Source organism: Argentina silus (genome assembly GCF_951799395.1).
Source record: "Argentina silus genome assembly, chromosome: 9".
Lineage (NCBI taxonomy): Eukaryota > Metazoa > Chordata > Actinopteri > Argentiniformes > Argentinidae > Argentina > Argentina silus.
In genome coordinates, this window is record NC_139663.1 from 8245112 (window position 1) to 8317200 (window position 72089).

The window sequence follows — 72089 nt, forward strand, 5'->3', positions numbered from 1 at the left end:
ATGAGTTCAGTGTTCTTTAGTGGCCTTCCCAGCCACCGGATCTGAATCCAATAGAACACCTTTGGGATGTGGTAGAACGGGAGATTCACAGCTTGAAAGTGCACCTGACAAATCTGCAGGAATTGCGTGATGCAATCATGTCATCATGGACCAGAATCTCAAAGGAATGTTTCCAACATCTTGTGGAATCAATGCCACGAATAATTGAGGCTGTTTTGAGAGCAAAGGGAGGCCCTACCCAGTATTAGTATAGTGTTCCGAATAAAGTGTTCGGTGCGTGTATAAGTCAGTGCTGTAAACTTTATACCATGAAATCCGTCATCCGACAAGCATTATATCTGTATGAATCAAAGTTGATGCAATTCAAAGGTATAACCTTTAAAGGGGCAATCTGGGTTCCTTACATATATGTTTTGACTTTTACATGAATTATATATAGCCATTTCATCTTGAAGAATATAACTCATGAATGCCTCATGAGCTGAGTCCAACTGTCTTTCCCCCATTAGAACCCCAAATATAAGTTTGTGTAACTCCATTGTTTGTAAACAATGTATTTGTAAACCAACACTGTATAGCTTAAAAACATGGTTAAAATCATTTTTGATCTAATCCATAGCTCCGTCTATGAATTTGAGAGTGGTTATATTTCTCCAGCCCCATCCTTCAGCTGTTTACCAAAAAAAAGTGAGAGGGAGAACACTTTGTTCTTGTTTCAATCCCAGATTGCCCCTTTAAAGGGTGACTGTGTTTGGACCACCCTCATGCCTAATGCATCAACTCAACATTGCCTACTATTATATGTTTGTGAAATCCAGAACTATATACAGTGCTGCTTGAAAGTATGTGAACCCCTTGTGCAATTATGGATTTTTTTTGTTTTTACCATGAAATCTTTATTTAATCAGAACCTTTTTATCTGATATAACAGGTTCATATTTACCAATTCCATATGTTGGTTTAGAGGAAATCATGCGTGTAGTAGAAGAACTAAATTATAAAGAAATTAGTGCAGGTGCAAAAATAAGTGAACCCCAAGTTGCATTGGTTAAATCAAGTAGGTAAGTAGAATCTGGTGGGTAAATAATTGGGTACCAAATGAACCCAAAGAAGAATCAAAGAAGAGATCTTTAGGAAAGAGTTTGGGCGGGACTCTGATAAATAGAGATAAGAAACCTGGTCAGTTTTGTGTTACCCATACAGGTGAATGCAAAACACACCATGCCGAGAGGAAAGGAGATCTCAGAGGACATCAGGAAGAGGGTAGTGAGAGCACATCAGCCTGGGGAAGGCTATAAAATCATCTCAACAAGATTTGAACTCCATCAGTGCACTGTGGGGCAAATAGTTTACAAATGGAGAGCATTTAACATGACAGCAACTCGGCCTAGAAGTGGACGCCTTTCCAAAATATCCCCAAGAGCCACAAGAAAAATAATAAATAAAGTAAAAGCCAACCCAGACATAACATCTAGACATTTGTAGACCTCCCTTGCTGCATCTCAGGTAACTGTGCATGCTCCAACAATAAGAACACTGAATTGAAATGGCATTCATGGGAGGGTTGCTAGGAAGCCTCTGCTGTCAAAAAAGAATCAAACTGCCGGTCTTAACTTTGCCAGAGACCACCTGGACAAGCCTGAAGGTTTATGGAAGTCCATTCTCTGGACAGATGAGTCAAAAATTGTCCTTTTTGATCACAATCAAAACCACTATGTTTGGTGAAAACCCAACACAGCCTACCACCAAAAGAACCTTATCCCAACAGTCAAGCATGGTGGTGGGAATATCAAGATCTGGGGCTACTTTTCCTCCTCTGGACCTGGACAACTCCACATCATTAAGGGAACCATGAACTCTGAGGTATACCAGGAGATTCTTGAACAGAACGTCAAGCCATCAGTTAAAGGAGTTAAAGCTGGGCTGAAAATGGGTCTTCCAACAAGACAACGGCCCAAAGCACTCAAGCAAATCAACCAAAGAATGGCTCAGGAGAAAGAAGATTTGTGTTTTTGATTGGCCAAGTCAAAGTTCTGACCTAATTCCAATCGAGATGCTGTGGCAGGACCTGAAGTGGACCGTTCATGCCAGACACCCCTTAAACCTCACTCAATTGGCTGAGTTCTGTAAGGAGGAGTGGGCAAAAATCCCTCAAAACAGATGTCAGAGACTGATTAGTGGCTATCGCTGCTAATGGAGGTGCCACAAGTTTTTGACTGAAGAGGTTAACATATTTTTGCACACATGAAATTTGAGTTTTTGTTAAATAAACCACTTTCATTCAATAAACAATGAAAATATATCATATTTTTTGTTTGTGTCCTTTATTTGGAATGTTTTTATTACGAATTGGGGTTAAGATAAAGATTTTATAAGTTCATTTTAATATTTTATACAAAAATAATGACCATCCCTGTAGGGTTCACAAACTTTCATGCAGCACTGTACAGAGTACACACTGTGTGCGCGCGTGCTTGGTGGAATTTATTGGATATAAACTATTGGCATACGGTTCTAAAGTACAAACGTCTCTGTAGTTCATTAATTCCTCATTCTGTCATAATTGTTTTCTGCGGGTCTGAGCTCAAAATAGGCCACTGTATTGAAAAAGGGTGTCCTTTCCGTGTCGTGCAAGGTCGCACCAGCTTGCCTCCGCCACCAGAGGTCAGTACTGACTACCGATTTGAAAGTAAGTGTCACTCATATGCGCAGGAGGAAGTTCGGGGAGGGTTGTGTGGGTGCGAGCTAGACTGCTCGGTGCGGTCGTGAAGCATCGTCCTATTCCTTCAGCAGTTTACCGGATTATAGCTTCTTCTGCAGAGTGCACATACAATTACGCGCCTGGGATCCCGTTTGAGCAAGTTCTAGGTGAACAACACAGTAGAAGAATCAATTAATTTGGAAAATTTCAGAGAACGGTGATGCCCTCAAAGACAAAGAAGGCACAAGTGGAACTAGAGGAACTACAGAGCGCGATATATCCGCTAAACCAGTTAGCAAGCCAAGCCTGCTTAGTACTAGTTTGCTAACATTTTCATGAGGATATAACCATAAACAGTGGCTGATAACAACGAGGAAGAGACAGATTAATTATAGCCTGGAGACCGTATACAGATATACAAATACACGAAGAAGGAGAAGCAACATAATCATCAACAACAGCATGCACATGCTAGCTGCAGCTAGTTTAGAACATCGGGCTACGTCATTCGTACACAGCTAGTGTAGCGAGGGTGGATGTGTTGTCATTATTGTGGAGGTGCCGGGTTAACTAACTAGCTACCTACTACTACCTAACTAGCACGATCATTTTGGCATGGACAGAGGCAAATGAGTCGGATTGGAACACTGGTTCTGGCTGTATCTGGATGACAATAATGCAAACGGGTTAGACAGGCAACACAACTTCCGGATTTGCCCGACCACTATGAACTTCTATGAAGCGAACGCACTCCATTATTTCATTTTAGACTGACTGTCAGCGGCCACTGTTTTTCGCGAGCTTTTACCAACTGCTTACAATGGCAGCGGTTGTTAATTACTCTCCACCATGGTGGGTCAACCTGCTACACAGACTTCCTCATTTCAACCTTCAATTCGAACAGACAAGCAGTGATTTTCGTCCCGAAGACTCAGCGTATCAACAGGTAAACATCAAAGGAAAATAAGGCATTCTCTCAAATCTAACGTTAGTGATCAGGCATCCATTATGTGTGGAAATCGGCTATTTGCTGCGAGTTAGGTCCATATGGGGGTTACTGCCTCTGTCCTGGGGTTAGGACTAATAGCACCTGATCTTTCAAGATATGGGACTTGGTGTGATCTGTCTATTTTAGTCTTAGGGTCAATTTATTGACAACTCCTCTTTGAGAATTGGCCACAAACTATTGGCATGTGTTCCTGATACACACATACACAACCTCTGTTGTCTTATTATTATTATTTTTATTCTATTTTCTATTGTCACTTTTGTTGTTGTTTGTGATGTGAGCCGCTGTAATGTCTTAATGTCCCCTCTGAGATCAATGTCTTAATGTACCTGTCTGTCTGTCTGTCTGTCTGTCTGTCTGTCTGTCTATCTGTCTTTTGACAAGACAGAACAAATTAACAGAACAGAATAAATTCCAGAGGTGGGTGGAGACAGTGTGAAGTTGAGGCAATGGTCTTAAAACTGACTCATGGGAATCACTCATGCCAAGCATTATCATTGTCACCCAGGCCTGTTAGGAGTGTGTGTGTGTGTGTGTGTGTGTGTGTGTGTGTGTGTATGTGTGTGTGTGTGTGTGTGTATGACCCTGTCAGCTGCTGTGGTATACAGGGCTGTCACAACGGGCAACAAAAAATGAGGGCTATATTTTGTGGCACTTGGTTGCTGTTGACTATTCAGGGAAAAGGGAAAGGGAGATTGCCAGAGCTGTTTATTCACAGCTTAAGGACCAACAAAACATGTCAGCTATCAGACATTACACTGGGTCCATTGGCTCGCTAATCTAACCCTAGGCCTTGCCTATGTAGCGGATGGCTGTGGTCAGCACTGTGCAGTGACGTCGCAGATCTGAGACCGAGAAGTAATGTCGCCCTCACCTAACCAATGCCTAGGTTCAGATATTTTTTTAATGGTTGTGATGCTGCTTCATGACTAGGTTGTGATCGTGTGACATGGTATCAAATGCAGTCAGGGGGAGACTGAGGCTGAAGCTTTCACACCTACACGTTTCAAGGTCTTTTAAGTAAACTATGGCAAATGACTATACTATTTCCAACCCATGCAGTCATTTCTATAATTTCTTGTGAATACATTGCAATCGCTGTGTCTAACCAAAGCAAGCTGTGCTGTTCACTTTCAACACTTTCATTTTCAAAATTTTTGCCATCAGATAGTAAAATTCATCTAAAATAATGACTATACTATGCTGAAGATACTGGAATTCTGTCTGTCTCCTGAATTCCTCAGACAACAAAGCCTGGCGTCATGGTCATGAGAAGGCCTAGTTATGACCTTTGCCCAGAGGTCGTGACCCCAAGGCAGTCTGGCTGCCTAAAGGATGTAAACCTGTACTTTATTACAGGTCTATTATCAGCTGTTCAAGCGGCTTCTAGTAACACTTCACATGGGTGCCCCCTACACCTGTGTAGTAACACTGTTATTACTGTAGTAACATGGGCCTTCAAATTAGAGCATATGTAATAACATGGTATGAGGTTGATTATTATACATTACAAGTGGGGGAAGGTACTGTCCTTATTCCACAAACTGCTCTTCTCCATTATTATTAGCAATTACTAATGTAACAGCATGTGAATGCACTGTCAATGTTGCTACTAATCACACATTTACTACACCGATAAAGGGGCAACTTAACGTGAAGTGTGACCAGCTTCGAGGATCTTTCAAGGGTTACATGAGGACCGTGGCTGTGTTAGATGCTGTCTAGATAAAGGACTTTTCTATAGTCTTCTTTCAGTCTTCACTGAAGGATAATTGACAGCCTTTTGTCTGGTAGCAAGTATGTCAAACATTGATTAGAATCACAGTCAGACCAAGATTACCTCTGATAGTGGCTGTCCCTGGTGACTCTGGGCTTCCCCGAGCCCTGATATGCCTAGTCTCCCTTACTATAGAGACCATATATCCATCTCTGCAATTGTAATGGGGCCTAGCCATATGGGGGCTAGGCTTCCCCCAATATCCCTCCTCGTTCTCCACAATCTTCATTTGCCTTTTATGTGTACTTTGCATATTCTATCCTCCGTCTTCAAAGGAGACACCCATCCCTATCTTGTGTACACAGTCCTCTCATGTGAACCCAGCATGGTGGTTTGTGGTACCTGTTGTGCACTGCCACTTTCAAGCAGCAGGGGTAAGAGTGATTAGCACAGCCCTACTGGAAGGCCAAACATTAATGAACTGCCCAGACGATTGCCCATTTCCGCTGCTATGGCTTTAAAGAGGTTAAGCCTAAACAAGTGCGTAGAAGATGAGTGCAGGGCAAGCTGCGCAGCTGAGGATGGGGGAGGGGAGAACCTCCTGCTCTCTGCAGCATGGCACTTGTTCACAGGGTCAGAATTAATGGGAATTGTCAGCGCATTTAGTTAAGGGTTTAGCTCAACTCTGAAGCAAAATCCTTGATGCACTTCTCAGTGAACTTTGCCCCATTTCTCTCTTAAAGAGCTAACTTTAAGTCTTCATTAGTCTTGAAGTGGATCTCAAAATAAAACATAATAGCAGATCAACAAGGAAAGGAATAAGCTGTATTGTGTCAATTATGGCCAATGCTTTGCCTCTCCCAGACTCCCTAACATGTGTCCCCACCTTAACTTGGAACCACGGCTTGGTAATCATATGATTCAAAAGAAGGCCTTTCTCTAATGTGTTCCAAATGTAAAGTTATCTGCACTCAATGTTCATGCTTCCCATGTGCGTCATGCTCCCAATGCACTTCATTCCAAGTGCATTTGTTCCAGATTACATTTTCTACCCCATCACTATTCATAGAGGTACTCATATTTAATGATAATGGTAATCTATTTTCCCCCCTGGTGCTGTAATGTGAGGCCTAGTTCATGTAAATTGTGGGAAACCAGTTGAGATGGCTGTTTGACAAGCACTGTCTCTTCTACTGAAGGCCAGCATGGAGGGGGGGGGGGGGTTTGTCACGAGGCAGCTTTTGAAGGAGTCATGGACAAGAGCCAAGGTTTGAGGAGGAAGAAAGGGGGCAGTCAGTATTGTTGAGCTGCCCTCGCCATTGTGATAGACGGGACTGGATTTGGGTTTGTTTGGGTGTTGGCTGACTGGGGTTAGGAGCGCAGACGGCAGGGGCAGCAGGGTTCCAGAGTCTCTCCTGCCAGGGTCGAAGAGAATCAGGAGAGCACAGGCTGCAGCAGACCAGAAGTTAGTTGTGGTTGTGGTGGAAATGTATGAATACCACCCCCTCAGAAACATTCACTTCTTCTCTTCCCTTCTTGATCTGCTATGTGTTTGATCTTTCATAGGACCATGTTTTGGTCTACACAATACCTAAATGACCTTGAGGTGCCCTTTCAAGGGTAAATCTGGGATTGGTACATACATTTGTATTATATATCCATTGATTGTTGAACAATATAACTTAGGAAATCAGAACCCAAAATATAAGCTTGTTTGACTCTATTGATTATAAACAATTTTAAACAAACAATGTATAGCTTCAAACATGGTTAAAACTATCATTCAATCTCAGTCCTTGCCTCCACAGCTCTGTTTATGAATTTGAGAGTGGTTACATTTCTCTAGCCCCATCTCTCAGCTTTTTTTCCCTTCTTTTTTTTTTACCAAAGAAAGGGGGAACTTTGTTGTGGTTTGAATCCTAGATTGCCTCTTTAAATGTAAGGCATATGGTTAAGTCAAGAAAAAGAAAAACAACGACGTTTCATTTATCGTTTTTTATCACTGAAACTGATGACCATTTCCCTTCTCCTTGGAAAAGGGAAATGAAGATGAATGAGAACATGATTGTTCAGGGAGAGGAACTGTTGAAATTGAAAACAGTCGTTGTTAGTCAGCATTGATCACCCACTCCCACGGTCTTGGATCAGAAGCCGGTGAGATGAGTAAAGGCTGGAATCTGTCTTTGCTCTATTCAGATTCTCTCGAGCCCATTTGAACTTAAGTTAACTTAAAGACAGTTCAGTGTGTGTCACTGACTCCCTGTCTTGGGTCTACTTTTTACTGATTAAAGGTATTTGAGTGCAATTTTGCGCAGTTCATCATCCATAAAGTTGTTCCATATCACTGGTTGTAACAAGATGGCTGGCAGAGACATAGAGCTCAGTTGGTGAGATACTAGTGTAATTGAGGTCAGGTATTCCTCCAGGGGGAGTTTCGTCTCTGTAAGGCGCTTCAATGGAAAGGCACTCCATTCACCAAGGAGGCGACCTATTAGGTTGATCTGACTAAGATGCTGCTCTGTTTAGGGCACCAGAGTGCTGGTATTTTCCTGTTTAATATATCTGACTGGGAAAGAAATGTGTCTGGATCCGAATCTGTATAATTACAGTGAACTCCCAGCCCCTATTTCCCACAGGAACACAAATGTGAGAGGGCCTCTATGTGGCCTATACGTGAAGGACCCTCTGTGCTATTGGCTGAAGTATGTGGTGGGACCACTCAGCAATAGACTGTGCTCCTATCACAGTGCTTTACTGCACCTCAAACTTTGAAATGCACTTGATAACAGATGTTATTTTGTTCCTTTCTGATTATGTTTAAATTATGGTTAAGTCTCTTAGGTCCCTCACTCAAAGCAGTCAGGTATTCATCACTCACTCACTCACACACACACACACACACACACACACACACACATTCTCTTTTTCCAAATTCCCTTAGGCATCCAATCTTCAGCAGATGGGTTCTTTTTCACATCAAAGCCCTAAATTGTAATATCTGAACCCAGACCATATGACAGCCAGGCCAGGGCTATAGTTGTCATATTGAACTTTCCTCAGTACTGAACCCCACTCATACTACCCCACCAACTATGTCGGGAAATGACAGCCAGAGATCGTTAAAAGCTTAAGTCAAGAATTCCTCCTTGATTTCTACAATAAATCCTTCATCTCCCTCTATGTACAGTATGATTTTAAACAGAAGTCTCTGCTTTGTTCTCTTTTCACTGTGCACGAGCAGAACAGACTGGAGCCCAGCTTCTAAAATTAGATCCTTATTTAGCATTTTCCTGAAGGAACTGGGCTGTTTTGCATTATGGTATCATTTCCCCTATTATCACGTCTCATAGGAGTGCAAAGCAGCTGTTTAGGAACACATCTAATCCTGGATACATCCTCATTAAGTCATTATAACAACAGGAAAAGGTGGAGGACTAATGGTTTTGAGGACAATTTCCGATTCTCAACTTCTCAACATATCCCATGAACAAGTGAAACCAAATTATGATCAGTGCTGTCAGAACATACTGTAGGATACAGTGGTGGGCCGAGGATCAGTAAATCACTGTCAATTACGCTACATCTGACAACACTGGCAAGTCAAAACAACCGACACCATACCTGGGCCTTGATTGCCAAGACTGTATCACTACAGACATTAATTTACCCCACAGTTGGAGACATGTTACATGCCTCCTCGACACAATCTCTAGCACTCCCCATAAATAGTCTGGTCTGCCCTGTGGAGCCAACACAACACAACACAACTCCTCAGCCCTCCTATGGTCACACATGCAGGTGAGACAGACGTGGCACACATTGAAGGGAAAGATGTTGCAGAATTGCAGTCGTTTTCAAAATGCTCACAGGAAAAACGGGTTCACTGGGTCCACTGAGGCTAATATGTATGGTATAAAGCCAAGCCTAAAATGGTCTAAATTTCATTCCATGACTATGAATCGTTACCTCACTATGAAGGCAAATAACTCGTACTCCTCCACCCTTGTTTGTAGTTAGTCGCTCAGAACTTCATAGGCAGCTTTGGAGAGATTTGTCAAAGGAAGAGAGGAAGATTAGGGATCAGTAGACCTGGAGATGAAGTCACTCTTTAGCTGTCAAATTCCACACAGAGCACAACAGTCGTCCATGCAGGTGACCTGACATCAGAGGACAACTAAGAGCATAATTTTCCCAGCATTTTACAGATCGTCAAGATGCATTTAAGCAGACAACCATGCAGTGTGATATCATTGGGTTAGCAGCATAATCTTGTCTCACTTCTGCTTTTGGGTCAAAAGACAGAAGTTAAAGCAGACAGATGGGGAGCAAATTAGAGCTGGCCTTAAGTGAACCTTCAAAACGATGCCAGTGAAACAAACAGATTACTTGTGTGGTGCTATATGATTTCTGCTCTTTTAAATGTATGTGTGTTAAAAAGTATGTCAGTGTCAGTTCCTCATGGGTGGCTTCAAAAGGCAGTATTTATAAGTTGTAGTAGGGCCCGCACACTCAAATTAGCCACCACATACCTTGTTTTACAAACCAAGACAGACAATGCTTTGATCCTAGAAGGATCTTTGTCAGGGGAAATGACCTGACAAATCTTCTTGTAGGATCGCACATTGTCTGTCTTAGTTTGTAAATAAAAGTATGTGGTGGTGGAGCATTTAAGTATGTGGGCCATTCTTCAATTTATACAGACTTTTTTAGGTCCTGCACCTCATTAAGCGATATGCATTTTGATCACACAATACTATTCAATTAAAAGGCAAACTTCGCAATAGGGAGTTCTGTAATGAGGGTTAGAGGTGTATCTCTCCTCCATCCTATTTCACAATTGTAATAACTCTTAATTAACTCTAATCTGGTGAAAATGTTATTTATGTTATTTATTTATTGTTTATGTTATGAGGAGCCAATGGCCATGCCATGGCTGATCAGAGAGACCATCTCTTTAGCATTTGACTCCATCTCTCGGTGGTCAAAGGGTATCTGCTTTAATGACCTCTGTACTGATTTAATACCATTACAATGGACACACAGCTCATATTGTTGGAAGAAATGTATATTGAAATGATATACTCTAGATTTTCTTTTAACCAAACTGAATGTCAAATTCTAGGGTCGCAAACTGATTGGAGGCTGCTTTCAGTTCACTGTCCACATCCTTTCACCTGTCATTATATGTGTATGATGTCATACCTTCCCATGACAGCCATGTCATGTCTTTCACAGAATGTCTTATTTCTTTGTGTGAAGTCTCATTTCCCCTCTCCTCTCCTCTCCTCTCCTCTGCCCCTCCCCAGTCCATCCTGCTTTTAGGAGGTGTGGCTCTGGCCTGTCTGGCACTGGACCTCCTGTTCCTGCTCTTCTACTCCTTCTGGCTGTGCTGTCGACGTAAGAAGAGCGAGGATCAGCCCAACGCTGACTGCTGCTGCACGGCCTGGTGTGTCATCATCGCCACGCTTGTCTGCAGGTGAGTCCAATGTGAAAAGACACATGGCCCCTCTGTCCGCTGACCCTGTGGATAAGTGGACTATATCTAACTGGAGCATTTGACCCAGTATTGCAGACAACAAAGCAAGGATTACCCTTGATTACCTTGCCTCTTAACTTCCTTGATTGGCCTTGGCATCCCGTAACATGCTTGTGATGGAGAGAATTGGACTTCTGATCTCCACCACCCAATGCCATGGTATCTAGACTAGCACATCCTGTAGAGATATATAAGTACCACCCACAGTGCCACAGGTGACTCACACCCACTCTGCCTGAGGGAATTTATGGGCTGTTTACTCTACAGGAGGCTGACAGAGCAGAGTTACAACCATCTCCCATGTAATAATGAACTTTAGCACACAGTCTAATGCAGTTGACCTGTAATAAACATGAACTGTTATCAAGTAGCCTTTTGTAAAGAACTCAATTTCGCTTAACTAATGTCTAGAATGATGTTGTTTTTTTAATAAATAATCTCTTCTTTAATGGAGCTGTCAATTCTGTGGTGCTTTGGCATTGCATGTTACCTCCTTGTCTGGTGTGTTTCATTCCGAAGCAATTTAACAGCTGCGAAATGTCCTCAAGCAGAGAATCGGAGGTTGCGATGAGTAAAACAAGAATTTCCTCTGTGAAGAGTGGAACTACGAATCCCCTGTCTTGCTCCTTATCCCACATGTGTAATACCACAAACCCCTCAACTCAATATACAGTAACATTATATTCTATCTATTGTTACTTTGTAACATCATGTTAATATAATTTGGTTACCACACAGGTATTGGGGCAAATTGAAAGTGTTAGCAAATTGATATGCTGATGGACAGTGGGATATGTTCTGGGTGGGTATGGATCAGTTTATAAAAGTTGTTCAAGTGGATGTTGTGAAGTGACTGAGAGCTGCTTATGGAGTAAGATGAGGGCATATTGTTTCTATTATGAGAGTGAATTGATGCCACAGGGGACAGAGGGAGAAAGGCGTTGTGCAATAATGTAATCTTGGGTATGATTACGAATAGTGAAGGCGTTACACTGAGGTCATTTTTGTAGTGTGGGTCTCAGCTGTTGAGCAGAGGTCGAGACTTAATCACACAGTTGTTGTTTTAAATGGCCAGCCATCCATATTTGGGCTTAAGTGCCACAGCATAATAATTATGTACGGTAGCAGCCGTACTCTGCTTTTTTTTACTTCCTCTCACCATGCACCATGGCAATGATAGGCTAGCCTATATCGCCTCTGACACTGTATTCTCATCTGCATTTTGTCTCACTGGAGATATGAGCAATCAACTAGAATGTAATGTTTCTGAAGCTTAATAACTTCCTCACCACGCTGCAAATAAGACAGCAAGCTGTTCAAGTCAAGACATGCTGACTTACAGACTGAGACGTGATGATACGGCACAGCAGGAGAATACTGGCTTTTCCATTTCCACACTCATGCCACGTTTCATGCCACGTAGTTTCAATGGAAACATGCTTTCTCATCTTTATCCAACTTTGTCTTTCAAGGGGCCATGACCCGAGATGAAAATGATGCCTCTCCCTGAACTGTAATTGCATCTCTGCCTGAATCTAAATGATGAAGCTCTCGCTCTGAGCTCCCCAGTGAGTAATAATTGTGTCTGCACCTGATGCCATCAAGATAAGGTTCTGGAAGTTCTCTGCTTCTCAGGTCCTCCTGTGAGAATCAATCGACACAAGTCTCTGCACATTCAGCCAAAAGATTTCTTCAAACCTGCAAGAGTCAGCCGTCTGTGCTGGTAGGGAGAAGAGATTTAGATAAAAAATAAATTCACCCTGCCCTATCACAGACTATGAGAAAGTCTCCCTATTGGGGAAGCAGCATAGCCCATAAACAGAACTATCATGAATTACAATGACTTCTTTGAGCGGGACTACTCTCTGTGCTTCATTCAATTGTATTATTCATGTGCTCTGTGCAATGTGCCGAATAGCCTCTTGAAGAACATGGTGAATTCAGCCTGCCATTAGTGAGTGTTCCAGAAGCAGTTACAATTGAAGTAAGTGACTTGGAACCAAGTCTATGTGTTCTTGTTAGACCTCAGTCTATCTAACATGCGTTTGTGTGTTATTAATCAGCCCATAAGATTTAGAGGAATGAGGAAACGTCCTTGAGCTGTAATTTAGAAAATGTGAGCTTTGTTGTGGGCTCATCCCCAGCCCACCCAAATGAGTAAACATTTTAATCTGCGCAAGCTGTTTCCTCTATTTGTTTGTACTTCTGAGATTATGCTATCATTATCTACACAGGCCCTTCCAGGAGTCTGAAGTTGCTGAAATGGCTGTCTTTCTGCTTATCTAGAGACAGACAGATGGACAGAGCACTTGACAGTGTCCTTTACAGGCAGCTACTGTCTGTAGTGTAGCTGGTGCATACATTATCAGAACGGAAATGGCAGCCGCAGAGACTGGAGGCTGGTGGAGGGAGAAATCGGAGGACGGACTCATTGTAATGAATGGAATGGCACATTTTTGATATCATTCCTAATCCATTGCATGCATTCCAATGAGCCTCTGATTTCACCCTCCACCAGCCTCCCCTGACAAAGACACAGCAAAATGGCCTCTGTTTTTACTTCCCTCATGGCAAGTGACCAAAAAAAGGACAGAGAGCGGACATCTTATTCGTCATTGTTCATTCCTGTTCAGCTGTTCAGCACATGGTATATTGTATGGATTAAATCTAATAGATTTTAGTGTTACTGCAGTATGCTGGGTTTTAAGGACATCCATTCTGTCATGGCATAGTATTAGCTCAGTAGCATGAGGTGTACTGAAGGAAGCCCGGCTATATGCTGGTTATTTTCAACATTTTAAGGTTGAAACATAGCCTGGAAACAAAGTGTTACCTGTGCATTGCAAGTATAGTACTATGTAAGTAATCACCTTAAATAAAGAGAATTTACTGTTAAGCCAGATACTCGTGTAAGCATCACATGCAGTCTCCAAGGGAGCATGAGAAAGAGATGAGCAACACGAGAGAAGAGTACAAAGACCACCCACTCATATAGGAAGCTGAAAATGTCTGACAAATGGAAGACCACTGAGAGACGCACTAAAAGCTACCATATCCCCATTATTTATTTATTTGAGAGAGAGCTTCTGAAACCCATGTTGGTCTTGATTGTGAAATCTTCATGTTATTGTCACATTCATTTCTCTCACAGAATTGTGCTGCTTCCTGTTTTTATAGATGGGTCAGAGCAGGCTGATCTGACTCAGAATGGCACACAAAAGCATGGAGGCTTAATGAGCACGTGGCCTGCATGACAATCTCTGTGAGTGTGCACGTGCACGTGCACGAGTGAGATTAAAGCAGTGAGTAAAAAAAAAAGCTGCAGGGGGCATTTTTATTCAGCAAGATGCCACCCAAATGACAGGCAAGAGGTTGAAACTAGTTTCACTTTGCTTAACAAATGACTGGTTCAGTTCTGAATCTTGAGAGATACGGGTACATAGATGGACACATTTTGTTGAAGTTTCTAAATTGTTATCCTGTAGATGGATGTGAAGCCCATGTTGCTTGTTTCTTAAGAATGTTTTGCTGGATCCTCACAGTTTCAACAAACAGTAGCCTATGCTCCCAATAAGACTGGAAATTCCTTGTCAATGCCATTTTGCTGCATTGCTATTGGGCTGTAGAACTTGGGGTTGCAGAGATTTCTTTAGAAAGGCTACAGGCACGTTTTAGCTGTGTTATTGTACAATTAAAGACCACAGACATCCCAACACTACAGAAATACCATGAAAATGCCTGAGAAGCAGAACTGATTTTATGGAAATCAGTTTTGAGGATGTGATAACATCCCTCTCTGGCTTGTCTTCAGCCGGCCATAAACTATGAATCTGCGACAAGGAGATGAGATTCAGGCTCACTTAAGATTAGTTTTGGCACATTTTTTGATAACAGGAATGTGCCGGTCCTGTGTCATGGACTGTACAAGGTATGATGAAATGAAACAAAATGATTCTCTCTTTACTCAAATAAACTTCATTGTGACTCGTTTGGGCAGAGAGAACACAAAGCTAACAATGTAGTGGGTTGTTGTTGCACATTTAATCTGTTTCCTGTTCCAAGGGGGCCTCCACCACAGTTTCCACCACACAGTTACCAGCCCCAAGTGGGGGCTGGTCTTTGTTTGCTCTGAGCACAGACATAGCTCTAGTTCACCTTTGTCACCCTTCAGAGTGTGAGGGGAAGAGATTAGCAGCACTACAGGAAATAGCCAATCCCATCTACTCATTGGATACAGGATGAAGAGGAGTAGACTTACATCACAGCGTGAGGTGTTTCCCTTGTCAACAAGGCACTTGACTAAATCCTCACCGACTTTGGACGCTCTTGTGTAAAGAGGCCCGAGGAAAGGGACTGTTATGTCATGTCACAGCCAAGAAAAGGTGATTTGTAACTGACGCTGAAGCCGACCTGCTCAACAAGGCCTATCTTGTTTTGTCTTTACCTCTGGCCATATATTGTCCTGTGTAACACTTGACTAGACCTGAAGCTGATACATTTTCTTAAAGCCACCACTACACCTTCAGCATAAAAAAAGAGTGTTTTCACAGTATGGCATGTCTAGACAATCTGGCATGTTTAGATCAGCTTTGGGTGTCCTCACAATATAAACATACGAGCAGGGAATGATGTTTTGGACGTCATTACTAGTGGGCTTGTTTTGAGACACCTAAAACTGATGAACAGACTTTGCTTTGAATGTGTCTTACCTAAAGACAAGGTCTAGAGACATTAGTGTGTACCAGTGACAGTCTGAACCCTCACGGTGGTGTGAATGGCACACATACAGGGCCTCTAAAACCAGGCTGCTGTGCAGTATCGATCCATCCTCTTGCACCCTGGTGTCCCTGTGGGCAAGGAGGAGCTGTCCCATCAAATAGCAGAGGTGTCTGGTTACGCTAATGGACCTGACAAGCTTTATAGTACTTTTGTCTGCAACCAACAGTAGTCATTTACTAAATGTCTTTAGATCCTATGCGAGGAATAACTGAATGTTGTTCTCATGATTTGTTTTGAAGTACATTGTCTTATTGGTATGATTCAGCTTCTCTTTCCCCCTAAGGTAATTTTCTTTTTGTGTGGCTTTAAGTTTGCTCTCAAATGGCCATGGCAATTTCATATGAAATAAATGTTGCATAAAAAATGAATTACTTTACTGTTGCTGTGGCTGCATGTGGATTTCAGTGAGAAACTATTTGTTTGAAATAGTCTGTCCTCAAATTCTCCCGTTCAACAGGAAATCATTCTGTTGGCTAGTGTCTGTTGAAGCTCAGACCATTCAGACCTTGGATGTTGTCAAAGCTTTAGAAACGTTACTGCTATGTTGTGTCCTAAGCTTTCATGGCTCTGGAAAAAAATAAACAGTTGTTAGGTGCGGATCAGCTGTCGAGAAGCCCTTTGTTTTGTTCCGCTCCCTACAAATCATTTTGGCAGATTTATGGCATTGCAAGAATGATGGGAACTCTGAGGCCACTAAAGGCCATGTGACCCTGACCCAAGGAAGATGACGGTGTAACATCTGTCCGAGAACCTCAGAATGCTCTCCAGGATAATGGCAGTGAAGTTCTCAAAACCTACACTACTGTGTTAAAAGCAAGACCTGTTTGACCGGAGTAGCGACATTCTACATTTATCTTGTGCAAGCATTCTAACCTCCTTATAATGCTGCCATTTGCCTTGTTTATTTCTGTGTCTTCTCTGAACTCTGGTAAGAAATGGGTGGGTCCTGTGTGGGTCCTGTTCTCCATTTTATGTGAGACGTGTGAATATACTGTCCAACAAGCTGGTCTGCACATGGAATGCCCCTCCAGTTTTCATCCTTCCAGCTGAGAGTGGCCACATGGTCAATGGCCTTTTGTTTGGGCTGGCTGGCTCTGCAGTCTCTCAGTCAGCAGGGAGGCACTGATTATGATGGCTATTGAGCAGTTCACAATAGAGAGAGAGAGAGAGAAAGAGACAGACAGAGAGACAGAATGTGCTGTAGTGACCCCTGGTGGTGAGGTGTTTGTTTCTTTTAGGGAGGGTGAAAGTACTAAGCCTAGGCCTAATGCCTCCTGGCAACACATCTCTAAATTCCCCTCTGGTATCAAATTGGTAAACTCACCCACTCCTATGCCCTGCATGTGTATTTGCTGTAGCATTGTTTGGTATATGTGCATATTGGTGTACTGGCAAAGAGAGCGAGGTGTCTCGCTGATGGATTTATTGAACAGGTTATTGCTTTTCTGACCTGGCCCGTGGATTGTTTCCAATGGATCTCTGTTCACTCTCACTAGCTGGTGTGTTCTACTGAGTTTCTTGGGTTTCACTGTTGACCTTACAAAGCAAGGACTTAAAGAGACACTTCACAGATTTTTACCTCAAAATTGTTGTTCAATCACCTTACGAAAGTGTGGGCATGTGTGAACAGCTTCCGAATGCGTTCTGTAAGCCAAAAGCTAGGTATCGCTAGTTTGAGGATTTTACCCTGAGTGACGTATTTGGGGGTAATCACATGGTTTATGAAAACTACAAGGAGCTTTAGGGAGGAAGTGAGATTATCGTTTCCGAATTAGCTACTGGCTGGTTTGTTTACATCCATAACCACCGTGCTAGTGCATACATCTATCACTGGTTTCTACTAATGTGCGTCTTAGCTAAGATGCACCTCCCAGCCCTGTGGACGTTGTAGGAGTTCATAATTTAGACATTATTACTTCCTGGTCCGATAAAAGGCTTTTTATTTTTTCCCCTTATTTGCTTGACTATTTTTTTGCTATTTAGACAACAAAGACCACTAATAAATTGCTCTTGAGTCGTGGTGGCAATCAGTGACATTTTCCTTTTAAAGGCGTTCATACTGTAGGTGGTCATGTGCAATTTATATTGAAGTGGTTACCATCATAATATTGTTTTAAAGAAATATTTATTTATTTTGACATTCCCAGTTCTTGCATTTGATTACCCATGTTTGCAGGTTACCTCATTGGTTCCCACGTGTGAGCAGCGTTTGTTGGCTGTGAGTTTTTGTTATTGCCAGGATGGCTCCCCCTATGATCCCAGGCCTCCATGAATGGGCGAGAGCTGATCTCCTGTCTCAGTGCAGCCTTTGTCAGCCATGGCGTGGGGCTCTGGGCATAGCTGACCCATTCCTCTGGGTTGCTACGGCTCTGTAAAGAGGCTTTCTGCTGGAACTCAATGCTGCCTCTTCAGTCTGATCTGCCCTGGCGGGGTTGATGCAGGGTTCACACGCCTATCCTGCTCTCTTTCTCTCTCTCTCTCTCTCTCTCTCCCTCCCGCTCTTTCTCTCTCTATCTGCCGACCCCTCCTCCTCACTGCTCCCTCTCTCTCCTCCCCTCCTTTTGTCTCCCCTCAGCGCCGGTATTGCTGTTGGTTTCTATGGGAACGGCGAGACCTGTGATGGAGTGAACCGGCTGACGTATTCTCTGCGCCACGCCAACCGCACAGTGGCAGGAGTGCAGAAACTGGTAAGACTCCCCCAGCTTTTCCTCTACTGTCAACACCATAACAGGACACAGGACCCACCATTTACAATCAGTATGTCTGGGGAACATTAGGTGGGAGCCATGAATCCAGGCTCATCCCATAAAGAATGAGTAGTCTTTAACATGGCCGTGCTTGTCCCTGTGCCTAGGTATCAGACGGCACCTCGTCCCTGAACCAGACTGTAGACGACAGTCTGCAGCAGCTTGAGGGCCAGTATGCCAAGCACACAGACTACCTGTCTATCATCCAGAAGCTGCAGGGCCAGCTGGACGAGCTGGTGAAACAGATGGTGGAGATCCCCTTCTGGGGCAACCCCAACGTCTCCCTGGAGGACCTGGCCGTCAAGATAGAGCTCTACGACTGGTACAGGTGAGGGACAAGGAGCCACAATACAGCTAATATCTTATACATTAATATGTCAAGAAATAGGCCTGTCATATTTCAGTTATTTTTCCTGCTCTATTTGTATACTTGGACTCAGGAATATCGCTGTCACATAAACAGCTTCACTGCTTCCACTCTGAGGCAAGTCCTGCTGTGCCAAGTAGCAATGACGTAGATTATCATCAAGTCCCATCTCACATCCTTCTGTCTGTGCCAGTGATGTGCAGCAGAATTTTACATAAAGGCTTTTCAAGATAGCACTATGGTAATGAAATGCAATCTGTAAAAACAATCAAACTGAAGGCTGCCTATACTGGATGAGAACCAAAATACACACAGCACCCATGCAATTTATGGAAACACCGCAGGAATTGTGACGTTGAGTTTAATCCTCAGTAAACTTGAGTTGGGTAGTTCATGTCTCCCCTGGTGAGACTGCCAGCCTGTGCTGTTGTGTTGGCTCTTTCTGAATTTGAAAGTAGACAACAGGGACAACTGGAGTCAACAATGCAAAACATCTTGACAGTTAAATCATACTGATTCAGCAGCTGCTCCCTCTGAGAAAACAACCTCAGCATCTCACTCAGCATCAGACATTTTTCATACAACCCCTCACATCTTAGTTCCTCATTTTTGCTTTGTGGTTTATGTTTGAAAGAAGCTATCCCTGCTTTGACAACTTGGTATCCAAAGAAGACATACTGTAACTGTTATGTTTGTCACTGTGTGTTGATTGTGTTGTGCTGTGTTTGTGGCTGTGTTTTTCTTCAGACGGTTGTAGTATAGTGCTGTGTAATAGTTAGGTGTTGGGGTTTTATATCCAGTTGTTGTCCCCCTCAGGTGGCTGGGCTACTTGGGTCTGCTGCTGTTCCATGTCCTCATCTGCCTGCTGGTGCTGTTTGGCCTTATTCGCAACTCAAAAGGAACACTCATTGGGTGAGTCGGGTCATGTGACCATTCAAGGGAGATGTTTCATAATATTTCTGCCAGTGCCTGGGAACATAATTGTAGCCATTGTTATGCGATTGGGTGATTAAATGAAATGTAAGCCTCCAACTTGTCAGAAGTTTAATCTTGAGTGTCATTTTGTTCAGCCGTTGCAAATTACTTTTGACTGTATGCTGAACAACCTTGTCATTGCAATTACGCAAGGAGAATTCATGCTCCAGTCACAAAACTAATCTCGGAGAATCTGTTCCTTCAACTTTGACAACTCAGCAACTTGCAGGAAAGTGTACGCCCATTATTAGATTTTTAGAGGCAGAAAGGACAGATTACCAGAAGTGCCTGCCTGTATTCCTCAGCCCTTCCCTCCCATTCTGTGTCATGGTGGAGATGGTCGGTTTGGGTGGCTCATTGTCATGTGAGTCAGTTCCAGAGCATTAGGTTTCACAGTTCCCTCAGGTCCTACCTCCGAGCTCAGTTATGTCCTGTCATCTCTCTCCTTCTAAGTGAAGCAGATACAGGTCTGCCTTAAGCCCTGCCAGGAGGCCAATGAAACAGAGATTTTCCTCTCTGACATCATTAACCCAAATTCTCATTCTGAAAGGATGGGAAGGTACATTAACATTACCCCAACTCCCTGTAGATGTGTTTGTGCGGATAAAGTCAAGGTTTTGTATTATTTATAACTCAGCATGAAACTCTCTGGCATTTCATTTGGGTTAGGCTCATCATTAAGTGCAGTGTTTTGATCAGGGTTAAAACCCTTAGAATGTTTTCTCCATCTAACCACTATCCTGTTCCTCTGCTCGCTTCCTCCGTCCCCAGAGTGTGTTTGCTGGGTGTGTTGGCTCTTGTTATCAGCTGGGCGTCCCTGGGCCTGGAGTTGGCTGTTTCTGCGGTGAGTGTCTTCATGGGAACATAACTCGATCCTGAGGCTGACCCCAGATCTAACTCACTGTGGGAGTAGAACAGTAGAACAGCCCTCCTGCTGTCAGCTGCCACTGGGAGCACAATGGCTTAGTCAAACCTTTACCTGAAACAGTGCTAATTATTCTAAAGCTGAAGAAAAGGCAATGTTTATATCATAAGGTACTGTACTTGTCAGCCATTAACTAGCATTTATTAATGCTTGGCTGGTTCATCTGAATGTTCGTCTGAGAGACAGCTGTGAGACAGACCGAACATTTATTTGCCATATGCTGTGCAGCCCATTCTATGGTTGCCTTTATCAAATATTTAGTATCAACTGTGACCTCTCTGTATACACTTCCCACACAATTTTGCGAGATAATTCCCTTTCCTGTGTATGAACTCGAAACAGACTTCCCTTTATTGTGAAATATTCTGATTTCTGCCTCTGTTTGGATAAGGTTTTCATAGGGGGTTGTGCAATGCTATGTCCTCTGTTTCACTCCCTCTCCAGACCTCCAGTGACTTCTGCGTTGCTCCTGACATGTATGTCACTGAAGTGACAGAGCAGTATGGATTGCTAAAAAAAGGTGAGGATTACATAGTTAATTGTTGTCACATCTGAAACATGTGGGGGGTTTATTTGGTTTATTCCAACATCAGTCATACAAAGAGAGAACTGATACTGCTTAGTAAGAGATTCAGGTCCACTTCTCTGCTTTATGAACTACATGCACCATGGTTGTTGTTACTTCAAGTCAGTCTAATCAATTGTTCCTTTGCCATAACTAATAACCACCGTGAGGCTGGTTTACACCAATAGACTGATGCCACACTGCAAGCTGTGTGGAAGAACTCACAAGACAGGTTTTAGTGGGAAATTCCCACAGTGACAGGGGCTTTCATTTCCTGTTTGCTATGGTGAAGAGCATTGCCGACTTGAATTGTATTATCAGTCTCTTCAACGAGACAGAACAATTGTCGTAAATTGAAAAAAATAATTCATTAATTCACCAGGGACAAGTGTGGCTGTTACAGTGTGTGTGTGTTTGTTTGTGATAAAATGTGAGCTATTCCTTTGTGGAGGGTTATTCACATTAGGTGGATGTTTTGATAGCTTGAGGAATGTAAGCTAAGCTATCAATTCTACTCATTATGCACAGTACAGATATGCTGCAGAAATAATGATAGAGAAATTACACAAAAGCAAAAAGCGCTAACACATGCCAGACAAGCCATATCCTGCTAATGCTCAATCAATCCCACATCCCACCAAGGGGAGATATAGAAACCAGCTGTTACTCCTATTCTGTGGCGAAAGTGAAATGACATTGCTTTATGGAGCCAGGCTGGGCGTCCTCCTCCACCTATAATAGGACTCAATAAATTACCCCCTGCATCTGTGGCCGGGCGGACACGGGGCGATGGGCTGCATTTTAAGTACCACGGGAGCTTGTCCAATGTGGAGTAAATTGGCCAATCTGGTCCCATGATGACAAGTGTGTGAGCAGAGTTAGATAGCCGGGGGTGTGTGAGGCAGAGTGTGTGAGGGAGGAGATAAGACCAGTGGCGGAGGGGATGAGAGAGGCACGCCTGGTGGAGAGAGGAGCCGGCAGTGTTCATTCTTTCCTACCGCTCTCCTTGATATCAGTGGAAAACCACCGTGTTTTTAGCACGGTCACCAGTGGCTGGCTATTTCACCATTTGGTGTCAACCTCTCTCTAAATCCTACTCTCCAGTTTGGCTCTCCATTGTCAAGTCACTGCTCAAGTGAATAGTGCTCCTATCCCTTACTGTGAATAATATGTATATTATTATAATAATATATGCCATTTACTCAGGTTTAATATATGCCAGTAGACGCTTTTATCCAAAGCAACCGACAGTACAGTGAGTGCATAACATTTTTGTGTACAGTATATGGTTCCAGCGTGAGTTGAACCTCCAACCTAAGCATTGTTGGCGCCATGCTCTACCAACTGAGCCACACAGGACCCTTACTTATTACCTCCCATCTCTCAAGAGGAGTAGAGGGATGAATTAAATGAGGAATTAAATGATGTACAAGGAACTGTAGCCATTGTGGTAATGACTCATTTGACCTATGAGAGCATCATCTCTTCTCAGGCTGTACTGTACATTCTCTTCCCCTACTGCCTTGAGGCTCGCTTCATGCAATCAGATATGTTCTATTTTCTCCATGGTTGTTCACATTCCTGAGTGTATAGTCAGTAATGGATGTACAGCATTTCATGAGAATATTATTAGGTGGCAGGTAATTTCTGTGGTGGGGTTGGATTTTCAATTTAGAAAACCATCAGATTGTGGTTGTATGAGTTTAAGAGGTCTCTCCTCAATAAGATACCTAGCACATGGTCCCTAAGATTGGCCTTGCCTCCCACCCCTAGGGTTCTTTCCTATCTACAAATGGCAGCCAATGAAAGGTCACTTTTTATTACCTTTCCTTCATTCTGTTCTTATTTCATACATGGCACTCAAGACAGGACCAGAAAATGTACTGGACCAGCCTCATGAGAGGTTTATTTTGCGATTCATGGACCATAGGTTTTATTACTGTCCATGAGTTACTGTTTATTTTCCTTTGTAAGCAAATGCTATATATATCTCTCTCCGAGCCATTGTTGTCTGTGAATCATTCGGAATCATGTTTCCATTTTTAATTTTCTTGGTTCTTCCTCACTGCCCATAATGCCCATGCATCTTTACTGCCCTGTCACAGTCCAAACAGAAAAGGGTTCAGTGTTCTTTTATGTTGCCACAGTGATATATAGATATATATATAATGGCATACAAAATAGAAACACTGGTCAAATGCTCTCAAATGCAGTATTTCTATTTTATTTCATTCTGCCATTTCCAGTAGTAAAACATTATAACCCTATTATTGCAGTGCCTACAAAATGTTATGAGTCTGTCATCTCTGACTCACAGCTTTAAGCACTGTTACAAGCCATAAATGAGAGGTCTTCAATTCAGCCTCTTGTATATGGCCATCCAAGGATATAATTGAATGAGCGGTTGATTTCTCTTGTCAGCGCCATAATTACACTGTTTATGAGACGCATAGGGAGCTCAGCGCTGACATGTGAACTGGCCCATCCATAACCAGGTCATACTGGAGTAAATCTGCTCTTTCTCTCTCTCTCTCTCTCTGTCTCTCTCTTTCTCTCTCTCTCTCTCTCTCTCTCTCTCTCTCTGTGTGAGTGTTTGACAGAGAGGGGAGATTTAAGAGAAGATAAAGAAGCACACTTCATTCTCCCCATAGAGCATTGTAATATCCTGAATGCACGTCACTGTGTGGGAATCAGTGCACGTCACAGAACGGTGTGTGAACGTTTGCCACTGACTCAAGACTGCCATGCTATTGTGTGCTCTCTTTGAGTCATGCACTCAAAATATCATTTATTTAAATGTGTAACTGTGTGGGATTTCACATCACACTCCCTCTTACACTGTACCAGAATGCATTTATTAAACCCTGTAGGGATACTGTAGTCATGCTGGCACAGTGTGCCTGTGCTGCCCACTTTGTTTACTGAGCCCTGACCCATGCCCATCAACCTGCTCTCCCCTTCTTCTGCGGCACCACGTTAACAAGCTCATCCACCATCATTGATTACTCTGCTGTCCCTCTCAATGACAATTATTCACACTCTGTGGAAAAGCCAACCCAAAATAAATTCCCTGTGTCAGGTGGCTGACCCGCCCATGTTCTGTTTTCTATTGTTGTTGTGTGTGTGTGTGTGTGTGTGTGTGTGTATTGTTTGTAGCCAAGGGCAATGGACAATAAAGAAAGAAAGCAATGTCATTTAGAAGTGGACTTCAGTACACTCAGATTTCCTGTGGTAATGCTCACGTAATCTGATCCAGCCCTGTTCTCTTTTTCTCCTCCAGACATTCTGCAGTACTACCTGACATGCAGTGTGGGCCAGACCAACCCTTTCCAGCAGGTACTGGAAGTTGTTTCATTCCTATATCAGCATTCAAACGTTGAGCAGCAAATACCTTTCCCTCGGGTGATATATAACTTAATGTGAGCAATAAAGCATATGTGAGCTTGTCTAACAAGGCTAAATAGTGATGAATCCTATGTTGCGAATGTAATCTTAGTTACCCCATAAAGTATGCATATTCTCTTACTCATTCATGAACTCATAATTGGTCACAAGGGGCCTCTGCCAAACTCAACATGTAAATGAGATGATACCATTGGACTGAATCAATGGTGATGAGCATATTGCGTTGCCGCCTGTAGATACATCTGTGAACCACCGTCTCACAGGGGCGTTTTTAACAACGCCTTTGAGCTGCTGCTCAAACATATTCTAAATCAGAGAAATTGGAATTGGTCACAAACAGCTATTCCAAAGGGAATTAATCCGTTTTTTCTTATACCGACTTTGCACTGTAGCTATTTATTGGTCGATGAAATAGTCTAACAAAGCAATCCAACACCTCTTACAATAGTTCCTTGTTTAAAGAATACTAGTCAAGGCTGACCAATACAGTATTTGGGTCAAAAAGCAGAATTGGACATGCAAAGGAGCTGGCAGAGGCACAGTGTACCCTTTCAGTGCATTTCATCATTCAGGTAAAATGTCAGCTTTTTTCCAGCTTTCCAGCTAGGTTTAAATTTAGAACTGTGAAACTGCCACCACGTCCATTTTGAGTCTAAAATATTAATGGGATTTGTAGACCATGAGACTCAATCCTCTATTTACTTTTAATGGACTACAGAATTCCCCCCCACCCCCACTCTGCTCATGAATATATCAAATAGCAGTGTAAATGATGCACTGTAGTATAGAACATCTGTTAATAAAATAGACAGTGTGTCAATGAGCTACCACTAGGTTGAGTACTGTCAGGGAAGACGGACTAGTGTTAGGTCAACACTAGGTTTAGATTTTATCCACATGGTGAAAAGTGTCGCCTCTCATCCTCATACAGTAAGAATTGAGTTTATTTATGTTGTTTTATGTCTGTTACAGTAGATTGTGTTTTCCTCTGTTGCAGAAGCTGTCTGGGAGCCACAAAGCCTTGGTGGAGATGCAGGACGATGTGTCTGAACTGCTGCGCTCGGCCACCAGAGAGTACCCACAAACCAAGGTGTGTGTCCTGAGAGCCACCGCTCTGCTTCCTGCCATAATGACACCTCACAGGGCGATGATGCCGAACCTGCTGGTTACTCCCTTCAATTCCACCCTTCCCAGAGGCTCCACCGACACGGGCTGTTTTAGTGCCTCATTTCTAAGGGTTGAATAGTCCACTGAATGGAACCCAAAGTACCAACAGACAGAGGAACAACAAACGCACCTGGACACAAAAGTCTGCTCATGTCCCACCTGGTCCCTGTATTATGGTCATTTTACTGCGGAGTGCTTTCACTGGGCTTTCTCTATACAGCCCAGAGTTATTGTCCAACACTGATCCTTCCACTCTGGGTGCTTAGAGGGACAAATGAGGCCTGACATTTTGGGATGGGTGGAAAATGGTGAGGGCATACTTCAGTGGCACTGGGGCTCATTCAGGGAAAAGTGCTGAGTTCATGGAAACATTCCCGTAGGTCTACCAGAGATGTGCTTACCTCTGCCAGCTCACTACACTCAACCCAGCAACTCAGCCGCCATGTTGGATTTATTCTTTTTAAATGCACCTCTGCAGACGTTGTTCTCTGTTAAACCCTTACAGGCGATGGGAAAATCCCCGTGTGGTTTGGTGTCCTTTTGGGTTGCTCACAGTTGCTTATCACTTTCTGTTTCGTTTTGGGAGGTTTTTGTCCAACTTCTGCCGCCTCTAGCTTGTTGATCATATTCATGAAAGCGTAAACATTTTTGCTACTTGAAGTAGGACGCCAAAAAACTGTTTACCTCTTAGTATTCCCAGTATTTTTCTCCAACACACACACACACAAACTCACGAGACACTGACATGACCTAATTTGTGATGTTAAATGAAGCTCTGACCCTGTTTTTAAAATATGTGTGTGTGTTTCTCTCTCTCTCTCTCTCTCTCTCTCTCTCTCTCTCTCTCTCTCTCTCTCTCTCTCTCTCTCTTTTAGAGTAATCTGGAGCAGATCCAGGGAGTGTTGAACACCACAGAGATCGGCCTGCACCAGCTCACTGCCCTGGTTGACTGCCGCAGCCTGCACATGGTGAGATGGGATATGGGGGTTGGTTGGCCTTAGGAACCGTAACTAACATCCTTACTCAGTGGGGGGGGGGGCTTACTGTTGGGCGTGTGTGTGTGTGTCTGTGTGTGCAGGGTGGGTGGGAGCAGTTTACAGTACATTGAGTGCACATGTCTACTCTGGTGATGTTTGCTGATATGTCCATGAGTCGTGCCCATGCGGGCCACTGTATTCCATTTGCCTAAGCCGTTGTGTGACACACAGGGGGCTTCCACTCTGCCTGTGTGGAGAGGACCATGTTCACACTCCTGCACACGTGCAGCTACTCTTGGCTCAGCGCGCCTCCACTGCCCTGCGTTCAGCCCTGTGCTCAGCTCTAGCGTTGAGCCCTGCTCCTAACACAGCCCTCTACCCTGGGCTCTGTACCTCTCTCTTATCTGCTGTGGCAGGCCTGTCAGCCTGTCAGCCACACAGCAGCTCCTCACATCCTCAACACATTAACCCTTCTGTAGCTGGAACCACTGTCAGTGGTGCTCTGAGTCTCATCATCCAGAGAGAGAGAGAGAGAGAGAGAGTGTGTTAACCACCGCGGAAGCTCATGAGATCAAAATTCTGGGTACACACATGAAATATATTCTATCTGACATGTCAGTTCGTGAGGCATGCGTTTGTTTTTGTCTGATGTGTAACCACAAGGGATTTTAGCAACAATGTTGAATGTCACGACAAGATATGCCCTTCCTGTCAACATGTGTTTTAGTCATGATAGACTGACACTTTTGTAATGTTGCATAGCTCCTTGGGTTAATGCATGGTTTGGATATGATATACATGGAACCACTGTCAGTGGTGTGGCTCTGAAATCACAGGAAGAGCGGTCTTGGCCTGCTTTCGCTCCTCAAGACGAGCAAGAGTTAGGGGAAATGTATCATTAAATAGTCATGACTCCTCCAGCTAGTGGAGCATATGTGTTGTTGCAATGCTGAGCCGGCTGTAGCAGACGAGCCCTATGAAGCAGCTGTTTGATTCCCCACATTCGTGCCCATCCGTGCCACCGTCTTTGGGTCAGTTTTTTGGGGTCAGTTGGGGTCTATCCAAGCCAGTGGAGGCTGGTGGTAGAAATCAGGCTCATTATGATGCATGGAATGGAATAAGGAATGGTACCAAACACACATCCTCCGATTTCTTCCTCCTCTGATCCAGGCCTAACAGAAATCGTCCTCTCATGCACCACTGTATCATTGAAGGGACTGGCCAGGGTTGTAATTTAAGCAATAAGGCCGTGCTTTATAATGAATTCAGACTTGAGTGCCCTATTGCTTTTATTCAACGGTTACAAAACAAAACGGTGAAATGTGACAAGAAAACAATGCCTTAAGTACTTATTTTGGTGGGTTTTTTGCCCGGCGCTCAGAAATATAGTTTTCACAACGACCACTGTTGTCAAGGTAAGGTGATAAACAATTCTTCGTAATTGGAGTGGTTTTTTTGCGCAGGTATATTATCGCAACGTATGGTAAATAGGTGGAACGCGTCACAGCTATTACTTTATCCGCTAATAAATCACGGCTTCAAACGCCTCTCAGCCAATCACAATGCTTGTTCTGACCAAACCGTCGTATCATGTGTATTATACCACACCACACATACTGTGCTGAGCAATAAATCATCGTAAGGTATATTGACGTTTTTTGTTGTTGTCTGTCCTTCCTGTGCTCCAGGACTACGTCCAGGCTGTGACAGGGCTGTGTTATGACGGCCTGGAGGGCCTCATCTACCTGGTGCTCTTCTCCTTCGTCACAGCGCTCATGTTCAGCTCCATCATCTGCAGCGTGCCTCACACATGGCACGCCAAGAGGTGAGGTCCCTCCTTCCTCCACCAGGACAGACCGGTGAACGTGTCTGAGTCAGGACCCATTGGAGTTTCAGTTCAATTGAACTTCAACGCTAGGCTATTTCTTTAGCTTTATAAATGGTGTATGCCTGTGAGCAAGTGAATGAAAAAAGATAAAGGTTGTATGGTTTTTATATTCAGTGTTGAGACACCACTTAGTGATAAACAACCAAGCTTTACTCATTATTTCTTTTCATAAGAATGCTGAAAGAAATGTTGGATGATAATTGCGTATAGATACTGAGAGGCTTTTGGGATATTATTATTGTTGTTATTATTATTGTGTTTCTTTAGGTTTTAAATTCCCTGAAGGACCCGTTAGCTGAGTTAAGTTTCCCACTTGGCTCCAGCTGCTTCCCCAAGTAGATCATTTCCTGTTATACGTCTCCTAATTGTGAAAAGCTTCGCAACCATTGCGAGAGCTGGTGTAATTTTGGAGGTTGGCGTATGAAATCCATCAGATTTCCTTCCACTGGCGTTCTCTTATAAGCAGCAGATAGGATTAGCATGGTGTTTTGACAGAGTTGTTCCCAGGCAGAGCCAGCAGCTTAGCTGCACTGTGTGTAATTAGCAGAGTCCTGAGAGTTATGAGGGCATGTTCTTCAGTTTGATCTCAGCTTGATGAATTTTAATGAAGTATATTCTCTTAAGCAGCTGACCTGCAGTTGTTTTGATCATATGTTAGTGTTGAAATGAATCGATGCATGTCATTCTTTATAACACCCCTTCAAGCCTAAAAGCTTAAATCTGGAGAAAAGAAATCCATGCCAGACTCGAAAATGTATTGTGCTATACCCCTGGTGTCTTTGTAATGTTATATGGTTAATGCATGCTGCACAAGATGAAATATGATGATGTCATTCTTTTATTTTCTCAAGGAGAACCCTCTGGGTGCCTTTGACCACTAGGGGGAGACAAGCTCCACCACGTCATATTCATCCACTGCACAATGCGTACTATTTCTGTCTGCCTTTGTTTTGCATTTAGTTTCTTTCTTGCTAATTGTGCCAGGGGGGGATACGATTGTTTGTATTGGCCTTATTATTCAGAAAGTACTGCCCTCCCTCCCACAGCTCATGCTTGGACAAAAATAGCAAAGTGAGCAAATATTCATAGCTAAAATCAATCTTTCTCATTTTCTTGGTGAAACTGAATCAATTGCTCTCTTATTTGGAGCCTTGTTTCATTCCTTAAGCTCAGCAGGAAGCTACTACTCACCCACACGAAAAGGGAGAAAATTCATCTGTTTTTTCAAGCCTTGGGCAGTGAGGAAAATTGAATAAAAAAACGTGACCATGAATGAATACAAAACGTGATCATGTGCCTTTCTTCTTGTGCTGCTCACCCATCAGTAACATGGGACAGGGCTCCCCCTGGTGGCTGTGTCTCACTCTGCAGTGTTTTCTGTTACCTACAGGACTGAGGAGGAGAGTGAGGAGGAGTCCATGGCCCATGGAGGCAGACAGAACCATGACAACCTGTACCGTGTCCACATGCCCAGTCTCTACAGCTGTGGCAGTAGCTACGGCAGCGAGACCAGCATCCCCGCAGCCGCACACACCGTCAGCAATGCCCCCGTCACGGAGTACATGTGAGTAACGACAGTCCAGTCCACACACACAACACAACACTATATTATCCGAAAAAGACAACCTTTAAGTCAGACGTGTAAGACGATCCATTTCCCTGCACTCTCTTAGATTGTGTTGAAAGGTTCTTGTGTGGGGAGGAATGTGAGATACCATGTGATGATAAAGGGCCCCTGAGAGGAGCTCTGCTCTCCAATACAGGGTCAGGTTCTGCCAGACAGATGCAGCTGTTTCTCTCCAGCTGTGGACCTTTGAAACCCAAGGACATCAGCCTTATGAAATAACCTCTCAGGATTAAGGGCTGGGGGGAGGGGATCACTGCAACTTTTTGGTGGATTGTACTGTACAGCCATAGATGGTAGAGGGGCTGTGTCTGTGCCTGTATGGGTTTAAATAGTCTCATTGATTAAGGCTTATGTGTTTGCATTGATGTGTGTGCTTATGTGGCATACACAGTGCCACTTGGGGGGGTTAGTGAGGGGCTTTATGTGTGCATATCCTGCAGTGGTTTATTTCCCTGCCTTGGTTTAACCGCTGCAGTTTCTGGGGTTTTTTCTGCTGCACAGGGCCCAAAATGCCAACTTCCAGAACCCTCGCTGTGAGAACACTCCACTCATAGGCAGGGAGTCCCCTCCTCCATCGGTAAGTGTACACTCCACTTAACACACTCTGATCCTCACAGCCCCTCCACTGGGTCATTTGGCAGCCCTTTTGTGAGGGGGAGATTATGACAGAATGGCACCATCCACACTTAACCAGAGGACACCCCACAAAGTTGTTTCAATCTCAAGACTTTTGTAGTGAAGAAATCTGTTCACCCTCTCTGAGTTGAGTTGCCCTTTTTTACCTCACATTTTACACTTCCAGTCCGATTTTTTCCAGTCCGATTCTTATCTCACTTAAGGAGTCTTTTATTTTTCGTTGAGCTTGTTGTTTGAAAGTTAAGTCAGCCATCCTTGAGATGTGGTGTGGCATGGATGTTTATATGCAGTGGGTTATTTTTGACTATCATCACATTCAAGTCAGTGTAGCTCACAGTAAGACCTAGAATCAACATGACACGGTCCTAACAGTCTTGATAGGTTGTGTGTTCGTTTGTCAACCTCAGTCCCTCCGTGAGTCGTCCCTGTCCGCCCCTGGCCTGTGCCCCCCCCTGGAGACTGTGCCGCCCCCCCCCCCCCCCCCGGTGTCTGTGTGTCTGCTTGGACCTAGACGCTGCTGTGTGTATCTTCTCTATACTCTCTCTTGTCGTTGTTTTCTTTCTGCAAACCCACACAGTTGTATTTGACGGCCATGGACAATAACAACCGTCACAACTGGCAGTTAAAGCCTTCGGAGAGTTCAAGATCCTTTTGGTAACCTCGTCCACTATGCTAACAGGTACAGAACATGCCCCCACCTCCACTTACTGGCCTGTGTCCCTCCCTCCTCCCTCAAACCAAGCCTACTCCACCCCCTCACCCACCGAGCCCCCCAGGCCTAACCAGAGCTACCTCCCTCCCACCTACCTCGCCTGTGTCTTGCTGGTGTGACACCTCTCACCTAACGTGCGTCCCCTGTCGCCCCGAGCTGCATGCCGTCCACCCCCCAGCACTGCAGCTGTTTGAAGTGGAACTTGTGAAGTTGTAGTCCTGCCCTCAGGCTCATGGCAGACAGTCATGACCACTGAGAATGACTTTCCGCCCTTAAAACAGGGAAGGAAAAGCTTGTGTATATATAAACTGTGCTGTTGTAGGACTGACCTTCATTCAGTTGTGCATAGATTTTAGATTTGGGCAGTTTGTTGTCAGGCAATTAGTTACAAATCAACCTGTAGTGGCGTAGTTTGTGAGTTTAGCCTTTCTCAGGCATAATGACCGACTATCGTGAGGGTGTTCTATGTGTGGCTCTCCAGGCTTTTAGTAGCTCATGGCGTAGATTGTAGAATGGACCCCTCTGTGTTTCATCTCCATCCCACTGTCCGGAAGGTACTCTCTCATTAATGTCGATTTGGAACATGTTCATAATTCATTCACTGGTGATCCAGCAAAGTTTTGTCGGGTATTAACTGTGTGGTAAATAGGAAATGAGCTCTGATCCTTCTAGACCTGTAAACAAGTCACACATCCTTTCACAGAATATAGACTGTAAGTGCACGTGATATTCTGTCTGCTCCACTCAGAACACATTGTAATGTACACAGATGTGACAAACCAACCAGTATGTTGTTCCAGTATGGTTATGCATTTAACTTTTCACCACAGTCAGCCAAAAATTCACTGACTTAATGCATCAAAGTTACATTTCTGATGTCAGTCTTATCATCCAAAGCCAAATTCGAGGTGAGTAATGTTAAGCTATTCTCAGTAATACTGCTGTCCAAATGACTGATGGTGATTATTCTTATAACGCAAGAATGTGGAGCTGTTTTCAAAAAAAGACTATCACTTTAAATAGTCAACGCAGCACTTATTTCAAAAGTCGTTTTTAGTACAGTGTTTAGTGCTTGCATGACTTGCACTACGATGACCACAGGTGCATCCTAAGACGGCATACATTGCCTACACCCTGCATGGACATTGCACAGATAGTGATTTTGAAATAAAAGCTGCTGCTAGTTTTTGGTCTTTTTTTTCTTTTTTTTTCTATTTCTTTTTTTTGTGAACTACTCTTGTTATAGTTTTTTTTGTGGATTTGAAGTTCATTAGAAATGTCATTACAAAGTCTTTCAAGCATAGTAATTAGTGGCTTTTCGTGATATTTTCTCCAGGAAACATAACGCAATAGTAATATTGCTATTAATATTGATTTGATATATCTTTGACGTTACGTGTTCTTTGGGTGTGATTTAATAAAAAAAACATGGATTTTTTGGGTAAGACAAAAAATAAATTATTTTTGCACAACTCATTTAATTAAAAAAACAATGTTCATTGTATGAAATAAACACTCCAATATTGATGAGTTTGAAACACAATTTCTTGCAGGGCTTTTTGGTGGGTTGTGTTGCTTTGGCTTGCATCAGAAACTCTATTGGTATTGATATTGAACAGGACCCTTACTGATGTCATCTCATTCTGTTGTCTTACGGGTTTTTTTTTCTTTAACAGTACACCTCTAGCATGAGGGCCAAGTACCTGGCCAACAGCCGGCCGGACCCCAACAGCCGGCCGGACCCCAACAGCCGGCCGGACCCCAACAGCCGACCGGACCCCAACAGCCGACCGGACCCCAACAGCCGGCCAGACCCCAACAGCCGGCCAGACCCCAACAACCCCACAGCACACTAGAGGTCGCGGGGTTGGGACCCACCTACAGACTAGTGTGGAACCTCTCAGCCTCTGCAATCTCCTCTTCAATGCCCCTCCTCTGTGACGTCACCCCCACCATTCCCTTCCCCTCTACTCAACACTCCAGATCTGCTGTCCTCTTCAGCCCTGCTCTGGCCCACTCTTCCGGCAACTTCAAACAAGCAGACAAATATGTCTTTGATGTATGTTTGATAGCAGAGCTGAAACAGGAGATACTGTTGGCACATCATGCAAATAGTGCTGCCATTATAATGTTTCCAGAAGGCTTCTTTCGGCCACACAGAGAGTGGAGCATCTAGCCGGTGGAGGATGAGGCTATTTCTAGCATGGTGTGATCAGTGTTGTTAGCTTCTTGGGGTGGTAGTGGACTTGAATGGTCATTCTTGCTACCTAGCTCCTGCTGTACCACCACCACCTCTCCTCCAGCACCGAGCCTTAGAGCTGGAGGACATCCACCATGGACAGTAGAGAGAAGAGGTCACTCTGTCTTCTCTTGAAGGATTTCTGCTCTTTTTTTCTTCTTTTTTTTCTGCTCTTTTTTTCTCTGCTCAGTCCACAACATCTCGTTTTGAACAATGTGATGTCTTATGTGTGAGGACTTATGTTTTAAAATCCTTATGTTTTTTTTATTGCTGTCAACCACTTTTTGGGGTATTCTTCTTTTAATGGTGTTAATTACAATCAAATGTCCATGTTTACCACGACAAAGCCACTATTCCTGGTGCAGACCATTTTGTGAAGGAGACAACACCTGCTTGGGGTTTATTTGCTGTCTCTTTAACTGTCTGATATGCAATGTAGCCTGGACTGGATAGCAAACTAAAGACCTTTTTTTAACTAAGCATGTGATTTACAGATGTAACATGAGTCTCATATGATGTATACAGGTAGATTTTGAAACTGAACTACCATTGCTGTGACTTTGAGGGATATTATTGGAACAATAAGACTTGCACTGATTAGGATTGGTCGTGGTTTTTGTTAAGTACTGTAATCTTTCAATTCTGTCAAAGAGGATAAAAAATGCCTTACACAGAGCTATGGAAAGGCCTAGAAACGTGCTGTTCCCTCTCACCATCTACAGAACTAGGCTTCTGTCATATAACCTTCCATGTTTCTCAAGCATTCCATTTGTGTGGCCACTGCTAAAAGTGCAACATCTCAATTCCTCACGTGGTCCTATTTTTTGGAGAACTTATAACATAACCAGTAGAATCCCAGACCTATAAAACGGCATTAACATCAGTGTTGTTACCCTGTCACTTTTTATAGTTTTGTCTGAATCAACTTTGACATTACAATTACACACAAGTTGAGACCATTTTTTACTTGTACTGTATGGAAATACATCAGTTTGTTTTATTGCATTTGTCTTAAATATCTGACTGTGAGTGGGGTTAGTTATCTATTGCATAATGTCCTACAGGTCTGTGACTGGAAATGACTGGGACCTCAGAAGTCATGTACTAGCCTAGTCCTGCATGCCTGTGGCTGTTGTTCCCTCAAGGGAGTTTTTGCCTTTGGAGCAATTCACCACTATTCCAGATGAACGACTGTACATGGATTTTGAACTGCAGCGATTGCTGTGAAACTGTGGACTTGATTTGCAATTCCAGTGTCTGCTCATGGATGAGGTGATATGAAAAGACATAAAAGCTCACTCAGAAGAGGAGCTAAATGGTGAGGCCAGCTCTCCTCTCACCAAATACCAGAAACTACTCTTATCAGAATTGTTCCATTGAAGAGGGTCAATTGAGAAATGTGATTAACAAAATCTTCACACTTCTACTTTCATTGCAAGGGTTTTGTTCCCTAATGGATGATTATTCAGACAGCAAAAGGACCATTTTTTTCAACCAATTGAAGCACAAGCTTTTTTTTTTTTTTACAGACAGCTTAGGGCTGGTTCCTGATCGCTGAGGCAAAAGCACAGATGGACAGAGGAGTGTGCCATTTGGTCACCTCCACCATGATAAGACCCTCTCTCACTCTGGAAGATCATTTGCAGTGCTGTACTCTAGTAGCCAGATACCTTATAATAGTGTCTGTGTTCCTCTGCATTAAGTGGTCAGTGTGTGTTTGCTTGCCAGTCTCATGTCGCCCCACAGATCTGGGAAGCGCCCGTCCGCTCCTGGACTGTCTGGCCGCCGTTCTCCTCTGCTGTCACAATCAGTAACATCATATCGAAAGTGTCTGTGGGCTGTGTTCAAGTTTGAAATCCAACTTGTTTTGTCAATGTAATTATGCATGTCACAACCGCCAAGAGAACGGAGAAATAACTCTTGGAAACAAAGGAAAAATACCGGAGCTCATTGTTTCACCTTACCCTGGGTGAACTGAAGAGGTTGTGTGGCTTGCGTTCATTTTTACAACTCTCCTCTTTCGGGAGATATCATGTGTGGGCACATTTCCCTCCCGAAGCATGGTGATCTGATCCTTCAAATGTGGAGTGAAATGTTATTGTACGTGCTACTGCCACTTCTATTGGCTCCTCTTTGTTCTTCTGCATTGTGATCAGTATGAGAGGTGTTTCTTCAGTCTGTGCCAATAACCAAACACAACACCTTACCTTTTACTGTTATATCTTTTAAATGTCTCTCTTAGGCCTGTTTGTACAGTACTGGGTTGCCTGAGCAATCAAATGAGGAAATGAGCCCTACATTTTGAAATGAAAATTCATTGTTTTATTCTCTATGTGAAAGACCATTTATTATAGTGATGCAATCCAACTGTTTTGGAGTAGTCATATTCTCTTTGTTAATATTGTAATGCTAGACCAATGTACAGACCATAAAAGATGTTTGCAAAATGAAGAAAAAAAAAAAGCTGGTGAAATGACATTTCTTTAATAATCTCATAGTTAAAGCACCTCATTTTGCTTAATATCTTTTAAATGATAATTTTTCACTGATTATTTTTTTCTAGTTTGCATTGCATATATTAGGATGTGTAGCACAAAATATTGTTTGTTTCTTTTATGTGAATAAGTAGTTGTGGTCTTTCATTGCTTTGTTTTGATAAAAATGTCACTGTAGATTTACTCATTGTTTTTATATATATATTATTTTTTTGCAATTACTAAAATATTGTACATGTTAAACCTGTGGTTTTATTGAGCTTGAACTCAGTGTTTTGAAATTAAACCAACCTTAACTGTTGAACCCTGACTTGGCTCTTAATATTTAGAGTACTATAGATTTTTGATTGATGTTCATCTTAACATGCTGAAATAACCAATACCAGTATCAAATGGGGTTTCAGATCTTAATACATAAATAAAATAGAATATATGTGCAAGTATCAACCGTTCCTCCATAACAAAGTTGCTACTGTACAGTTGGCCGCCATCCTGACCATTAACACTAGGTAGCAGCATAACTGCATAGCAGTCTCATCTCAGTAAGTCTGTCTGTGCTTCACTGCTCTGTGTTGATGGTGATTGCTAATAGGCAACAACAATACTTATAGTAGTATAGCTAAAGTGTATTTTTTTTATTGCCTTGATATAGTTATTCTAGTTCGCTGAGAGATTTGGGTTGGAAGCATCCTGTTGACTGCAGGAGAAGGGCTGTGTTGTGTTTCTGATGTGGCCCACTGCAGCCTGAGGTCAGTGTGACCAACAGGACAGAGGTCCAGCACTGTCTCCGCAACCCTCTCCTTCCTGTAGACCGCCAGCCAGCTGCTCCCTCCCTAATACTGGTGTCCTTTGTACCGGGTTTGAGGAATTAGATGGGGGGGCATGGAGGGAGATGGTATGGAGTGAAACCTCACATCTATTATGAAGTGAAGCACATTTAGTCATGTCAAAAATGTCCAACAAATCAAAATGGTATATGTGCATTTTGTTTCTATTTGACAAGATATGAGTGAACTGGACAGCCCTTTTGTGATGATACTGTAGTTTTCAACTGAAAATCTGGAGAAGTAGGAGTTCTTTCCACTCCCACTGGCCAATGTGTTCAATCAATACAATGTCCCTGACCACTGGTGAATGTTATTGTAAGCTTGCATGGACAACGGTAGTCATTTTTTTCTTTTACCTTCCTGATAAAATGGTTAATGATGCATGTAATGCATGTCATATACAATGTTGTGGTCTATTCAGTGTGGTTTTTATTTGTACATTTTTAAAAGTATTTTCAATCTTAAGACCAATGAGTACAGCAATCACATCTTCCTCGCTTCTCCAAGTGACAGTTTGGTTAAGAAGTAAAGAAACAAAGCAGCACTGTGTATAAATAGAGTCTTGTTTCCCCTGAAGAAGCAGCCAGGTTTTTACAAATGCACCGGACATGTATTCAGCGAGAAGGGGCGCTAATGAAATTTCACACAGTCTTACTCTTCAGGAAATTGAATTACTCCCCATTGTTGGATTGAAGGAATGCATTGCTAATGCATTGAGGTGGATGGCTGAATAGCAGGGTGAGATGGTGCCAGGGCCCTCTGACCCCCAGCAGACACTTCCTGAGTCTGGCCGGGCATGCTGCCAGGGGCTCGTACCATGGCTCTCCTTCTCCTCTTGAGGATTCTAACCCCATCTCCTGGATTCAAAGCAGCTGCATGACAGAGGGAAAAAAAGGCCAATAGTGTGGATGCCTCATATCATGCATTTAAACTTCTGTGAGGAACAGTCTAATTCTTGGGAATATGTGTATTTTGATTCAACTCTATTCTCCCTTTGCTATCTCTACATACTGTATGTACATGGTGTTTTCTGTATTGACTCAGGCAAGTCAGCAGTGAATGCAGGCCTGTGGTCATCTTTGTTCCCTTGTACCAGAGGGATTCCTGCCAGGCATATTGTCCTGAAGGCCCTGGGAGAACTGGGAGTCAAGGAGACAGGGCGTGTTGCTTGTCTCTTTTGTGGAGGAACTCAAAAGAGAGGCAGCTGTATCCTGGGTGTCTGTGTCCATGTTATTCACACCCCAAAAGGCTCCTTTACACACATCACCCACACCAGCAGGGGGGAGCACACACCCAATGAGGGTACGGCCCTGTTGCCCCCTCCCTCACCTTTTATTCTATAGCTGTGTGTGTGCGTGTGTGTGTGTGTGTGTGTGTGTGTGTGTGTGTGTGTGTAAAACCATCAGCATTGGTGCAGAGCAGTTAACTTCTCGACAAATCCCCCCCTCCCACTCACAGTGTCAGTTCATGCCTTCACCATTCAAAGACGTTTTTACAATGATCCAAAGCATATCCCCTTTCTTTGCTGTCTTTTTAGGGGTATCTTGCCTCCTTGGCCTGACTAAATGGCATGACCCAATGGTTCTCCCCAACAGTAAGGTTTTCACATTACTTATGTTGAAGTTACAACTGGAAGGGGCAGACACAAGAAGAAGAATTGTGCAAAGAGGCAGGGTCACTTGTATCCTGGCACACAAAACTGAATCAGACCACACTGATGCATGGATTTGCATATTATATTAGCTATGAAACAACAGTCAATGCAACAAATTTACTGTAGTTAACTGAAAATCTATTGACTGGCAGGTGACTAAAAGGTTAGGCACATGCCATCTGTTTGCTTTTTGCCTGTGGTCATATCTGAAGGGGTGTCTGGGATGAGGCCTGGGGAGGTGCCGTCTGGATACATTTGCATCTGCTTTGCATTCCTATGCAAAGACTTGTGTCTCAAGCCACCTTCAGAGACACACAAGCACCGTTAGGAGAAGGTCAGCACTCTCTTGATACAGCTCCAATAGGAAAATATTTAAATACCAGCCATTTTCATGTTTACTCATATCAAATGTTTTATTCGGGTCAATTCACCATAGGCAATGCAGTGCCTCTGTTCCACTGGTATACAATGCCTTCGGAAAGTATACAGACCCCTTCACTTTTTCCACATTTTGATCAATCCATACACAATACCCCAGAATGACAAAGTGAAAACAGGTTTTTAGAAATTTCAGTAAATCTATTAAAATTGAAATACAGAAATACCTCATGTACATGAGTATTCAGACCCTTTGCTATGACACTCTTAAAATGAGCTAAAATGCAAAAATGTCATCAACAAATCACTCAATAAGTTGAACTGAGTCCATCTTAATGCAAGGATAATAGTTGGGATATTGGAGTATTGTGTGTGGATTGATGGCAAATTCTTTTAATTTAATCCATTTCAAATTGAGTCTATAACACAACAAAATGTGGAAAAAGTGAACTGAATACTTTCCAAAGGCACTGTATAAGATGTCCAGTCTGTTTCATTTCACCAACAGAGCTCCACTACCAGCATGTCAAAGCAAGAAGACCCAGGGGGAAGCAACTGACAATGATATTTGCATATCATCTATATGTAGGTACTGATGTTTGCTATTACTGTTATGATTTAAACGGAGAAAGTGTGGAGCCAAGTGTCACTCAACACACTAGCAGGTGCCAATGTTACCACTGTTAAACACACTGAAGACAGTTCAGAGGTTCAGAGGTTAGGCCTCATTGCATCTGAAGCGGGAAGGCACTGAATAGGGCTTCAGGGCAGCAACGACATATACGTTAGTGAAAAATTGGCCGGGCAGCGGGAGCGTACTCTGCATGATCGTCAAGATCTTGACAACCTTGACATGATAATATGGGAGTTTGTCAGATAATATGATTGGTCATGAAAAGCATTAGAGTAGATTAACATTGTCCCTTAAGACTGTTGATGGATAATTTGATTACAGCTCATGTCAATTCAAATGAATTGCCAACTATTCTAATCCAGGTTTACTAATCACTCAGATCAAGTTAATTCAATAATTATAAAAAAAAATAATGAAATGTGATATAAATCAGTCAGTATTGACTGAATGTGAAATGTAAATGTAGAGGATTCTGGTGTATAACCCGATGGATCTCTCAAAAGACAAGAGAGGATGTGGACAGGCTGGGTTGGTCCTCCAAACTTGGGATGGCACTCCTCAAAGGCTAGATCCATAACTTTATCTGTTTAAGAACATATAACTTGATTTTAGCAGGTAATGGTAACTCTGAGGTTCAAAGCCTTCATTCTGTTGATATGTGATACCTGGATTATGGTAAACTCACCCTTCCCGAGCCTTTGAGCACATGTTGAGGAGGATTAAGGCCCCAGCCAGTTGCTGTGAGAGCTCCCAGTGGGGCTGCCTGCAGAGTAGTCCCGCCGCACCTAATCCTGCAGACAATGTGGCTTGTTAATTGGAGACTGGGTGATATCCCTAGGAAAGCCTGGTGACAGCGTGGAAGTCACCACCATCTCCGTAATCCCCAGCACTCTGTGGAATGTTCCTCTCTGGCAGTTGTTCCATTTTGGAAGCCATCCATGCCTCACCAGATTTGGCCCTTGTGCCAGGATTCACCATCAATGAAAGACTGGCCTATAATCCCCACCACCTCACTGCCTGTTCTGTAAGGCCTTCCACTGTCAGACCATTATTTCGTTCATCATATAAATCAATCAGTCTGTCACTAACCCTAACCCTAACCCCCAAAAAGTTATCTTTGACCTTGTTTTGGCATTTGTATAAATAATGATAGTCATCTTAGTGTGGAATGTGACACATTTGAACCAACAGCGTGTTTGGAGGTGTAAGAAGTAACACCTATGGCTGAAGGAAGCTTGTGGGGGATGTTTTTTTTTTCATCAGCAGGATACAGACTGTTTCAGGTTAGCTATCTGATCAACTGTGAAAGTTACCAGTAGATTATTTATTTTCATTTTCAATTGTTCATGATCCCATTGCCTTACTAATAGGTAACTCCATTAGAATTCTGACTTCACAACTTCAAGAAAACTATTCAAACAGAGGTAGTAAGAGGAACTGTGAAGAATGATTTATTTAAAGATATTTTTAATCAGGTATGATCACCCGTACTAAATCCTATTTTGGATGATCAATATGACCAAATGTGAAATGTTTCCTCTCATTTTTCATGTGGCCACAGAGTAAGGTCTGATTACCAATAGATCATACATCTCAAAGAAAATTGCTTTCAGCGAAAGTGAGTCATAATGCAAACTGCTAATATCAAGAAACTGTCCCGACGGTTTATTCCTGATGTCAAATGCTGATCAAGGACAAAGAGACAGTTACTGTTTCTTTCGTGTTTGTATGTTGTAGAATGAATTGCCATCTTTAAAATATGTCATGTATTGCTGTAATGTTTTGAATCCTACAAGCTCTATTGCACACATTATCATGGGGGCTCTGGGCACAAGACAGGGAGGAGCCATTAAATGCACTGTCTGGGAAAAGAAGAAACATAGACTCTCTATACTCTCTGAAGTGGAGGGGAAACAGCCAAAACAAATATAAAAGCCATAACTACATGTGTGTTTAAAGCACTTCTGAATTAATGTCAACTTCCACATGGAAGTTCTCAGCACTGACTGTCATTACAAGGGTGGCAGACAACACTCATTAGCGCTGTTCATGAATGACTCCCCACATTGGTGCCACAATTATGGTGAGACCTCAGACACTTTGACTGGCATCAGAATGTGGAGAAACATCACTGTGTTTAGATATGCGTGTATTGGCTCATAAGGTCATAATCACAGATACAGAATGCCAAACTAACCCCCAGTTATAGTACCATAACTAACCCCCAGTTATAGTACCATAACTAATCCCCAGTTATATTTCAACATTTCCTCCAGTCAAATCGAGAGGTTATGTTACAGGAACGAGTGTGTGCTAAAGCATCCTGTCGTTGCTCACTGATAACCATCTTGTCCGTTGGATGTTTGCCTGTTATCTTTATCTGTCACTATTGCCTCACTCAGGGCTTTCATGCAGTGGGACTGCATTTTTCAAAGCAGTTTAATCGTTTGAGTCAATCACTTTATATTGCCAGTAATCTTTTCATGTATAAAACAATTCATGTATAGATCTGCTCTCATTCACAGAGTTGGAGGAGCTTCAATGAAACCTGGCATGTGAGACAAATTACCAGAGAAAAACTCTAGACCACAAACCATAATCATAGCTCTGACTGTGTGAGATGTAGTGGGAAAAGTTACAGTGCTTAATGTGTCTGAAGCACAGCTTCAAACAGACATCCTTCATCATAAGCCCTCTCTCTTCTCTCCTCTTTGGTGACACATGAAATGATAACCGGCCCCATATCTTTATAGTGGTTTGAAATGGAGATGGAATATGACACAGACACAGGCATGCTAAAGCAATCCCCCATGGTAACCGTATCCGTTCAACCAGTGACTGATGGTGGGGTCATCTCAATCTCCACTCACACCATAAAGTAGAGGGAGGAAGAGATTCCTCTCTACTGGCACTTTGGAAAAATGAGAAGAACGGCTAAAGTATAAAAAACTCTTGTACAATTAAGTGGGAATTCAGGATGTGTCCTCATAATAACACTGATGTTTCAGCCTGAAGTGGTTTGATCTTTCTCTTCCAAAAGCAATGGTTTTATATGAATAACAAACACTTAAGTGAGAGGACTGAAGTGATGGGTTTGGGATTTGGTTATCTCACAAAGTACAATATTGTAGTAGACCTAGTGAAAGCAACAAAGACGTAATTTGGATAGAATTGTCGATACTTATAGGCTTTGTTGTTCTATGCTACTAGTCTTAAAGGTGATCTTACATATTGATAAGAATGATGGATGCTCTTGAAAGCTGGGGCTGGTCTCTCTTTCAGACTAAAGTGGGTTACTACTTATGTACATTATGGAGAGAACAAAAGGGAAATACAAAATGCATTACCCATAATTCATTGGTAAACTACACTCACCGAGCACTTTATTGGGAACACTATACTAATACTGGATAGGGCCTCCCTTTGCTCTCAAAACAGCCTCAATTCTTTGTGGCATTGATTCCACAAGATGCTGGAAACATTCGTTTGAGATTCTGGTCCATGATGACATGATTGCATCACGCAATTCCTACAATTCCTTTTTCAGGTGCACTTTCAAGCTGTGAATCTCCCGTTCTACCACATCCCAAAGGTGTTCTATTGGATTCAGATCTGGTGACTGGGAAGGCCACTGAAGAACACTGAAGCATTGGCCAAGAGTTCATTGTGATTAAAATGCTGCATCAAAAGCTTCTGTATCATGGTTTCCTTTGCTCAGTGTCTATACCATAAAGTTGTACATTTCTAAATTCTTGGTAACAATTTCAGCACTTTTTTTTACCATTTCCAAATATTAGGACCTGATTGGAGGGGCTGATACTTTATTCACACGGTATCTATCTACAGCAGACAGGGCCATGGCTTAACCATGATGTTGAAATAGATTAACTGTATTACCATGTTATGAATGGAATGGCATACAAAGCAAAAGCTAGACAAATATGTAATGTTTCTCAGTGGTTATGCAACTTTATTCAGAAGCTTAATGTTTGGGGTACCACAGAGGTCCCTGTGGTCATAACATCAGGATCAGATCATAATCCCTGAGAAGCAAATATTTTAATTAAACATTTGAACCATCCAGATACTGGAGGATAAATTACAGCCATTAGAACAGTTATAAGCAGTAGAAAAAATCATGTCACGGTCATCAAAAGCATGTGTAAACAGGAAAAATGCATTTTACATTCTAAACATCACAAATACAGCATTTTAACAAAGGCACAGTACATAAATACCGCTTTATAATCAAGATATACAATCGTACCCAATGTGGGTCATTAACAGAGAGAGAACCCTTCTGTGTGTAAAACACTGGTGTTGCTCTTGTAAAGCTCTCAATACAACAAACCTTCAAACCTTCCTAGTATGTATAGATGGCATACATTCATGTTAATAAGGAGTAAACAAAAGAAAAAAAATAGTGTATTATGTCTCTCTATCTATCCATTCTGTGCAAAAAATAGCGGCGAGCAGGCCTTGTATTACACATTGAGTCTGCTGTGATGAGCTCTCTTACATGGCATGCATGCTTAGACCTTGGTGGTAATATTAAAGGTAAATATCGTTAACGCTAAATAGAGAAGGTTTAAGTGGTTCCAGAGAATTGAGTTACTTTACAAGAGCAAGCAACAGTTCATTTGAAACCCAGCTGTGCAATTAAAACAACATCTTCAAGCAAAGCAACAGTTGATTGTAACAATAAATCAATATCTCTCTGTATACATTATTTTCCCTGATTGTATCAAATGCAAGGAATGTTATTAAATATAATAAAATCTAGAGATATTGACATTTTTGGGGTTATCTTGTTACATGAGTTGGTTTTGACACAGCTGTGAAACATGTCTACGGACGTAAATTCTGTCAATTCATTCATTAAAACTATCAAGAGGGGGAAAGTGCTTCATCCTGACATACCTCAGATTAGATAACCTGAGGGTACATTTGGAAAAACTGCCTACTGCCAGCTCAAATCATATTAGTAATAGCACTGACAAACAATTAACAAAAAGCACCAAAATATCTTCATATTATTGATTTTGTCCGGAGTCTTCTGAGATAAAAGAACAAAGCAAAAAAACAAAAAACAAATGCCCAGAAAATAAAAGTATTTCTCCCACAATCTCGGAAATTCTGACCATTTGTGATAATAACTATAGAGCCTAAAAGGATAGCCCTGAATGGCCTCCAAGACTCTGAAAAAGAAATTTAATAATAAGGCAAACAATTGAACTGAAATTCGAAAGATTAATCATGTAAAGCTGGCAAAAGGCTTGGATACATAGTATAAGCGTACATTCTATGAGAATTGCAAATACATTGACAAGCAACATTTAAAACACAAAGCACAACTGATTGCCTGCAAAGCTTAATGCTGAAAGCTCCTTCCCACTAAGTGCCTGTCACCTCTGCCCCTACGCCAGGGGAGGAAGCTCAGGCACCAGACAGGAAGGAAGTGTCCAAGGCGGGCCGCACAGCAGCCCAGTAAAACTATCAAAGGCCGTGTGCCACTGCAGCAAAAACACAGTGGCCTCACGGTCTAATACCAAACACGGGTCCCCACGAGCCTTTCAGATACCGAGGCGTGATGGGGACGAGGATACGGAAGGAGCCAGTCACCCTAATAGGCAACCTGAGGGGGGCACCAAGGCGTGTCTGGGTACAGCAAACAGTGCACAGACTTAAACCTGGAAGACAAAAGAAAGGTTAGATTTACAGTATAGTAGACAAATTGTATCTGCAATATCAAGTAACAAATACACAAACTAATCATACTGTAGGTGCTCTTCCATACTAGTCCTTATTAATGTGGTAAAACAATATTTCTGCTTGCTGTCAAGACATGCAGTATACAGCATTCAGTAACCTGGTGATCCCTCACCTTGATGGGTCCTCCTCCACAGGAAAAGCCCCTTTCATATTGATGATATTCCTCTTGTTCTCAAACATTCCATAACTCAATGTGATCTGAAAGAAGAAAGCATGGAAAGATTAGCACCACTGCCATATAAACAATGATACATCTCACAGAAAATAGATGGACGGATGGAGGATGGATGGACACACACATGCACACACGCACCCACACGTGCACACACGTGCGCACACACACACACACACACACACACACACACACACAGAACATCTCACCTGTTTGTGAAGTTCAGATCTTGACACCTGTTGCAGGTTCTCCAGGTGGGAATGGAACAGGTTACTGCGGGTCAGAGGAACCCCCAGAACTGACTCAATGATGTAGCCAATGGTACAGTCATCTGGCAGGCGAATCTTCTCTGCTGTGTTCATGAAATGACCACCACTGAGGAGAGAAGAAGAGAAGATTATGGTCAATGTATAGATCTCTATACTAGAGGAAAATATATGACTGCATATGGTTACTGTTGGTTGCAGGAGCTTTTCAGTTAATTATCTTACCTGGCCCATGGGCTCATCTTCAAAGCCAGGCCCCGACTCACACAGAAGCCGGCTCCTCCGGTAGCGAACCAGAAGTTGACTGGTCTCTGAAAAAAAAGACAGAAAGCATGTTAGATTGTTGTTACTTAACCCCTTGGAAGCATCTCAAACCTATACATAGGTAGATGGTCATGGGCAAGGAAAGGACCATTTACATACCATCTTGTTGTCTCCTAGCCTCTCTGTGGCCTCAATGGGTCTGTCCAGGCTAGGTTTGCCAAGGTACATGTCCTGAGTGTGGGGGTAGTGGGACAGGAGCTTCACCAGAGTCCGAACGTTCACATAGTTGTCATCATCCACATGACAGAACCACCTAAGCAGGAATAATATTGTTAAAGTATGTTCACATTTAAATAACCGTGCCATAATCACTATCAACATCATTATGACATAGAACCTGTGTAAAACCAGCGTTGTAGAACACTTACTTTTTCCCAGACTCAATGAACTTGTCGTACTCCACGGCCATCTTGCAGGAAAGAGCTTGTCGACTGTGTGCTGCAGAACAGTTGGTGTTGATGGCGTGACTCCCTGTAGCAACAATGAAAGAGGAGATGGTGAGTTACAAAATAGTATTTAGCTAATGCAAAGCACTGGAACTATAGTCCCTTTTTCACACGGCTTAAAACCATCTGCCACCAACAGCACAAGCCCCAGGAGCTCAAAGCAGCGATTTCCATGGGGATTAAAACAAGGCTTGGTTTTTCTCACATTTTAAAACCTGGACCTTTCATGTTTAACTCATTTCAACTTCTGCTCAGGCCTAAAGATAAAACGTCAAAGTATAACACTTACCAATTTTCTTCTTCAGCTCTTCATCCTCTCCATCGGTGAAGATGTAAGTCTGCAAACAACAACAAAATCGATCAGCTCACATTGTATTGAAGATCCATGAAATCCAAACCACTTAGAGAAGTGGTCACAGAATCAACTAAATTCCAAACTATATCTGATGTCCTTGTTCACTATCTGTCCAATTCAGGCTGATTACCATCCATCAGCAGGCTTTTATGCAGTGGAAAACAGTGAGTTAAACAAACTCTAATAAAGGCCTCTTGTGCTGGGTTCCACTCTCTCCATGGCAACTGTGCAGGCCCCCCAAAGCATCCCAGACATAGAACAAAGAGGGAGGCAGACTACTACGATGCCCCCCCCCCCCCAATCCAACCCCCCCGCCACCACCACCAAACCCCCCTACCCCCCACCCCCCATTTTAGCCCCCAATTCCATTCTGCATCAATCCCTCACTCCAACATGTTGAATACAGACTTAGTAGTTACAATAATGTAATGTAATATTACAGAGCAGTACCATAGAGATATCAATGGGGACATACTGTAAAGTATCAATGGTACATTCAGCCCTATCTTTACTATACAACCGGCATAAAGAGGGTATTAGCAGAGATTTAAGCTGTCAAGCTGAAGAGGTCAAACTGAAACATACTGCAGGCTCTTGTTTTGTTAACAACAAAAGGCCCCAGTGGCACACTTTAAAGAGCAGGTATGGATTAGGAGCTCTTTGTGGTGAGCAGGGCTGAGCAGGTGCTAGGCGGGGTGCCGCAGACATGGCCAGTCTGATAAAGGGCTCCTGCCCACCGCTGGCCTTGTGTCTGCCGTTAAACTGTTTACTCTTCACCCCAGGTGAGGCAGCACCTGCCGCACGGCACGCTGCCTTATCTTCGCCACATGTCCCAACACGTCAGGGAGGGGTGCGTCAGCCCGCTCCCTCCTGCCTCCTGCCTCCTGCCTATTCTCTCTGCTCGCAAACATTTTATGACAACCAACCCGCACTCCCACTAATTGATTGCCTCACTGGCGAGCAACAGCGACTTGCGATCTGTATCTCAACAGTGGGTTGAGTTCATGCCAGAGGCGAAGAGCAAATACATTCACTTCTCAATGCTGCCTATTCTACCTTCCATCGCTGCCAAAGCTTGTTTGATTGGTTTGCGGAACAAACTCTGAGCAGATGTTGTGCATGCTCAGACCCTGGGCATGTGTTTGTTTAAAGAAGGGTGGTGGTTTCAAGGAATCAGAGGCTGGCGATGTTTGCTTTAAGTCCCACTGAATGGACAGCCTAATCACTGAGGCAGCTGCCAGAGCTGCCCGACTACTGACAGAAAGGAGGTGGGGGAGGGGGGGGGGGGGGGGGGGGAGGGGGTGGAATCCCACTCTTGATAAGTAAATCGAATTCTGTGTGTGGTCATTCACCCCCACTTCACCCCCTACCCTTCCCCCACTCTCCTCTCTCCATCCCGTACTCAGCCTGGCCCACTTCAATAGAACAATGCAGAGTGTTTTCATGCTGGGTAAAGTCTCCACTGGGTAAATTCTAAATATGTTTGCTGGAATTTGCATACAGCTGCAGCGGTTAACTAAAGAGAAGTCTCCAGGGGGAAAATGCTTTGTTCTTTGTCTCTCTCTCTTAACTGAAACTTTAAAGAATGCAGAAACTCAAATGGAATACTAATTCATACTCAGTGTCTGTGTGTCATAAATAATAGATCGGGCTGTGAGAAGAATAGACTTTTTAATGTTTTAAGATGATATCTGTCTGAACCACAGATGAGAGATGAGAGGGCAGGGTGAGGGGGGGACTGCACTCCTGACCACAGGAAGGCCTGGCACAGCCCAGTCTGAGCGTGGTGCCTGGCTGGCTGTCTCCATCTCCCCGGGAAGGAAGGGCACTGCACTCCCCTCCCTCCATCAACAGCAACCGCCTACTGCCTAGCTGTCCCCCCCCCCCCCCCCCCCCCCCCTCTCTCTCTCTCTCCACTCAACCACACAAGCTTTTCCTTTTACCCTCTGGCAGAGCACAGAGTCACTGGGGTGTTGACTACAGGACAGACTGGCCACCTACAGAATGGCATTTTCCCGCTCTCTGACCAGCTGTACCCAGGCCCAACTCTTCATACTCTGAAGGGCTATTTGATTAACTCTTCAATGAAGCCAAGTCTTCTTCCAGCAGCCAGCCATACAGACGCTCATTGTGGGAGCACTGGCTAATTAATGTAGCCTCAATTAAAAAGGGAATCTATACAATACCACTATGATGTCAGCTCTCCAGACACCACCAAGGTCTGACAGGCATAGTAATGTGCAGTTTAGAGCTGAATTTGTAGCGTGTCATTTACTGCAGGGTGCAACAGTGCAGCACAGTTTGTTCTCTCATTGTTTTGAGGCTGTGTCACTAGGGAAGCTGCATTGTTCCAGGGGGGAAATTTGGTGAAACACCGGAAACGAGGACGCACTGTAGTATATGAACAACCCTTACATAACATTAGGTTGTAAAAAAATGAACATACAATTGAAAACTTAAACTTGATCACATTTTGCTGACTCAAAACCAATGACTCACAAAGCTAACCTAAATTGGGCACTTAAATTCTAGCTAATTGCAAAACAGGGTTTTTTGTTTGGTGATAAATGTTTTTTTAAACATTTATTAAATGATAAAAAAAAACAGTAGCTACATTCATACACTCAAAGTGCTTCCTTGAATACTCAATACACAGAGACATTTTTGCCAGACACTGAAGGCTACAGGCACATTCATGTCAACACAGTAATCACAGATTGGATCTACCCTACTGTTTTTATGGGAAAACAGCATCTGAAAGCAGACCCATCTTCACTGTAAGAAAACAGAAGTGTATGCAGAGGTCTAACAAGACCAATCTTGAATGGGAAGGTCTCTGCATGGGTGAACACCAGTGTGAAAGGTATCATTCACAGATCACCAGCCATGGCCATTTCACCTTCCTGGCAGATGGTTAAATAGTGCTTTGGCCTCCTTGGTTACCATCTCTATAGTTACATACATAATCTAGGCTCCACAGGTGTTCATCAGCTGATAATGAGAATCAAAACCTGGGAGCGAAGGATGTCCATATGTATATGGTGGGAATGTACTGATTCATATGGCTGGCATTAAGGCCATCCTTTGTTCCCCTAACTCCTGACCACCTGGCACCCTGCCTCCAGGAACTCCCTCTTGTATTGTGGGCTCAGCCCGTCCTTTATGTCTGCACTGCCTCCCACCAGCTGCTTGACTAAGCCCTGCTGTTAACTCTCTCTGAGATAGGTTAACTTACTTCATCCACTACAGTAAGCACAGTCAATGGCCATGTAAACTGCTACTCCAAATACCCAATTTAGAGTATGGCTTGACCATTAACCTGAAGTAGTGGGTGGGTATTCCTCCTTGACGAAGGACTAGGATAGTTGTTGGAGAAACTGGAGAGATGCTGGCCTATTCTGTCATCTGTTTGTGCCTCTCATCCTCATGTGTTAAAGTTTTCATGGCAACACACACACAAAACACACACACACACACACACACAACACACACACACACACACACACACACACACACACACACACACACACACACACACACACACACACACACACACACACACACACACAAACATCAAGAGAGACAGTGCTGCCCTGACTAACCTTGCCATTCAAAACACACAACAAATGCTGTTTTTGGCGTAGGATGGAAAGAGGAGTTCTCAAAGAAACATGGAAAAAGAAAGTGTGATTGTGCCCGAGGCTAATTTAATTGACTTTAAGGAAAATATGCGTGACAACTCTGGGTGCTGGATAAAATCACTTTGACTAGCCTCTGTTTCCTCTTAACTATACGGCTGTGAGTGCCTTTGTGCACAGTCTAAAAGAGCTTGGTTCTCAAGGCCGCATTTTCATACTCAGCGTGCTACTCCCAGCACAAACTTCCCTATAGATGCACCCCTTTGTCCCTAGCATCCCCTTAACGAAGCCCCCGTTTTCCCATCCCTCGGCTGCTTGACCCAGACTCAGCTCCCACGTTCCCATGGAGAGAGTGAGACAAGGGGCTAGGAAAGCTTTTCTTCCCCCTTCAGAAAGACGCTTTGTTAGCCCTGGAAGGGGGACAGCACTGGAGCCGCTGCTGTGAGGCATCCATTGCACCAGGGCATTCACAGGGACACCCAAAAGAGGGGGATAATAGAGACAGGGGAAAAGAGGGAGGGGGGCTCAGAGTCCCGAAACTACTCTCTGCGTTCTCAGGGGCATCACTCAAGGCAGAATGAAAAGTGACAGAGTCTAAGAAACCCAGCATAATTAAGAGGACTATATGGGCATTGCAGTATGACAGTGAGGAACTATGTGTCAGACTGTAACAGCAATCATCCTGATCACACCTGACACTTGAGCAGGGAGACATTGTTTGGTAAAACAGGAGTTGGTCATCAGAAACAACTACACTGCATACAACTTGTTGATGCACAAGTGTTGCATAGGCTCTTTTGTTAGTGAATATAATTGTCTAATATACATTTATTGTAAATTGCATTATTAGGCATGATTGCATTATTAGTCCACAGTGGAGCCTAGAGAAGATGATGCTGTTTGTCATATATGTAATTGAAATAAATCATATCCTCATGATATTGCTTACCTGCTTCATGTTTCTCGAGATCCAGGTATCCAGAAGGAGATTCAATCGAGACTGATGGAACTTCTTTGTGGTCTTGACAGCGATGAAGATGTCATCGGCGCTGATGTCCTCAGCGGGAGACGCGTCTGTAGCGGACATAGCGGACAATGTGGGCTTCTCCGCTTCTCTCCGTCCCCGGGTTAACTTGGAAAAATACGCGGAGAATCCTTGATTTGACTGCGACTCCAAATTGTCCTGATGCTTATCCCCCTGGACCACGTCCGCTACAACATTGTCCAGGCTCTGGAGAGAACGCGTCCCGATCTCTCTCTCGTTTGGCACATCATCCACCTGAACTTTGTGATGCTGCGCGGCAACCAAGAGCAACAGCAGGCAGATGAAGGTTGCACTGACAATGGAAATAACAGTTTTCTTTCCATAACTTTTCGACATGTTTATCTTTAAAGACCACTATATGGTAGGCTATTAAGAGAATAGAAAAACTTTGTATGGTGATTCTCTCCAGCAGTAGAACTAAGTTATACGGACGTCCCGTGTCCTTGCATAGCTGAATAAAAACCTGTAAATTTGCACAAGACCTAATATATAACCTGTCCTCTACGCAGGCCACGCCTCAGGGGCGGCCTTTGAATTGTCATTATGCTGAAGCGGACGCTGAGAAAGACGCCCCTGGGGGGGAGCTTAATCGGGGACACGCCTATCGGACAACGGCGAGGACCAACGTGTGTGTGTGTGTGTGTGTGTGTGTGTGTGTGTGTGTGTGTGTGTGTGTGTGTGTGTGTGTGTGTGTGTGTGTGTGTGTGTGTGTGTGTGCGTTTGATCAAATATTGTGTAGTGGGTGTTAGTTTTGAATTTGTGTGAAAATGTTTCACATGATTTTGCCTGGATTTCGCTCTTGATAGATAATCTATTACATATAGACTATTCGAATCGATTTGAATACTTGCCTTATCAGCAAGCAGACTAAGGCAGTTGCAGATAAGAGTAAAACATTTAAGAAAATATTGCAGCAGGTGGACATCGTGACCAACCACTTTCAGTCTGTTCCTTGTCTGCACCTGCATCTTTCAAATAGCCCAATGCCCAACAACATTTACAACTGTAATGTAACTGTTTCTGTTGATCAATGAGAAGTCTACAGAAAATGCACTCCTATAAGTTCTTTACCTGTCATTGATTAGACAACCTTGTGAATTAAGAGTGTTTGGGTATGAGTAGGCCTATTGATACTTATGAGTGTTGATACTGTACTAAACAAAGTTTTAATGATTATTTTTTCCATTTGGAATTTTGCCATCTTTTATTGTCCGAAGTTCCTCATTGAAATTCTGTGTGAAGTTATTCAAATTCTGCCAAGTGTGGACAGCTTGTTCACCAGCAAAGCAAGCCCTATTCTTCTGCATTGACCATGTGAGGGCTTTAAACAGTTGGCCATTCCTCAGCACTTGTCATTTAAATTCTAGCTCTCACAGAGTGAAGGCCTTCTGGTGGAGGGTGCTTGACCTCAGATGTGACGTGAGTTCCGGCAGACCGCCATGCAGCTGGTGGAGACAGGTCTGAATAATCCCCACTACCAGCAGTCTCTCAGCACAGGAAAGAGCAGTGATTCAACTAAAGCAAGCATTGGTCAAAAGGCATCCAATGTATTGAATGCAATCTCAGATTGTTTGGTGCATGTGTAGGAGCTTATACTGGATATAGAGGGAACATTCTGACACTTACCATTCTTAGCATTCTCCTAAATGTGAAGTCATCTAGCTAATGTCCTGCCTCAGCACTAGTCCTAATAAGGATAAAGAGTCTAAAAAGAACACTATGAGATGTGAGGAGAACCACTTTTCCGTTCGTTTGTATTCTTATCTCGGAACCCAAAATGGTTTAGTGAGAATATTTCAGAACAAACTAAAAGGTGGGCTGATCATAAAACTAAATTCAGGATGTATCTTTGAAGCCGTCTGTTAACTTAGAATTGTTCATACCAACATCTTTTGTTCATCTTTTGAAACTGCTCACAAAAAGACAGCTACAAAAACAAGTATAAGAAACCAGGCAGAGGGGGTTGTCTCCCTGGCCCGTATTCTTCTTGGATCAACAGGCTCTTTCTCCTAGTTTTGAAGGAATTCGTCCCACCTCTGAAAGGCTTTTGGTCAGACGGCTCCTTGGACTCCTGGAACAATGACAGTTGTTAAAATGGCAGTTGAAATGTACAAAGTATAAGATCTGCTCCTATACTAGCTTCATGCCAGCCCATTTTACTTGTCTTCCCTTCACTGAAAACAACAACAGAGAAAGAAAAGGACCTTCTTTCCCTCTTTAATCTACACCACACCCCAACCCCATCCCTGAGCCTCCCTAACGATGCTACCACTAAATTCCAGTGAAATGAAATCCCCTTTCTTCAAGTATCCCACTTCAAGAGTGCCTACAGACCTACCAATAAACACAAAAGTGCTTGATTTCTCCCTGAACATGTCAACATCTCTGAAGGTCTGGGCAGGCCTGGGGGGGCCTCAGTGGGGTGGCTATGATTAGAAGGGTGCTATTTAAAGTACTGACTGTAGGAATGTTTCACGAAAGCAAGGTAAAACATTAAAAAAAATACTAGCTTTGAAATCAGAGTAATATTATACTGTATTTTATGTGAAAACCAGTCGGCCTATGACCACAAACATATCCCAGTTAGATATTGTTGTGGCCAGGCATACTATTTTATATTCGCTTGTGCACTGAAACTTACAAACACAAGCACATACCGTAATGCTGAAGGTCTGCACACCACTCCACTTCTGAAACTTAGTGCAGTCCTTATAGCCCACAGTATCAGTTTGCTCTGTGGGTATTAGGCATAGGAAGCATCTGTACATGGCAAAGAGGCAACATGTTGTTCTTGTCAAGTCCTGTCATTGGATTTCCATTCAATTTCCATTCATTTTTGTTTCACAATCCTGTCTGCATTTGACCAATGGTCCTGCTTTTACAGAAGACAGAGACAGAATGGAAGACTAATGGAAACATACAGAATACAGCACTGACGAGGTCTATCAATCAAGTGCTTCGTAAAAATGCAATGTTTGCCATAGTTAGTCTATAACATTAGTCAACTTATTAGTCTCACGGATTGTGCACATTGTAAACATGAGAAGACAGTGAAAGATCCACATATTTTGTAGTATCAACAGTAAATCGTGTGTCAGTGGCTATGAGATGCATTTCATAATTGTAATAGGAGCTATTATAAAATTCGATATAAAAGTCAGTTGTGATCACTATTTAATGCATCCTGGACTTTTATTGAATGTACTCTGTGCAGTAAATGTATTTTAAGTTTTGTTCAAGCACTCAGTTCCTCTGAATTGATTGTAAGGACTGGAACATATTCTTGGAACTCTTTTCAGCTCTGAGGCGTGGTGATGCTATTGTTTCTGAATATGGATCCAATAAGCAGAGAACATATACAACAGCACGGTGCCTGAGAGAACAACCTGGTCAAACATCTCTGTCCTCTTCCATTGTTTTTCTCTTATTCTCTGTATCTTCGGAAAATGTATTTTGCATGAAACAGAAGTGATAAAAAAACCGGCATAAATTGCTCTATTGTTCCTTGACACAAACCGTTCAAACACAGTGTTGATTTAGAATATATGTATTTTCTGCTGTATGATCGGGGGAGCATTCATATTCATATGGAGGGAGTGTTCCAGACCTGACTCATGGCCTACTTTACAGGGCAATCAATCCATTTGTGTCTATTTGGAAGGGTTCCATTCAAATTCATGGGATTCTTATCTGTGTATTGTGGACTGATATAGAAAAACATACTCTATTTATTTGTGTCTCAAGCAGTGAGCCATACTGCCCCTTTAATCCTGCAGAGAGCATCCTCTAATGTTCATAGAGGGCAGGGAAATTGAAACCCACTTCAGAGGGGCCGCCTGGTCCCCTGGCTCTCACTTCTAGTGTGACCTGTAATCCTATCAGTGCTAGTGTGTCCATGCTGAGAGAATAAACAGAGGCATTGGCTCCTCCCACCGTCCTTCTCTCATCCACTGTTTCTCAGGCCTACATTATAGCACAACCATCTCTGAGGGAGCGATACACTAACGTGATGGACTAGCCCAACTGTCACTGTTACATACTGTATAGTCTCACATGAATTTGTTTTCTAAAATATGGCATGAATATGGACTTTTCCGAAAACCTTTATGTATTGTGAAGCTTGATCTGTTTTTCATTTTCTAAACTGCAACAAAAATGGTTGTATGCAGGCCTTGAGAGGCAGATGCTATGTATTACGCCTCCAGTTGATGTTGTTCTTATACAAGAACACTGATATTGTTACTACTGAGTTCAATTCCATCTATGGCATCCAAAATTCTTTGGACATGACTGAAAACATCTAGATTTTGTAATAATGATGATTAATACTCATTTTTGCAGGTGTTGGCAGTGGATGGCATGTGTGGTTGCCAGTTGCAGTTGTTGTAGCTTGTGCTTTCTTTCCACCGAAGCAAATTGATTGCGAGTACTGTGGCAATGGATTAGATGACCAATCTACAGTAATACAGCATGGGGTCAGGTTACACTCTGACATGCCCGGACATGTGGAACTCCATCTTTCTTTGCCATAAAGGCCTGGGTATTACTCATATTTTTGGGGGGTTGGCAACACCAATATATTGCTATTAAAGTTTGTGGTATCAGTGTTGGCAATATTCCATACCTCAGTCACCAGTTGTGGGACTCATATCTGACCAATAAGATTATATTGTAGGTGTGTACATATATCTAATGAATATTTTGTATAATCTATTATCTAAATCATACGCCAAATCCTCTACTCCATAAGTATCGCTTAAGCAAAATCAACATCTGTAGGCCCACTTTTGGAGGCATATTACAAAGTGAAGTGAAAATTAATAGATTTACTACAGTTCCCGTGATTTTTGTTCTTCCGTAATCATAAGTGCTTCTGATTATTCCTGTTGACAGGCTTGGTTTGTAGTTCAGGCTCATAAAATTGTAGGTGATGAGACAGTTGAAATTGATGAGTTTTAACTGGCTGGGTGCTGCTTATAGCAGGGCCTGAGGACAAGTGGTCACTGTTAGAATGAAAGGCTTTTCTTCAACCTGTACAGGCTCTTTTTGTCCCCTGCCACCAGCTACCTTGCTGGGACACACAATGGGAGATCCCATGGATAATGAAACATGTCATTGTGATGACTGGATTCCATTAAGCACTCTGCATTTCTGCTGGGTCCTCTCATCAGGCCTATTCTCATTCAAATTGCCCAATGCATGCCTATGGGGAACCAGAGCCAGCAATTGCATAGTGGTCAAAGGGGGTGTTTGGACTTATAGTTTTGCAAAGAAGGTTTGTTTTCTCTCATAGTGGGTCTGGTCTTCTCTTTCTGACCTATCAAGTACATCCATCAAGTGTAGTTGCCTATGTTCTTTTTTTGTGTTTTGTATTTAGCTATAGCTGCTACAGTCACTAACCACACTTTAATTCCCAAAACATGTCTTTAAACATTAAACACATTATGGACACAAAATGTAAGTGCTATATTAATAATATAACATGTTTATTTGTGCCAACTCTGAGGCTTCTCTATTTGATCGTTTTTTTTGTCATTATCAGAATCTTTATTTTAATGTCAGATACATGTTTAAAAATCAATCCATGACAATACTAAACAACAGATCTGCACTGAAAACAGGAAACTTGAGGTGACATCATGGATGGCTGTGTTGCCCTACTTAAAGTGGGCACAGTGTTCTTACAGAGTGGTAATTAGTCTGTCTCTCCTCCACTCTCCCACAACTATAGAGCTTGCACAGAACATTTGCATAACTGCTCAGTCTACCACTATTCTCCCCCTCTCCCTGCCCTACTTCCACTTTTTGAGCCTAACGCTTCCCATAACTTCCCCTTTGTGCAACTCCATGTTGTCCTGGGAACCATTTATGATTGACACATTACATTGGGCCATTAGCCCTAGTAGTCTACCCTTCATGGGATTATGGTTGTGGAGGAGAGACACACAGGGAAATATAACTGTTTTTAATTGGACAGTACCAATTATTAGAGGAACAGTCCTAAGGTTTTGTTTAGTTTATTGTCTCACCCATGTTACAGGCAGGGCTTTGTGTGTGATGTGGAATCTGAAGATTTGCAGGGGACCCGATCTGCCGGTGTATTATGGGGGAAGAATGGAGCTCTGGGAACTGATACTGTATAAATGACAGGGCATGCCAATGTGTGAGGATCTCACGGGATTGACTGCTCAGAGTGCTGAGCTGTGAGAGTTTCCAGTGGGAAACTGCTGATGTTAGACTTAGGGTGTGTTTTGTGGGTGTTATGTCTATTGTGTGAATTACTTAATCTCAATAGGAAATAGGAGCAATTATGTAAATATTGGTTTAGTATTTTAGTTTAGGTGGTTTTTCCTTAAGCTGCCCATGATATTTGGGCTACCCCCCTTTCCTTGACTCCCCCCACCTCCCTCAAACAGTTTCTCTGGATGGAACAGTGTAGCTTATTTTCCCACTGATCTCCATCCGACCACAGGTAAAAAGGGCAGAGTTATCCCTTGAGTCTCACACTTCAGAGTAGCCTGATACATGATCTGTTTAGAAATGACCAACTCTCTGTGACCCTCTCACTTCCCTACCCTCAGGGGCCTAGGGGTCTCCCAACAGGCTGGGAGGACACTGGCTGCAGACCCTCCCCAAGTAACAGAGGCCTCAATCTGACGTGTGTGATGCTGCGGCCCTGCGCCCTGCTGGAGATTCATCATTGTGTCCTTCATAATACTGCACAGAGAACAATGACAGATGGGCCCCACACTCAGGGTCAATTATCACCAGAATCAGTAATATCATACTACATGTGTAATCCATTTAGAGTTTCACAGTTATACATTATCCTAATGCATTTCTGCAGTGTTAGAATTCTAACCGAATCACATCTTTTTCATTTTAAATTCGCTCATTTATTCATTCATAGTTCTCAGGCATGAGGTCTTGGTTAATTTTCTCAGACCATCCTTGCCAAGCTGATTTATTTTTCTTTTGGTCTTTTCAGTGATGATTCCTATGATTTAATTGTTGCTGTTTCAGACACAAGATGTTCCCCTTATGTTTGGTGTCTAGTCACATAGCCACAGAGTAGCATCTCTCCGTCATCTCTTAGCATTTAAAAGGAGCAAATAAATGTAGTGAGTCTAAGCAGAAAGCAGGGTTTAATGTATAGCACCATGGGAGAGCAGAGGAATTACACCCCTACAATGTAAAGCAGATGTGATTGTGAGGTTGTTAAATGACTTTACTGCCGTGTGAAAACCAGAGAGAGATGACACAAAAGAGACTTGCTAATCACCAAAGACACACTGGTAATTGCCCTGACATGGGATCCTAAGTCTGCATTTCCTTGTTGGAGCCGCAATAGAAATTCAAGCTACTCCTATTTCTCCCTCCATCATTTGCCAAGTAATCAAGTAAACCTCAATAGATTATGTAAACATTGTCTAGTTTCCTGCCTTGATATGAACTCAGTCAGACATAACCACAGGAAACTGTTTTCTTATAGCATGTTAACAGACAGTATGTTATTGCACTGAGTTACTGTACTTTTAGCAACCATTTCTATTATTATTCCATTTCCAAATTCTCAATTATTGATTAGCCTAGTAATTAAACCTCATTAACTATGCTCATGTAAACACTTACTGCACCAGGTCTGGCCTCCTATGATTAGGGCTCAGGGATACAAAGCATGGGTTGCCACATGGTACATGTGGAGGCCACCACCTGCCAGGCAGAGACTTCAGTCTGCCTCTCAGTCTATTAGCAGTGCAGAGTGATAATGAGGTGCACCTCCACTTCCACTCTACACACACACACACACACACACACACACACACACACACACACACACACACACACACACACACACACACACAATCACACACACACACAACCACACACAACCACACAATCACACACACACACGCGGTAGACACACACATTCACACACACGCACACCCTTCTGCTCTCCAAACGGGCCAACCTGGTGAGCTGAGGCAATCTTCTGCTCTATTTGGTGCTGGGGTTCATTCCTGGCCCTGGCCCAGCTCCAACAAGGGAACACAAGAGCAGCTCCCATGTCACCACCACACAGAGCAGCAGTCTACCCCATGGTGGGTCTGACAGAGCTGATCCTCTCATATTAAGTGGATTAGCGAAAGCCCTGTTTAACTGTCAGGCTTCGCTCAATACTATGGGGGTTTATCTAGATTTTCACTATAGAAATGCAATAATGAAAAATATTTACTTGATTAAAAGTAACAAGTAATGATGGAAGTATGAATAATCCTTCCAAGACCTACAGTATGTTACATACATACTGAATAGCTGACCTATGTGGGAATCAAACCTTGTTTAGCTCTCATAGTATCCGTGGGAAACTGTTGCATTAGGGCAGGTTACAAGCTTTTTGATTTCCCAGGGGGTGCATCAGTGAGGAACAGGTTACGTAAGGACCCTAGTGCAAGTATATGGTCCATTATATGATTGGATAAAATGTATCAAGTTACCCATTTAAAGGGAGGTCACATGATGGAGTGGGTCACTCTGACCATGGAATGAGCAGTTGTAGAGATTGATTTCATTCAGATACTGTATACTACAACGCTAAGACAACCGTAGAATACCAGAACACCATTCTGTTAGGTCTGCTAGGTTTATTTTACTGTTGCACTACATGCATTTTATCTACCAAGAAATTCTCTGATGTAATTCGATGCTGTGTATTGTCATGGGGTGGTATGAGTGCCAGGCAAAAGACTTTTTGCACTAAGACAACACCCACCCAAGACAGATCAGATAGTGTTAGCTTATAGAGATGGGGGGCTCTTTTATGAGACCCCATGCTCTGGTTCGTCTGTAAGCAGATGAGGGCGGCAGGTGCTCCTCCCCGCCTGTGCTCTTGTATTAATCTCCTTCAGAAGGCAGCAACCTCTCACCCCTCAGAGTCCTCCATACGGGCGCCACGCTAATCACAGTATTAAACAGGAGGTTGTCTGTGGCCCGGCAGTCACACTGCCACAGATGTGTCTGAGATCAGCCTGGGCACTCACACCCCCGGCCCAGTCTGGCTGTATGTACATTGTAAAGCCTGGGTTAGCATGTGTTTAGCTAACACATCTTGCCATAGATCATGAGAGGCAGGATCTGTCTTGACTGGAATGCATGCCATATCAATCTAATATATGATGTTGTGCAGTGTTGTCCGCTGCCAGGAAATAGAGTTTTTAGTTACTGATATTTAACTATTTTATATCAGCTGCATTTTGTTGCTGTAATGTCAGCTGTCTGACTGGATCCCTGTAAGTCAGCTGTCAGACTGTATAAAAACACTTTAGACACTTTAGATTCACCCCCCGTCTGTCTTTCTTTTTCTTTTCATGAAGCATCTGTGCTAATGTGACGTAATGATGAGGGGAGGGCTACAAATGCACACACGCACACACGCACACACACACACACACACACACACACACACACACACACACACACACACACACACACTTATGTCACTCTATGTTCTGTCTGGTCATGTGATCTCTCCAAACTGAACCTTTGGCTCTGTTGGGAGCAGCCCAGTACCATTAAACCCCACAGAGCCATTCAACAGGGTCTCAATCGAGGCTACACTCGCCCACTGGCCTTTTCTCACAACCTCCAAGCACCTTGGAGGAAGTCATCCATGGCTAACTGTACTCCTTAATCAAAGGCTGAATGTAGAAGTTGTCCCGGAGGTTTGCTGCTGCAAGTGCAGCATTAGCAAAGCACATGCTCTCTTTTCACAGAGTAACAATGCGGCCCATTGTGTTAGTTCAGAACTGTCCGTTTTGATTTAAAGGGGATCTCTCCAGCAGATAGACAATGCCGACGGGATCTCTGGCCCAGAACACACTAGTGTACTATTTGAACTGCAAAACATCAGAGAATCAAAAGGGCCCTTGTTTAGGTCTAAATTGCCCTCAAGAAATAAGATGAGAGCACATTTTGTGATTATTTTTTATCTGTTTTTTGAATTTCTAATTTTTCTCTGATTGACAGAGAGTTATTTTTTTTCCTGGAACACAGGATACGCAGACCACAGGAAGAACACATGAAGTTTAGTTACACCAGAGTTTTGTATAGTGTATAACTGAATTTGTAATTCAACATTATTTTTGCTCTTTTAAGCCTACTCTAACAGAAAGACCAAATCAGCAGATTGAATCCAAAAAAGGATATCCTTTGCTGTGTTGTTTTGACAAGACGAATTCTCCTGATGCGATTGGTTCAAGTGAGTTCTTCTTACATATGTCACAACAACAGCTTACCCTGACAAATGGATGACAGGACAGGACAGGATCCCTGGGTTTCCTCTGATAACAACAAGAGTGGAACACCAGATGCTCATGTTACACAACAACTAAATGTGTCAAAAAATGCTTCTGGTGAAACACCTCCTGAGTCATCATTTTGGGATTTGGGATGATGCCTTCAAATCAATCTTGTTCTAGGTTCAAGAATATTCTACTTAAGGTCTTATCAAGTGTCATTTGACCCATGGCCTTTTCTTCAGTTGGTTTATAAATAGCAATAACCCATCTCTAAAAACAGCTTTGTTTAGTCCCATCCTGGTACTGTCTTGACCCTTAATGCTCACATCTCATTCACGTTCTCTGGTAAACATCCTGCAATTCCAGTGATGCACCACTTCCCTGGATGAGAGGTCACCTGTCTCACTGCTCAACTCATCATGGATATGGTCACATCATAACAGTCATAGTCAAGCTAACTGGGCCTTTTTTGTTGTTGTTTTGTTATGTGAAAGTAAGAGCTAATATTGTGACCAAAACAAATTAAATCTATATCTAAATAATGTTTTCAAAACATTTAGGTGTAGCCATGGACAACTATGGCCCTTGTGATTCTTAGTATTTGGGGGGAAACTACAAGAGCAGTTTACAGTGCTGGACTATTTCACGTTTGTTATCTTTGGTCACTGTCCTGGTGGGAACTTCGACCCCCTAATTACAACTGGCACTCATGATAACATTGGCCCAGAACTTCAGTTGCTTGACAACATATTCCCTATGTGGTTGGCTGAGTGAAATAAATATGGCATCAACCTGTCAAACCTTATCGTTTGTTGTGTTTATGAGCTTTAGAAGTAAACCCAAGCCTCTAAGGAACCAGCTTTGCAGATTGCCTCAAATGTACATCTTTGTGTTTTGTTTACTCTTATCATTGACATGTTTGCTCTTTGAACATTATCACTGTTTACTATAGAGGTTTGGTTTAGATAACTATTCCCTGTATCATAAGTATTTTCTTTGAAGTTTTTGACAAGTAAGCCTGTTTTGAAGGGAGAACATAAAACTTGGTCAGACATGGTTTCTTTTCTCTACATGATTAGGCTCAGTATTAGACTGTTTAAGAGGAGCATTTTAATGGCAGGTTTAGGGGGTTTAAGCAGGGGGGTGTGCTGGCGTGGTGGCTTGCCATTCTTCTCATTCTCTGGGTTGCTATTTTCATTGAAATGAAGGCAATCTATCAGGTCTTTTCACCGCTGAATAAAGGGACAGACCTGTCCACGGGTTGCACAGACATGGGACACAACAGATGTGTTAAACACAGTCAACTCAGTCACAAAATGTTCAGAAGGGGCTGTGCATTCTTTAAGAGGTGCAGCTTTATGCTAATTGCTGAATAGAGTTTGTCAAAGCTGTTTTATCCCCCCTTGCTTTTGGTGAGCACGTCCGTGGACGCCCACGTCACAAGGCATTAGTAACTCCCTCTTCCCTCCATTTTCAGGTTGAGGGGGATGTTACACAGAAGGCTATGCATTCCCCTCTACCAAGCAGTAAAGTTGTTTTGATGGCCAAAATTATCCTAATAACACCAGCCTCTTCTTGTTACAGAAAATGAATCCGATAACTGTGATTTTGAGGCATACATTAATTGAGTATAATGTATGCAACATGTTGTATTGATTAATTCATCATAAATCAATAGTTATCTATCCTCAATTTAGCTTTATATTGATCAGTGGTAGTCTGGGTACAAACACAGTGTGGTGTCAGGCTCCCATGTTTTACCATAGTGGGTTAAGAGTGTGTAGCCTGAAGCCATGTGCCTGCTGAGGCCCAGCTTAGCTCCTACTGTGTCATAGGCTCCTGTGGGAATAAAGGAGCTAAGCTAAGCACTATCCATATGGGCCTACAGCCTATTGTCAGAATGCAAATGCGACAACACACAAACATTGTGGCTCTGTGCTGTCTGATACTATCTATTTTACTTCACGTCCGAAACTTTATTATCTCAAAAATAAGCACTGTACCTGAACAGTTCAAATCATGATGTTCAGGAAAAAATCTCCCAATTCCTATATTTTGTATTTTATACCCAAATGTCCTTTTCCGTGATGCTGAAGGAGGAGGAACAAAGGTCTCCGCATCAAACCCAGGCACAAACAATGGGGGCTTGGCATGGACAGCCCAAGGCAAGCCATCTGCCATGGGGAGAGTGGAGTCCCATTGTCAGCCATTGTGGAATGTGTGGCCAGATTGATGAGGGCCTTGGTGATTCCTTCAGGGTCCTCTGAGGCAGCAGGCTGAGCAGCATGCACAGTGCACTCCACAAGGAACGCCCTCTCTCTGTGGCCACCAATCACATGATTCAACAGCTAGGCCTCACTGCTTGGCCTTTCTTTGTTATTTGCAGGCCTGGAGGATATGTGTTTTTTTATTATGTATTTTATTTTATTAGTGTCCTCATGAGTAATTTTCATAGAACATTGTGGACATACCACAAGAGATTGAGTTGATGCTATGTGGGTTGTTGCGGTAGTTTGTAATACCTAATATGGCAGTTTCTCAAACTTAGATGAAAGTACTTCAATGGAGAATTAATCCTCTTACATTTAGCGGTTGAACCCATCATACATTTCAAAGTGAATTCCTTTTAGTAAAGGTTGTTAACAACTATAGATCTTTTCAACAGAGCACATTCATTCGTAGCATTTCATCAGAATCATTTTCTGTTCTGAATGTTATTTCTGGTTGAAATGTTTCATAGCATGTTGTCATATGGTTGGCCTCATTACTTGATATACATCCATAAGAATTTATGTTTGAGCCATTCTCAGACTGTGAGAATTAGAGAAAGGGTAGGACTTTCCCCTTTCCCCAGAGTGGCGGGACAGTGGGAAAGCCAGGCTTGTCATTGGGTGACAGGAGGCTGGAGCCCTGTAGTGCTGTGGTAATGTGTTCATGCTTGGATGGTGACCCCTGACCTTCTCAGCAGGTGTGTGTGGCCAGGCTTTATTGAGAGAGGCGCCTGGCCCTCTCTGGCTCTTAGAGTGGGTGGATCAGGGCTGGGGGGGGCAGAGGGGGCTGCACAGGACAGATGTTGTATGTGAAACCCCCCAGGGAAAGTGTGCCGCCACTAAAGGGGGAGGGCAGAACAATAGGGCGGATCTCTGACACAGCCACACAACACACAACACTGGTTACCATGGCAGCTTGTTGCTCTGGCGGCATTACTAAGGCCGTCTGTTCATTGTGACATGAAGTATGACCCAGGATCTGGGATCCACAACAAAATATGCCATTATTCCACCACTGCTAACACAGTTACATCTCATTACATGTATCTGCGTAGCTTCTCACTCGCTGCTTGATAGGGAGAATGGCCAAAATGTTTCTGCAAAATATGAAGTCAGTACCATGAAGCAAATATAAAAAAAAAAAAAAGAGCCCACAGTAGGCATTGTTTCATCATCTCCCTCACCATCTGCGCACTTGTGACTTATCATGAATAGGTCATGCACCACTAATTTGAATAAAGCAAAAATGATTACACATTACAATATATGATACTATATAACTTTTATCGTATAGTTCCCATTATATGACATAATTCAAGAAAAAGTGTTGCATTTTGGCCATGACTGGCAGTGTGTCCTCTTGACCGTCAGAGAGGAGTCAGTGTTCTGCAGGGTCACCATCCTCAGATTTCTACCTCCACCAGCCTCCCTTGGAGTCAACGATGCGGTGGGTAGACACTAGACTGACACCATGTTGAATCCTGACCAACGCACAGGGACACAGTGGCTGCGGAATGTGCTGTCTGGGGACAACTCCAACATGGAGTTACAGAGCTTCAAAGCCACAGGGAGCAGCAGACACAAGACAGAGATTAAAAGCACAGCTTGTTGTCCTGTCTGTTTATTACAGTTGAGTCATTTCCTTTGAGGAGATGGCTGCAGTGGAATGTGAGTTTCTGCCACTGTCTTTGATCAAACCTGAGCCACATCTGATTGGCACAGTAAATGGGCAGTAAACCAGTCGCTTCAATGGCTACAAAGATTGACTACTCTTTCTTACTCATAATGATTAAGGCACACAGGCAAATCACATCCTTAGTGTAGTTAACTTTTAGGGACAGTCTAATGAGTGATTCTCTCAAGCCTGGCCACTATAGTCTGTCATATCTTAGGAGACATACTTGAATTGGATAGTACAGTTGCATGGCAGTTTATGGATAAAATAAGCCAAACCAGACATGCACATTCATATTAATCATATATGAGAGGATTGTACATTAACTCATTACAGTGAGAGACTGTTGTAATGAATGATAATGTATGGGGGGAAAGAGCAAATGGAAGAACATATGTTGTTCAGCAGACCCTAGTGACCTAGGCAGAACATAGATTGATGTTTCTCTCTGACAAATCTCTGACAAAATTCCATTGCATTTACTCTGCTCCCTGCTGAACTGTTGTATTCCGTGACTTGACATTCAGAAAGCCTTTCTGGACTTGATTCCTGGTTAGTATTCACTGTAAATAACTACTCTGGAGGTAAGACAAGAAGAGACAGCCCAAAGAATAAATAGCCATCAGGCATGAACTGAAGGAAAGCAGTTCTAAAAGAAGGCTGTGAGGAGAAAACATTGCCTCACCGTGCTCGTGTTTTTTTCTGCGTGACCCTGTATATGAAACACCATTGTTCATTTAGCCAAGGGTCTCTGCTCTGCCACAAAGAGCCTGCAGACAATGTTGGGAGGGTAAACGCAGGCCCCTTTTATCGGAGCTGTCAGTCCTATGATGCATGACATTTGTATAACATTACTGGGTTCACAGCCTTTAGTCAAAGTGACCATGGGTAAAGAAAAGAGAGGGCCAGGCCTCTGGACAAATCTTGAACTTCAGCCGGGAGAAAGAAAGCACAGGTCAAACAACGCTTAGATACGCATCTTGGCTCTAGCTTGACCATCAAGCCTATGGAAAGAACTCAAAATGATTGCTTGCAGTTTTCTGGCCCCAAAAGCCGTGGTCAAGCTTACTATTGAGAAAGGGCTGCAGCTGCTGGGTAGAGGGACACAAAGAAAGTCCTCCAGAAAGATTAGGATGTTAGTGGAGTGGAGTGGAGTTTGTTTTGTCCAACCCTGTTTATAGCTGTAAACCACCTGTAACTAGCTGTATAACACCTTACCTTATTGAGTTTTTAGCATTCTAAATAATACTTTGTCCTCATATGCCATCACAACATGACTTATTTTGGAAGGGAGATTAAGAATCTGAAGACAGATACATATTATGCCATCTTGAATTTCTCTGATCTAGCCAAATCTCAAGTTTGTTTATTTTGTGAGATTTGTAAAGGACACATCACTGATTTACCATGTAATTTGCTTAGCATGCTAATTCACAGAGCATGGCCTTGTCTGTAGTACCATCTGGTCAACTCTGGTAAATCTCTATGATATTTAATTTATCTCAATGAAAATCACCAGTTACCACCACAAACAATAGAAATATTAGTCTTAAAATATGATCAGAAAATATGAGGATCAGTCATAGATGCCTTTGGTTTATAGTGATGAGGTTCTTCAAATCCAAAACTGACATGGAAAAGGCACTTTTCTTGTCAGACATTATGAGACATTACATTTTTTCCACCAGAACCACAAACCTTACAGTGGTTGCAGATTCTCACAACTGAGATATGATCTTTCATAAGGACCAACTGAAAACAGTCTCGCTGAGGTTCTGTTTCCTGTTATGTCTCATAAGTACAGAAAACATACAGTGCCTTCGCAAAGTATTCAGACCCCTTCACTTTTTCCACATTTTGTTATGTTATGTGACTCAATTTAAAATAGATTAAATTAAAAGAATTTGCCATCAATCAACACACAATACCCCAGAATGAGTTGTCAGGATCAAGAGAAAATTATGAAATTTGCTGAGTTGGTAGTGACATCCTAATCTACACAGTGTGCAATTGATTAATTTTAAGAGTGTCATAGCAAAGGGTCTGAATACTTATGTACATGAGGTATTTCTGTATTTCAATTTTAATAAATTTACTGAAATTTAAAAAAAAACGTTTTCGCTTTGTCATTCTGGGGTATTGTGTGTGGATTGATGGCAAAGTATTTTAATGTAATCCATTTTAAATTGAGTTTATAACACTTATGAGTTTAGTTGAGTTTATAATACTTATAACACAACAAAATGTGGAAAAAGTGAAGGGGTCTGAATACTTTCCGAAGGCACTGTATTATCATAGAGGCATCCCTTCATTTCTCCATTGTTAAGGACAAGGGATTTAAGAGCAACGGGTTTATTGGGAATCCAGCACTAGAGCTCATATTCTTACATAATTGCGCAATAATATTGACATTGTACAAAACATGCCCATGAGGTAGGAAAATAATTGTAAAACTTTCCACCAGTTTTAGGTGACTAGTGCTTTTGGTATGTCGAGGATTTAAAACAAATTGAACTGGATTACATTGAAATCATTAATTGAGTGAGCACATGAGCCAGTGTGCTCAATCGCAAGCCAGGAGCCTCAGATAAATTCTTTGTATCCTTGTTTTTTACTGCGTGCCAAGGCAAACATGGAAACTTCATCACAGTGTGGCCAGAGGTTAGGGGAGGACCCCTTCCTCTCAGCCTATCTCTCCCTGATTAGCGGGATCGGGTCATCCTCTCCTGACATCCCTTTGTGTCTGTATGGACGGAAAAGATGCACATTTCCCCAGGAGAGACCGCTCATTACCGATCGCAAGATTGCAGAAGCGCTGGTCCACGCCAAGGCCTGTTTGATGTGGACCTGGCTCACCTTGGCAGCCCAAGACCCCTGGGAGACAATGTGAACACGGTCACATCTGCAGGAAGACTCCTGATTATGATTATACCTTTGTGGTCTGCATGGGTTCCTCTCCTATTTCCTCCTTACCGTAGACATGGACATACCTTATATGTTTCCAAAATGTATGTAGTATTAATTTTCTAAAGCTAAATCAGTCAAGCTGAGGGGTGTTGACTTTGAGAGTCTTTTATGTGGTCAGTTGTGTTTACAAGCAGTCTCCGATCTGTTATTTCCCACCATTGTCTACTATTTGAAGGCGTGTTTTTAAGGAAAGCTTGAAGATATTTGTTTACCATATTTATTGAGTCTTGGCCTGTCCAAAGATATCTATTTAGGGGGTTATAAGTGTCCTACTCCAAAGTTAAATTCAACAGCTGGGGAGTATCCTTCTCTGTTTGTAGACATGCAGAAAATAGCTTCACATAGCATCATTATGCTCAAACTTGGCATCACATGTTTATCTATACATGCTGTTAGAATGCATGTACTCTTGTTGCCAAAAGGAACATCTGGCTAAGTAGAGAAAGATGGCAAGGCAAAGCGAATGATCAGTGGGAGTTGATGGGAGCTTTAGTTGGTTGGAGAAAAACAGACAGTCAAGATGGTGGTGACAAAATGTAGACATACATGGAGGAGAGATGTAAAATATGTTTCGTTGACTTTGATTCATAACTTAATTGATTGCACGTTGAATGATGTGATGTTAAGACCTTCAAAGAACTGAGAGGCTTGCTACTGGCACCACCATGCTGTCATCTTGCTCTGTGTTCTTTTGTTCATTGTTAATACCAGCTTAGCAGCCAAGCCTGGCCTTATTATTCTGGTTGACAAGGTCTCTGTGACATTATATGACAGCTCTACCTTGATGACCTGAAAAGTCTGTCCTGTTATGTGACCAACCTTTTTCATAGAGTGAATTTAAAGTCCCACCCAGAGCAAACTGAGATATGGTTCCCTCGACACTGAGACAGTCCTGTGTGAAGGGGGATGGAATAATAGGAGAAATAGTGAGTAGGATGTGAGCACCCTTCTCTGACCTCCCTCTCCACTGCTTCCTCTCCTAACTCCCTGGGTGGGACTCCTCTCAGGCTGCTAAAACTCACACATAGCCTATCTACTGTTCTGATTACAATTGTCTTCAATCATGAAAGCCATGCACTCTCTGGGTGGTGTTTCTCTAGTTAGCAGGGTGGTTTGGGGGACTCTGAGATAACATTAATTTACTGCCTAGCTTGAGTAGCAGGGAAATCTGTCTGTTTGTTTCAGTTGGTTCAATGCCATTGGAGATATGAATCTGCTGTCTTGAGCAGGAAATGAAAAATAATCTCTGAAACACAAAAAAGAGTGAAAACTGTTTATCAATCCTCTATCGTGACAAAAGAAACCTGGTGGCATAGCTGTTGTTGTGGTTTTGGTTATTGTAATCACAGTAACTTAGATGTAGATGTGTTATCTAGTCCAATGAATCCAGTGCACAGCAGCCATTTCATGAGAGCATACTGTACTATATAGCACGTTGGCTATTACATCTCTGCACATCTCATAAAAATCACTAAGATAATCTAAATTTTATAAACTGCTCATACACTTACAATACCGTAGTTAACACTTTATTGTAGAAACCATTTATTATGGGTACTTTAATATCAATTACCAAAATAAGTTTTCTAATTAAAGTTTTATCTTTAATGTATTGTGACCAGTTTGGATGAGGAGTAGTTTCAGTGCTCGAGATCCCCAATGAGATTGACACATGGCTTGAATTTGAATGGCTGGATAGTTCTCCTGTGGTGAGTGGACTAAAACAGCTCAAATCTTTATGAATTGTGAGCTTCCATTTGATGCAGCTCTCAATCCCCCCAGGAAGTGTGTGCACCAGTGCAAGCAGGGGAAGTTTATCCTGCTGCTGAAGAGATCAGTGTTTATGTTGGGGCCACCTCAGAAGGAAGCACAGCGGTGGTAGTGGGCTTTGACTCCCTGTGTCATTAAATTAGTCACTTTTTCCACTTGATAAGTGCAAAGCAAACAGATTGATTCCACTGTTATTGATGGAGCACAGGATGTGCCTCTGAGAAACATTAGAGATTTTTAGAGCATTTCTGCTTTATTGCGATAGATACAGCAGAGAGATTGACAAGAAGAATGGGTGAGAGAGAGGAGGGATGACATGCAAGCTATGTCAAGGGTCAGAATCGAACCAGGAACCTTGTGGTTATGTGGTATGTACTTAGAGTACTACGCCACCAAGCACCCCTAGAGAGATGTTTTTGATATATTATGAATTTCACAAAAGTTAAAATGTCTCATTGACCTGATCAGAACAGAATAACATACTAAGTCATGTTTTTCCTTCTTTGGCATTGTCTCTCACTGACTAATGTGACATGGGTTTCCATGTATGCAACATACATGATGACTATGAGGTTCACAGGGGAAAGGTAAGTGTGGCAGCTGGTCATTGAGGATACTGTACATGAGGCTAAAGTGCTGATAACAGGATGAAGGTTTGGTTTCATGTGAGTTTCCGACCCTGAAGCATAAACTCAGCACTTTTACTGCTGGGAGAGAGAGTAAGCAGCATGAAGCAAAACGCTGTCGTCTCACCTTACAATTAGCATAATGAATACTGGATCTAAACTATTTGGGAAATGTATTATTTTCAGAATTACATTAGGTATACGATTACCTCAAATCTTTCATACTGTGGGGTGGCAGTTATACTCACATATTGCACCTTAGAAAATAATTGGTGCAGTACTCTGCTCTTTTTTTTCATATAATATAACCTTCAAAGCAATTCAGAAAGTAATGAAGTGCCCAAAATGCATTAGAATAACAATAAATATATCATTACACTTGCTTTGAGTGGCTGTGGTCTCTTTCTTCAGATGGGATTAGCTGTTCGTGTTTAGGAAAAAATGGGGGTCTTGTTTGAACTTTTACGCATGTTATCGATTCAAAGCCTAACATACCATAGAATAA

General features: G+C 42.7%; 2 protein-coding genes across 3 annotated transcripts; one reads left to right on the forward strand and one right to left on the reverse strand.

Moving 5' to 3' along the window:
• The first annotated feature begins 2750 nt into the window (after positions 1–2750).
• Positions 2751–36771, forward strand: ttyh3a (tweety family member 3a). Of its 2 annotated transcripts, none has more exons than XM_083676819.1 (14): positions 2751–3647; positions 10734–10903; positions 18318–18429; positions 18597–18817; positions 19673–19768; positions 20603–20675; positions 21201–21276; positions 24602–24657; positions 25724–25816; positions 26769–26861; positions 28559–28695; positions 30149–30322; positions 30887–30962; positions 33410–36771. In XM_083676819.1, exons 1-14 carry the CDS (start codon positions 3522–3524, stop codon positions 33587–33589), a joined length of 1683 nt encoding a protein of 560 aa, XP_083532945.1. In that variant the 5' UTR covers positions 2751–3521; the 3' UTR covers positions 33590–36771. The 2 variants fall into 2 exon arrangements, with proteins under 2 accessions (XP_083532945.1, XP_083532946.1); XM_083676820.1 differs by having other exon boundaries at positions 25727–25816.
• A 7148-nt stretch (positions 36772–43919) lies between these two features.
• Positions 43920–52398, reverse strand: lfng (LFNG O-fucosylpeptide 3-beta-N-acetylglucosaminyltransferase). Its single transcript, XM_083676261.1, has 8 exons — positions 51883–52398; positions 47230–47278; positions 46863–46965; positions 46594–46747; positions 46396–46481; positions 46114–46279; positions 45845–45930; positions 43920–45650 (listed from the first exon to the last, which is right to left on the reverse strand). Exons 1-8 carry the CDS (start codon positions 52312–52314, stop codon positions 45584–45586), a joined length of 1143 nt encoding a protein of 380 aa, XP_083532387.1. The 5' UTR covers positions 52315–52398; the 3' UTR covers positions 43920–45583.
• Between the last annotated feature and the right edge of the window lie 19691 nt (positions 52399–72089).

What these genes read in the sequence shown, in the direction of transcription:
- lfng (XM_083676261.1), bottom strand. Translation starts at nt 52,314, where the DNA reads ATGTCGAAAAGTTATGGAAAGAAAACTGTTATTTCCATTGTCAGTGCA. An exon ending in GGCTAGGAGACAACAAGATG is followed by an intron (nt 46,482 to 46,593) that starts GTATGTAAATGG and finishes CTTTTTTTTCAG; the next exon opens with AGACCAGTCAACTTCTGGTT. An exon ending in GATCTGAACTTCACAAACAG is followed by an intron (nt 45,931 to 46,113) that starts GTGAGATGTTCT and finishes TTCTTCTTTCAG; the next exon opens with ATCACATTGAGTTATGGAAT.
- ttyh3a (XM_083676819.1), top strand. Translation starts at nt 3,522, where the DNA reads ATGGCAGCGGTTGTTAATTACTCTCCACCATGGTGGGTCAACCTGCTA. An exon ending in TGGAGTTGGCTGTTTCTGCG is followed by an intron (nt 20,676 to 21,200) that starts GTGAGTGTCTTC and finishes CTCCCTCTCCAG; the next exon opens with ACCTCCAGTGACTTCTGCGT. An exon ending in GCCCCCGTCACGGAGTACAT is followed by an intron (nt 30,323 to 30,886) that starts GTGAGTAACGAC and finishes TCTGCTGCACAG; the next exon opens with GGCCCAAAATGCCAACTTCC.